This window comes from Podarcis tiliguerta (assembly GCF_965153285.1).
Source record: "Podarcis tiliguerta genome assembly, chromosome: W".
Classification (NCBI taxonomy): Eukaryota; Metazoa; Chordata; class Lepidosauria; order Squamata; family Lacertidae; genus Podarcis; species Podarcis tiliguerta.
Genome location: NC_139552.1, coordinates 20,589,077 through 20,660,958, shown reverse-complemented (window position 1 = coordinate 20,660,958; position 71,882 = coordinate 20,589,077). Strand labels below are relative to the sequence as shown.

The window sequence follows — 71,882 nt, the reverse complement described above, 5'->3', positions numbered from 1 at the left end:
CTTCTTCCTCGGATACCTCCTCTCCCTCCTCTTCGGAGGCAGGGAAACCGACAAAGTCCTCCTCGTCATCTGTAGTGCCAAACTCCTCCTCCCAGAATCTCACTGGTGGTTTGGGTTTCCTCGGGAACAGGTGGTGGAACTCTTCCACAAGGTACCCGTCCTCGACCGCCTCAGCCGGGACCCACGTGTTCTCTGACTCGGGTTCCCCTTCCTAGGCTACCAAGTACTCCACCTGGCGCCCTCGCCACCTTGAATCGAGTATTTCCGTGGCTCGCATTTGGTGTTCCCTCTCCTCCACCTGCGGGTGGGTGGTGCCTCTTCCCCCCTGCTCTGGAAACTCCCGCCCCTCCCTGTACGGTGAAAGTAGGGACCTATGGAACACCGGATGTATCTTCATGCTGTTGGGCAGTTTAAGCTTGAATGCCACCGGGTTCACCTGCTGTGTTACCTCAAAAGGTCCCAGTCTCCTCGGTTGCAATTTCTTGCACCCTCCCTTTAGGGGTAACCCTTGGGTTGACAACCACACCCGGTCTCCTACCCGTATGGCTTCTCCCTCCCTACAGTGCTTATCGGCCTGCCGCTTGTAGACTTCCTTCGCCCGCTCCAAATTCCACCTGAGTTGTTGGTGCAAGGCCTCCATTTCTTCCACAAACTGCTCTGCCGCTGGTACACTCCATCCTTCCTCCCCCCTCCCCAGGAAGGCCCTGGGGTGACACCCATAATTGGCCATGAACGGGCTCATACCCGTGGACACATGTTCGGCGTTGTTATACGCAAACTCAGCCAGCGCCAACTTCTCTACCCAATCGTTCTCCCTCTCTCCTACGTAGCATCGTAGGTATTGTTGGAGTATCCCGTTTGTTCTTTCTGCTTGCCCGTTGGTTTTTGGGTGCCGCGCCGTTGAGAACCCCACCTCGACCTGCAACAAGCTCATGAGCTTCCTCCAGAACCTGGAAGTAAATTGTTTCCCGCGATCTGAGATGACCCTCGCGGGGATCCCATGCAGTCTGAAGATGTGCTCCACAAACAACCTGGCTGTTTCCTCTGCCGTTACTGCATGGGAGCAGGCGATGAAAGGGCACATCTTGGTCAGTAGTTCGACTACCACCATGACTGCTGTTTTCCCCCTAGACCTGGGCAAATCAGTCATAAAATCAATGGACACCACCTCCCAGGGTCTTCCCGGCGTGGGTAAGGGTTCCAGTAACCCCGCCGGAGCCGCCCTCTCCCCCTTGGCCCTTTGGCAGCGGTCGCACCCCCGTACATATTCTCGTACGTCTTCCCTTACCTTTGGCCACCAGAATTGCCGGGCGACCAGTAGCATGGTCTTGTGTTGTCCAAAGTGACCCGCTGTGGGGTTGTCGTGGAGTTGCCTGAGCACCCTTCCCCTTAGGGTTTCCCCTGGTACATACAGTGCCCCCTTGTAGTACAACAACCCTCCCCTTTTTTCAAACCCTCCGTGGTTCTCCCTTCCTTCTCGGAGTTCTCTGATTTTTGTTTGAGCGAACTCGTCATTTCGAGTAAGTTCCCCCAGCTCCCGTTTACCAACCAACGCTCCCCCGCACACCCATCGGTCCTCGGGGATCACATGTCGTATCTCAGGTGGTCCCTCTCCTTCCATGTACTCCGGCTTACGGGAGAGCGCATCGGCTCTTACGTTTTCTTTTCCCGGTACGTACCGGATCTCGAAGGAAAACTTGGAGAATTCCTGCGCCCATCAAATCTGCCTCTGGTTGAGTACTCGCGTGGTTCTCCAGTATTCTAGGTTCTTGTGGTCAGTGCAGACCTGAATCTTGTGTTGCGCCCCTACCAACAGATGTCTCCACCGTCGAAACGCCGCATAGATCGCAAGCAGTTCGCGGTCGTACACGGTATAGTTCTGCTCAGATTTGCTCAGCTTCCACGAGAAAAAGGCACACGGTCTCCAGTCGCCTTCGCCCCCCCCCCTGCAAGAGAAGGACTTCCCCGATGGCTCGGTCAGACGCGTCGGTTTCCAACCTCATGGGCTTTGTCAGATCCACATGCAGGAGCTGCTCTTCCGAAGCGAACGCCTTCTTCAGCCTTTCAAAGGATTGCTGGGCACTTTCTGTCCAGGCGAACTTCTTCTTGCTGCTGAGACAATCGGTGATGTGCGCTGTCAAGTGTGCGAAGTTCTTGATGAACTTCCTGTAGAGGTTGCTGAACCCTAGGAACCTCTGCACATCCTTCCGGGTCTTGGGTGCCTTCCACTCCAGTACCGCCTGCACCTTGCTCGGGTCCATGGCTAGACCCTTGTCCGACAACCTGTACCCCAGAAATTCGACTTCTCGGGCGTGGAACTGCCATTTTCCCAGCTTGACCCACAACTGGTGCTTCTGCAGTCTTTTTAGCACTTCCCTGACGTCACTGACATGTTGCTCCTCATTGTCCGAATAGATTAAGACATCGTCCAAAAAGGCCACACAGTTCTTGTACAGCAGTGGCCCCAACACGTGGTGCATGAAAGCTTGAAAGCAGGCAGAGCCTGATTGTAATCCAAAGGGCATAACTAAGTACTCAAACGCCCCCAGGGGGGTGAACATGGTGGTTTTCCATTCGTCCCCCTCCCGTATTCTAATCACATTGTACGCCCCCCGGAGATCCAGTTTAGTAAAAAAAAATCCCCGCCTCACTTGTGTTAAAATGTCGTCAATCCTGGGCATAGGGAAGGTCACTGGTTCTGAAATCAAGTTCAACAACCTATAGTCTACGACCAATCTGGGCTGGTTTGTCTCTTTCTTGTCCACAAAGAACACTGGACTGCCCCCCACCGCCTTGGATTCCCTTATGAACCCTCTCTTAAGATTCTTGTCAATAAACTGCCTCAACTCCTGCATCTCCTTGTCAGACATGGCATACAACTTACCCATTGGTAATTGCGCCCCTGGGAGCAAGTTGATTTGGCAGTCAAAGGGACGGTGGGGGGGTAGTTTGTCTGCCTCTTTCTCGCTGAAAACTTCCCTTAGGTCCGCATACTGTGTTGGCACTTCTCCTTTCGTCCCCACTGCCAGCCCAGCCACCCTGGCCACTGTCATTCTGGGAGTTTCCCTCCCCCCCCCCAGACAGTGCTCCAAACAGTACGTTGACCCAAAGGTGACTGACTGCTGGTGCCAGGACACTACTGGGTCATGTAGAGCCAACCAGCTCATTCCCAGTATTATTGGAGGTCCAGCCACTGTGGCCACGTGAAAGGCGATGGTTTCAGTGTGCCTGGAAACCCTCATTCGCATGGGTGGGGTCTGGTGTGTCACTTCTCCTCTCAGCAGTTCCCTGCCATCTATGGTGTTCACTTGCAAGGGAAAATCCAAAGGTATTAAGTGGAGTTGATGCTCTAGGGCAAAGTCTCTGCTGAAGAAATTGCAGGAGCTGCCTGAATCCAGCAACCCCTCAACCTTGACTGGGTACCCGTTTGGGAGTTCTAGCACCACCTCTACAGCTATAGCTGCTCTGAGGCGCTCAGGCTGGGGAACATTTATTGGTTGTTTGCCTGGCTGCTGTCCCTTTTGATTGGCAGCCAGGCCCCGTCGTTTCCTTGCGTCTGTTCTTGCTCTTGCTTTTCCTCCCCACTGGCAGCAGTTCCCGCCATCCCTTGCCACGCCTTTCTCTGAGGGCAGACCCTGGCAAAGTGTCCTGGCCGTTGGCAGAGAAAGCATTTTTTAATTGTTTTCCAATCCTTTCCCTCCCTTTTGCGACCTTCACTGGATTTCAAAACGCTGCTGGCCCTGCCCCCGTCCACTTCCATCGGCTCCGCAGCCTGGGAAAGCTGCCCTGGTATTTCAGGAATGCGGTAGTCAAGGCAACGTTCCCCTCCCTTTCCCTCGCGCTTCTCCTGAGCGCGCGCTTCCTGACGTACTCCAATAGCAATCACAGCTTTGGTTAGCTGATCCATGTTCTGGGGACGGGGCGCCCTTGACAGTTCGTCTTTCACAGCAGGAGAAAGCCCTTCCTCGAATAGCATCTGCACTGGTCCCGAGTCCAGATTCCACCCAAGCCGGTGAATAAGCATGGCAAAACGTGACCAGTATTCTCGAACTGATTGGCTCCCCTGCTTGCATCCCATCAGCTCCCGCCTGGTCACACTCTGTGCCACTTCGCTTGAGTACATAGCGTCCATCGCTTGGAAGAATTTCTTAAGGTCCTTCAGGGCAGTATTCTGCGCGGCCATGAGGGGCCTAATCCAGTCCCCAGCCCCGCCCTGAAGGTGCCCCAACACGTAGGCTACTCTCTCTGAGTCGTCTACAAAGTCATTATGTTGCAGTTCTAAGGCATATTATATTTCCGTTCGGAACGCATTATAGTCCTGGGGGTCCCCCCCAAACTTCTGCACCAGCCCCGGTACCTTCCTGGCGATGGGGGTGGGTCTGACCTGTGCATCCAGAGCTCGCCTTTCCTCCAGCCTCGCCGATAGGAGAGCCACATGCTGTTCCAAGTCTCGGTTCCTCTCAACCAGACTCTCTGCTCCAGCTGCCTGCTCTTGACCTCCGGATCCCCTGGTGACGCTCATGCTGTCTTTCCTCCAACACTGCGCACAAGCAATGTAAGGGACTGACGGATTGCTGTAATGGTTCTAGGGATTGCTTGTGCGTAAGTAGCCTTTACTCCTGGCTAGGTTGCATGGTGGAACCCTTTCTGACTAGACAGCCCTCTATTCCGTGGCTGCCTCAGTCGCTGGCAGAATCCATCAGTGGGCGTTTCTTAAACCGCTTCCAACATAAAAGCTGCTTGAAGCCCAGTCTCCTCCCCCATTGCCTGCGCGAAAGCTTTCTGCGCAAGGTGGGTGTGGGCAAAGGAGCACTGGTCCCCACCCCGCTTGTCTCCTGCGAAGAGTCCTGGAGCCACCTCTCCGCTTCCTCTATCTCCTCCCCTTCTCCACTGGTGTTACGCTGATTTCCTTCCCCAGCGTATGGGCTATCCCTCCTCCTACTGGGACCCTCTCCACCATCGTCCGGGAGCCCTCTCACCTCCTCCTGCTCCAATGGCAGTTCTCTGACAGGGGACTTCAACATCCATGCTGATGCCACTCCCTCCTCACAGGCTCTGGACCTGGTGTCTTCCATGGCGACACTAGGGCTCTCCCAGTTTGTTTTGGGCCCCACACATCAAGCAGGCCACACACTGGATTTGATCTTTGGCGTCGTTATAGATGTGATCATGCTTCCTTCGATGAAGGTGCCATGGTCTGATCACTACGTTCTGTTTTTTATATATATATAATATTTTATTGGATTTTACAATAAGTAAACAAAAAATAGAACACATCACAACAAACCGAAAAAACAAGAAAGAAAATACAACAACATACAAACATCAAACAACAAAATATATAAAAGAGAAAAAATAAAGATATTAAAAACAATTATTGTCTCCTTATATTCTTTGCATTAACTTATTTCTGCGACTTCCCCAGACCTCCCTTCTCTGTATTCCAGATCATATATTCTGTCAGCAAATTCCTTCCCTCTGTCATATTTTGATTTTATCATAATCTTAATGTCTTAATATAATTACATTTCCTTATATCTTAAAATAATAGATCTTTTTCTTTACACTTTTTTTACTAGTAACCTTTTACATTCAATCTGATGTCATCAAGCATTCATTATCTTATAGTGTCTCTGTAAATAGTCTTTAAATTTCCTCCAATCTTCCTTCACCGTCTCTTCTCCCTGGTCTCTGATTCTGCCCGTCATTTCTGCCAATTCCATGTAGTCAATGACTTTCATCTGCCATTCTTCCAGCGTGGGTAGCTCCTGTGTCTTCCAATACTGTGCGATGAGTATTCTTGCTCCTGTTGTAGCGTACATAAAAAAAGTCCTGTCCTTCTTATGCACCTGTTGGCCGACCATGCCCAGGAGAAAGGCCTCTGGTTTCTTCGGGAAGGTGTATTTAAACACTTTTTTCAGTTCATTATAAATCATCTCCCAGAAGGTCTTAATCCTTGGGCACGTCCACCAAAGGTGAAAGAATGTACCATCAACCTGTTTACATTTCCAGCATTTATTATCAGGTAAATGATAGATCTTTGCCAGCTTGACTGGTGTCATGTACCATCTGTATATCATTTTCATAATATTTTCTTAGGGCATTACATGCCGTGAATTTCATACCAGTGGTCCATAACCGTTCCCAGTCAGCTAGCATTATATTATGACCAACATCTTGTGCCCACTTTATCATTGCAGATTTCACTTCCTCATCCTGTGTATTCCATTTCAACAGCAAGTTGTACATTCTTGACAAGATCTTAGTTTTGGGTTCTAACAGTTCTGTTTCTAATTTTGATTTTTCCACCTGGAAGCCAATTTTTCTATCTAATTTGTACGCCTCCATTATCTGATGGTAGTGACGCCAATTGCGGACTCTGCTTTTTAATTTATCAAAGCTCTGCAATTTCAATTTTTCTCCATCTTGTTCTAAAATCTCCCAATATTTTGGCCAATTGGCCTCCATATTGAGTTTTTTTTAGTGCTTTTGCTTCCATTGGAGACAGCCACCTTGGAGTCTTATTCTCAAGTAGATCTTTATATCTAGTCCATACATTAAACAATGCTTTCCTGACAATGTGAATTTTAAACATTCTATGCACTTTAACCTTGTCATACCATAGATATGCATGCCAACCAAACACATTGTTAAATCCTTCTAGATCCAGTATATCTGTATTTTCAAGAAGTAGCCATTCCTTCAGCCAGCAAAAAGCTGCTGCTTCATAATAAAGTTTCAAGTCTGGCAGGGCAAAGCCTCCTCTTTCCTTTGTATCCGTTAATATTTTAAATTTTATCCTTGGCTTTTTGCCCTGCCAGACGAATCTAGATATGTCTTTCTGCCACTTCTTGAAACAATCAGTTTTGTCAATGATCTGCAATGTCTGGAATAAAAACAACATTCTTGGCAATACATTCATCTTTATCACAGCAATACGACCCAATAGTGAGAGTTTCAAGTTAGACCATATTTCTAGATCTTTCTTTATCTCCGTCCAACATTTGTCATAGTTATCTTTATATAAATTCCCATTTTTAGCAGTCATAATAATTCCCAAATATTTTACTTTTTTCACCACTGTCAAACCTGTCTCGTTCTGAAACCTTTCTTTCTCAATTTCTGTTAAGTTCTTTACCAAAACCTTAGTTTTTGTTTTATTTAACTTAAAACCTGCCATTCGACCAAACTCCTGAATCAGTTCTAAAACTCTTTTCACACTAGATTCTGGCTCCTGTAGTGTCAAGACTAAATCATCTGCAAATGCTCTTAATTTATATTGTTTAGCTCCGACCTGTATCCGTCTGACCATTTGGTCCTTTCTAATCATGTTCAACAGCACCTCCAGGACTGATATAAAAAGCAGGGGGGAAATTGGGCAACCTTGTCGTGTTCCTTTTTCTATTCTGAACTCCTCAGTCACGACATTGTTAACAATTAATTTAGCTTTTTGTTCAGAATAGATTGCACCTATACCATTTTCAAATTCTTGACCTACCCCCATACCTTGGAGATTCTTCTTCATAAAGCTCCAAGAAATATTGTCAAAGGCTTTCTCTGCATCCACAAATATCAGAGCTGCTTTTGTATTTATCTTTTCCTGTAAAAGTTCCAAAATGTCTATTATATTCCTCACATTGTCTGATAGATGCCTTCCTGGGAGAAAGCCTGCTTGGTCCTTGTGAATCTCCTCTACTAGAACTTTCTTAAATCTTCTAGCCAAAATGTCTGCAAAAATTTTGTAATCCACATTAAGCAGTGATATAGGGCGATAGTTCTTAAGTTGGTGTTTTTCAGATTCTGTCTTTGGTATAAGTGTGACAAAGGCTTATGTCCACGTTTCTGGTGCTCTTTTCCCCTGAAGTATATCATTACAAACTTCCTTCAAAGGCTGATTTAACCAGTCTTTCAATGATTTATAGTATCTTGAGGTCAGCCCATCAGGTCCTGGGGACTTGCCCAATTGCATATTCTGAATGGCACTCTCAACCTCTTGTTCTGTTATCCTGTAACCCAGTTTTAATCTACTTTCTTGAGATATTTTCGGTAGCCCATTCACTTTCAAGAATTCCTCTATGTCTACTTCCTTTTGTGGTTGTTGAGAATAAAGCTGTTTAAAATATTTTTGAAAAGCACTCCTAATTTCAACTGGATTCTGTATAATTCTTCCCTCCACTTCCAAATTTGTTATTGTGTCTCTTCTTTATTTGCCATGCCAATAACTTTCCACATTTGTTTGCCGACTCAAAGGTTCTTTGTTTCATTTGCCTAATCTTCCATTCAATTTCTTGATTTATCATTTGCATATATTGAACTTGATATAACTTTATCTCTCTTAAAATTTCCTGTGATTTTGGTTTTGTTCTCAGTCTCTTTTCTCCTTCCTTGATCTTTTCCAGAATCTTTTCTCTTTTTTCCTGTTGTAGTCTCTTCTTGAGTGCATTCTGTTGTATCAGAAACCCTCTCATAACAGCTTTGCTTGCGTCCCATACAGTTCTTTTCTCCACCGTAGTATTCAAATTTATCTCAAAATAGTCTTTCAAGGTTTTCTGGGCCTTCTTGGTTATTTCTTCATCTCTGAAGAGAGAGTCATTCATCCTCCATCTAAAGGAACCAGTTGGTAGTAAGTTCATTACCATCTTTACTGCATTATGGTCGGAGCAAGTCTTTGGGCAGATTTCCACTTTTTTTGTCTTCGGTGCCAGTCCTCTAGTGATCAAGATTTGGTCGATTCGTGTCCAAGTCATTTTGGCTTCAGAAAAGAAGGTTCCCTCTCTTCCTAGAGGGTTTTTAGTTCTCCAAATATCAATCAAGTCCAAGTTATCAGTCAATTCAAAAAAGGTTTTCGGTAGTCTCCCATCTTTGGTGACTACCTGTCGTTGTGCCTTGTCCATGTTTGTTGAAACTGCTCCATTCATATCTCCCATCAAAATGACATTGTACTCCAAATAGTCCGTCAATGTCTCATGCAACTTCTTGAAAAAGTCAGATTTTCCTTCATTTGGTGCATATACACCCACTATCAAATATTTCTGTCCATGATATTGAATTTCAATTGCCAAATATCTTCCTTGCTCGTCCTTGGAGATCAATTTTGGTGACAGGCTCTCTTTAGCGTAAATTACTACTCCTCTTTTTTTAACTTTGTCAGATGAGATAAATTCTTGGCCCAGTCTTTTATTAATTAAAATTTTCCTGTGGAGCCTAGTCACATGTGTTTCCTGCAAGCAAATCAAGTCCAATTGTTCTTTTTTTTAAAATATGAAAGACCGATTTCCTTTTTCTGACCGGATTAAGACCGTTACAATTCCAGCTCAAAAGTTGCAGAGACATGATGTGTTTTTTTCTGTTATAATCCTCCAGACGCGCCCAAAGTCTTCTCCTCTTCCGATCCCTGTGGTGTCTTCTCCAAGTTTAGATTCAATATTGCGTCTGCAACGTTCTTCCTTCTTTCCTCTAATAGGTCCAAGGTTCCTTTCTGTAGATCCTCCCCGTAGACTTCCAAAAAGCTGTTTTTGTCTTCCACTGATCTTCTTTTTATCTTTCTTCCTTTGAAGCTGAAAGAAAGCCCTTCAGGAAATTCCCACCTGAAGATAATGTTGTTGTTTCTCAACTGAGTGACCAAATCCTTATATTTGGACCTAAGGTCCAGAAGGTGTTTCGGAATGTCCTTGAAAATTTCAGCTCTAGACTGGGAAATTTCCAATGTTTTTTAAAAATGCAGTCCCGAAATCTTGTCCCTTTCTTCTTTAGATCTAAACGTAACTGTCAGAGCTGGCTCCGGGTCCCAGCTCACCAAGGACCAACGCTAGCCGATAGTACAGTATCAAAGTCTTTATTGAAGAATAGTCTCCATTTACAAGTCTCAGCGTCCCAGCTCTACGTCTGGACTTTAGACCGGCGAAGCTCTGTCTGGGTCTCCGCCCCCTGTGCACCAGTTTAAGACTCTAATCTTACTCCACCTCTTCCTTCTCTCTCTCTTCCTCTGGGTCTTACTACCCCCCGGGGTCTCATTCCTCCTGGACTCTTCTGACGCAGAGCTTGACCCCTCTGACTCCTCCCCCTCTCTTTGGCGGGCTTTAGGACCTGGCTCCCTACCCGGGCTGCCCACCTTGCCGCCCTCCTGTACATTTGAACTTGGCGCGCGCGCGCGTTTAACTTTCCGGATGACCGTTTCCTCGCTCCCTGACGAGGGTGTGGTCACTCCTGCCTCACGTTCTCCCTCTGCCTGCGCGCTCCCTGATCCCGATGCCTTGGACTCCTCCCCCCTACTGCACTCTGGGGGGGACGCTGGTCCGGATTTCCAGCTGCTACTCTCTGAGTCCCCTCTGGCCCCTTCTTCCCGAGGTGTCCCCCTGGGCACTCCCCTTGCCCTGACCATGGGGGCCCCTTTCTGTGAATCCTCCGAGTCACTGGAGAGACTCAGAGACCTCGGACTACTGTCGTCGCTGACATTTCCTTCAGACTCCTCCCCCTCGCTCTCCGTTTCCTCCCTCTCCTGTGACTCTGCTCCTGAACCCCTGACATCCATCCCCCCCTCGAAGCCCCCCCTTCCCCCCTCCCCTTCCTCCGGCGGGGGTGCTGGGTGCTCCGTCGTTGTGGGGGTGAATGGTGGATACAGTTCGTCCCCCGTGGCGTGCATCCAGTTAGAGAAATCCGGCTCGTCCTCCGTGTCTTCGCCGACCTCGTTCTCCTCTGCTTCCATCTCCGTGCCGCCATGCTCGAACCCAACGTCCTCCCCCATCACGTCCATGTCCCTCTCACCCTCGTTCCCCTCTGGGTCCGTTGCCTGCCAAGGGCCCCTCAGCCACCTCTCCTCTCCTCGATTGTCCCACCAAAACGAGCGGTCTGAGGCAAACCCCGAGGGCGAGCCCTCCAGTGAACGTGTTTCTAATGCTGGTTCTTCGTCCGAGGTGAATCCCTGGAACGTGCTGGTAGAAAGCGTGGGTGTGAAAAGCCAGTCGTCGAAATACTCGGCTGGCATGGGCCTGTGTGGGAACAAGGCATGAAACTCCTCTTTGAGGAGAGGCTCGTCCAGGGCATAGTCCGGCACCCAACTGTTGGCGCTGGCCGGGGTACCTTCCCTTGCGAGAAAATATTCTACTCCCTCTTCCCCCCATCTCGAGTCCAAAATCTCTGTGACCTGGTTGATGGGTTCCCTTCTTGGCGACTCCCTCCTTGGGGGGATCTCCCTATACTGGTCTGGTGCCGTGCCCTGCGCCTGAAATCGGTGAGGTGCTTTGTAGGGCGTGAGCACCGACCTATGGAATACTGGGTGCATTCTGGATCCTTCCGGAAGTGTCAACCGGAAGGCCTCCGGATTGATCTGTGCCTCAACTAGGTAAGGTCCTAGCTGCTTATGTCCGAGTTTCTTCTTAGCTAAGGATCTGGTCGGCACTGCGTGGGCCGCTAACCACACCCAGTCTCCCACCTGTATGTCTTCACCAACCCTCCTGTGCTTGTCAGCCTGCAGTTTGTATGCGTGCTTTGCAAGCTCTAACTGCCTCCTAAGCTGCTCGTGGACTTCCTGCAATTCCGCCGCCAAGACTTCCGCTGCCTGTGGCTCCCCCTCCCCCAGTCTCTCTAATCCCGGGAAGGTTCTGGGATGCCTCCCGTTGTTGGCGAAGAACGGCGTCACCCCTGTGGACACGTGCTTCGTGTTGTTGTAAGCGAACTCAGCGAGCGGCAGGTAGTCCACCCATGTCGTCGGCTGTTGATTTGCATAGCATCTCAGGTACTGCTGCATGATGGCGTTGACGCGCTCCGCTTGTCCGTTGGTCTGCGGGTGTCTCGCCGACGCTAGGTTGATCTTGACGTTCAGAAAACCCATCAGCTTCTGCCAGAAGCTCGAAATGAACTGGCGCCCCCTGTCGGACAAGATAGACCGTGGCAGTCCGTGCACCCTGAAGACGTGGTCTATGAACAGTTTGGCGGTCTGTTCTGCCGTGGCCACCTTCGCGCACGGAATGAAGTGGGCCATTTTAGTGAACATGTCCACCACCACTAGCACTGCCGTTTTACCCCTTGAGCTGGGTAAATCCGTGACAAAGTCCAGGGCCACCCTCTCCCACGGTTCGCTCGGGGTCTGCAGCGGTTCGAGCAGTCCCGCCGGAGGTTTGTGCACTGACTTGGCCCTTTGGCAGGTGTCGCACCTCGAGACGTACTCCGCGACTTCCCCCCGCATCTTGGGCCACCAAAAATCTCTGGCAACTAGTTCTGCCGTCTTCTCCTTGCCAAAGTGCCCGGCGGTGGGTGCGTCGTGTAACTGCTGCAGTACTTTCGCCCGGAGGTCGTCTCCCGGTACATAGAGTGCTCCTCTGCGGATGAGCAATCCGTCCCGTACTTGGAACTCGTCGTCCTTCACCGTGCCCTTGTGCACCTCCTCCATCTTGGCTTGTGCGAAGGGGTCCTCCTGCAATGCTCGACGGACCGCCTCCAAGTCCACGGTTGCTGAAGCGCACGCCCACGCTTTCGGAGCGAAAATGTGCTTGGCCGCTGCTGGTGCCGCCTCTTCGAGGTATTGCGGCTTTCTGGACAGTGCATCCGCCATGATGTTGTTGTCGCCTGGGATGTATTCTATCCTGAAGTCGAAATCCGCAAAAAATTCCGCCCATCTGATGTGCCGCTGGTTCAGGAACCTTGCCGTGCGCCAGTACTCCAGGTTCTTATGATCCGTGCGAACCTGCACTGTGTGTTTGGCCCCGACGAGGAAGTGCCGCCACGCCTTGAATGCTGCATGAATGGCCAGCAACTCCCTGTCCCAGATGGTGTAGTTCTGCTCCGACTTGCTGAGCTTCCTAGAGTAGAAGGCACACGGTCTCCAGTCCCCATGCGGGTCCTCCTGCAACAGTACGGCGCCCACGGCTCTGTCTGAGGCGTCTGTTTCAACCCTCATCGGTTTGCTGGGATTCACATGCAGTAGCTGCCCTTCGGACGAGAAGAGACGCTTAAGGTTCTGAAAGGACTGCTCCGCTTGCTCCGTCCAGATGAACTTCTTCTTCTTAGAGCTGAGCGTGTCGGTAATGGCCGCCGTCTGCATCGCGAACCCCTTGATGAACTTGCGGTAAAAGTTGGCGAACCCCACAAACCGCTGGACCTCCTTCCGATTGCGCGGGCTCTTCCAGTCCAACACTGCGCGAACCTTGGCGCTGTCCATGGCAAGCCCCTTGTCCGACAGCTTGTAGCCCAGGAAATCCACCTCCTTCCTGTCGAATTGGCACTTCTCCAGCTTGGCATACAGCCGATGCTCCTGCAGTCTCTGCAGAACTTCCTTGACGTCACTTTCGTGGGTCTCCTCAGATTCTGAGAATATCAGGATGTCGTCCAAGAAGCAGACGCATGTCTTGTAGAGGAGACCCGCCAGGACGTGATGCATGAAGGCTTGAAAACAGTGGGCGCCATTTTGTAAACCGAAGGGCATAACTCTGTATTCATATGTGCCCAGGGGCGTGAACATGGCAGTCTTCCACTCGTCTCCTTCCCGTATGCGAATCAGGTTGTACGCCCCTCGCAGATCCAATTTTGTAAAAACGCGTCCTTTCCTCACCGTTGCCAGCAGGTCATCTATCTTGGGCATGGGAAAGGCCGTGGGCTTGGTCTTGGCATTTAAGAGCCTGAAATCAACTACAAGCCTCTTTTGGGGCGTGTCCCTTTTCTTCACAAAGAATACAGGACTGCCCCCCGCTGCCTTCGACTCCCGGATGAAACCGCGCTTCAAGTTGAGGTCTATGAACTCCTTGAGCTCCTGCAGCTCGTCCTCAGACATGGAATACAGTTTCCCGGCTGGCAGCGTCGCTCCTGGCAGGAGGTCAATCTTGCAGTCATAGGACCTGTGGGGAGGCAGCTTGTCCGCTTCCTTCTCGCAGAAAACCTCCAAAAACGCTGTGTACTTGCGCGGCACTGCTTGCAGCGTGCCTAATTGTAGCTGCGGGTCGTCCCCTCCTTCTTCCGGGCTAGGAAGGATGCAATGTTCCGCGCAATAGGAGGAGCCGAAGGTCAGTTGGCGCTGGTACCACGCCAATGCTGGGCTGTGCCTGTGCAGCCAACTCATGCCCAGGACTACAGGCGTGTCCGACAGGTGGGTGACATTAAAGCTGATGACTTCTCGGTGATTTCCAATCCGCATCACCATTGGTTGCGTTTGTTGCACCACCTGCCCCCCTAACAAGTCTCTGCCATCCACCGTGACAACGTTCAGGGGCAGTGTGGCTGGTAGCAGTGGTATATTGTGCTGCTGAATGAATTCCAGTCCTATAAAGTCAGCGTTACTGCCGGAGTCAATGGTGATCGGCACCTCCACAGTGCGTCCATTGGGCAGTTGGAGAGACGCTGTAAGCTGCACCACTGGTTTGGGTGGGAGGGGGTCTGTGGGTTGCAAAAGTGCTGGGGATTGTTTCATTGACTTGTCTGGCTGGACCCCAGTGCCTCTTCCTCCAGCCAGACTCCGTCGTTTAACTGTTGCTGCGTTTTCAATTGAGCTGCTTCTGCGACTGTTGCCGAGGCTGCAGTGTGCTTGTGGAGCCTCTGGGGACACTCTTTCGCCATGTGTTGAGCACTGTCGCAGATGTAGCACTTCCTGTTCCCTCTAGGAGGCTTCGTTTTGGCTGCTCCCGGTGTTAGGGCTCTGTTAGCTGACTGAGCCCTGGCACCTCCGATCTCCATCGGCTCTTCTCCCCCTCCCTGCGAGGGTGTGGAGTGCGCACGCGCTGCTTCTCTGGGAAAGAAGGGAGGTGCTCTGGCTGGTGCCCTTCCCCAACGCCCTTCTTCCCTGTTCCAAGGACGTTCTTCCAGATGCACCCCGATTTCCAGAGCCCTCTGGACTACTTGCTGGGTGCTCCTTGGTCTCTCCCCCCTTCCAATCTCCGCTTTTACATCTGCATTCAACCCCTCCCAAAAGAGGTCTCTGACTGGCGCAGAATCTTTTTCCCACCCCAGGGCATGAACCAATCCGAAAAAGCGTGTATGGTACTGCCTCACGCTGGCTTTGCCTTGTTTAAGTCCATGTATGTCCCTCCTGGCAATATCGACGTCTACCTTTGATAAAAAACATGAGTCCATTGCTTTAATAAAAGCCTTCGCATCTTGGAGCGCTGGATCATTGTCCCTCCATAGATTCCTCAGCCACGTTTTGGCTTCCCCATGCAAATGGGACAAGATAAACCCCACTTTCTCTCTCTCATCTCTAAAGTCTTTGTCAAGTAGATCCAGCGCAAACAGCAGGTCTGCTCTGAAGTTGGGGTACTGCTGCAAACTCCCGTCGAAATGCGATACAAGGCTGCCTCCCCTTCTCCCCAAGCCAATGCCTTCTGCCTTGGATCCCGTTTGCCCCTGTTTAGAAAGCACGTCCAACCTGACCTGGAGATCCCGGCAGGAGGTAACCATTTCCTCCTCTCTCTTCCTGGATGCAATTACCTCCGTGCTGAGTTGTGTCACCGCTTCTTGCAGGGCTTTTATCTGCTCTTCCGTCGTCATCTTGCCTGAGTTTTGTGAGCTCTGTAAGCACCCCTCCTCTGCCCTCGCTGCGTCGACTCACGTGGCGAGGTTCTTGGTGCCAAAACTTTAAAAAGGAGACAGAGCTTACTGTCAGAGCTGGCTCCGGGTCCCAGCTCACCAAGGACCAACGCTAGCCGATAGTACAGTATCAAAGTCTTTATTGAAGAATAGTCTCCATTTACAAGTCTCAGCGTCCCAGCTCTACGTCTGGACTTTAGACCGGCGAAGCTCTGTCTGGGTCTCCGCCCCCTGTGCACCAGTTTAAGACTCTAATCTTACTCCACCTCTTCCTTCTCTCTCTCTTCCTCTGGGTCTTACTACCCCCCGGGGTCTCATTCCTCCTGGACTCTTCTGACGCAGAGCTTGACCCCTCTGACTCCTCCCCCTCTCTTTGGCGGGCTTTAGGACCTGGCTCCCTACCCGGGCTGCCCACCTTGCCGCCCTCCTGTACATTTGAACTTGGCGCGCGCGCGCGTTTAACTTTCCGGATGACCGTTTCCTCGCTCCCTGACGAGGGTGTGGTCACTCCTGCCTCACGTTCTCCCTCTGCCTGCGCGCTCCCTGATCCCGATGCCTTGGACTCCTCCCCCCTACTGCACTCTGGGGGGGACGCTGGTCCGGATTTCCAGCTGCTACTCTCTGAGTCCCCTCTGGCCCCTTCTTCCCGAGGTGTCCCCCTGGGCACTCCCCTTGCCCTGACCATGGGGGCCCCTTTCTGTGAATCCTCCGAGTCACTGGAGAGACTCAGAGACCTCGGACTACTGTCGTCGCTGACATTTCCTTCAGACTCCTCCCCCTCGCTCTCCGTTTCCTCCCTCTCCTGTGACTCTGCTCCTGAACCCCTGACAGTAACCAAACAGTCTCTGATTTTAATTCTTTTAGTTGTTTTAGTCGAAAAGCACTTAATATTTTAAATTCCTCTTTTCCCGGGTCCAGGTCCCAAATTTTTTCAAATTCTTGTGTAAGAAGGTCCCGTAGACTCTCTTTCTCAATTTCTGGCACACCTCTGATTCTGAGATTAGTTTGTTTATCTTTTAGTTCAATCATAGAAAATCTTGCTCTATGGTCCTCAAGTTGTCTGTTCATCAGTGGTAGTTTCTCCTCAGTAGCAGCTACAGCCTCTCTTGCTTCTTCTGCAATCTTTCTTGTTTTAACAGACTCCTCCAGTAGTTGTTGAATTGAATCCGTATTTTGCTTAATACTTGCAGTATTCTGATCTATTTTGGAGGACGCCTCTGCTACCCCTTTGTTTGTTTCTGCCACTTGTTTTTTTGTTTCTGCCACCTCTTTTTTCGTTTCTGCAACTTCTTCCGTCAGTTTATCTATTGATCCTAGAAGTCTTGCAAATCCTGCATTTATCAACTCTTCTGTTGTTGGCATCCCTTTTTCTTTTGGTTGTGCAGATCCTGAGGATCTCAGGAAAAGATCCTCTTCTTCCTGGGAGAAAAGATTTGCCTGATCTGGTAGTTTTCTCTTGATATAATTCTGTTTTCCCTTTTCCGTCTGCCATAAGATATCCAGTTGTCTCAAGGTCAGACTGCAGCTGCAACTTGTTTTCAGCTTCAAAAGCCAAACAGTGGAAAGTTACTCAGAAACTTTGCTTACTTTATAACAATGTCTATGCCCACCAGGGGGACCCAACAGTCACAAAGTCCGAGGAAATAAAGTATCTTCCATCTTTTACTCCAACTTTACAGCAATATTGTATCAATGTTTCAAATACAAATTTAATCTGTAACAAATCTAGTCCTGTTGTAACAATATTTTTCCTTTTAAAGCTCTCCGCGATCCCTTTCCGAGGCTTACTTTCAGTTTTGACAGCTCAGGACCTAGGAGTCTGAGCGGTGATTTCTGATGCTTAAAGCTTCTTTCACACAGGCAATAAAAGTCTTTTAAAACTTCCCCCCTTGTTCCCTGCCTCCCGGAGGGGTGACTAATCTTTTCCAAGACTTCAGATTAACTATCTTTAGTCCCTTTTTCCAGGTATTAGCAAACACAGCCTTTGCTTTCTTCTATTTACAGGCGGAAGGCTGACTTCCTGTTTAAGCCTTTCCGCTTCAAGTCCGAATCTTTTAGAAGAAATTTAAAGTCCCAAATTGTTTCCGTAATTAAAAGTTTGATTTCTTTAAATTTTTATATCTCCCCTACTCACGGGTGCTTCTTTTTTGTAATCCAAATTGTCTCAGGAAGAAACTGAGCGCTTTCCGATCCCAGCGATGCGACGTTACGACGTCGCTCCGAGGAAGTAGTGATCGACACTCAGCACCGCGCTGACCCCCCGCCACCCTCCGGAGCCTTTATTAAGCTCCAGAGACGTTTTGGAGTCGCGTTGATGGTGCCCGCCGAGTCCCATGGTCGTAGGCTTCCTCCGCCTACGATTTCATGGGCTCACCGCGTCACCGTTGCAGTAAAACCCCGTCTTTCTCGGAGCTCTCCCTCCGCTGTTCAGAGAGAGGCAGCCATGATCGATGGCGCTCAGTCCAGAAGTCCTGATCACTACGCTCTGAAAGCCAGGATTGACGTTCCACCCCCCACCCTGCTTAGGTGGCGAGCCGATTTGGGCTCGCCCGCAGAGGCTGATGGACCCTGATAGATTCCGTCAAGCCTTGCGGGACCTTTCTCCCCCTGGCGACTCATTGACTGAGCTTGTTGAGGGCTGGAATACCTAGCTCCTGGCAGCCATCAATGAGATCGCACCTAAGCGCCCTCTGCGACCCCGCAGAAACCGGGCTCCCTGGTTTACCGAAGAACTCCGGAAAATGAAGTGGGACCTCAGACGGCTAGAGTATGGCGGGGTGCCCGTGACGGAGCTTCAAGAACATCTTATAGGGTTTTTATGAAAACCTACGAGATGGCAGTGAAGGCCGCTAAGAAGTCCTACTTCTCGGCCTCCATTGCATCCGCTAGCTCTCGCCCGGCACAATTATTTAGTATAATTCGGTCTTTAACGTCCCTCGAAGGACAGCCAAATTTAAATAACAATTTGACACACAGCTGTGAGGCATTTGCAAGCTTTTTGCGGAGAAGGTCCTGTTGCTCCGCCATGACCTCCCTGCCAATTTGGATACAATAAAGGAACTGGAGGCCCCTCGACTGTCCTCGGGTCCAGTATTGGACCACTTTGACCAGATATCCCCAGCCGATGTGGACAGACTCCTCTGAGCTGGAAAGCCCACCACTTGTCCTCTTGACCCATGCCCGTCCTGGCTGATTAGAGCGTGTCCAGATGAGGTGCTGGCCTCCCTGGGGGATAGCATCAATTTGTCCCTTGGCACCGGGACATTCCCAGGGGAACTGAAGGAGGCAGTAGTGCGCCTGCTTTTAAAGAAAACATCATTAGATCCCTTAGATCTATCCAATTACCGCCCGGTTTCGAATCTTCCATTCCTGGGTAAGTTGATTGAGAGAGCGGTTGCTGAACAGCTTGGTAGATTTCTGGATGAAACATCGGCTCTGGATCCATTCCAGTCCGGCTTCCGCGCTGGTCATGGGACCGAGACGGCTCTGGTCGCCCTAACAGATGATCTCCGCAGACAGCTGGATCGAGGCGGGTCGGGGCTGCTGATTCTTCTAGACCTGTCAGCAGCCTTCGACATGGTCGATCACGAACTCCTGGACCACCGCCTTGCCGACGTGGGGATCCAGGGCACAGTCCTTCAATGGCTGCGCTCGTTTCTCTCTGGTCGGGGACAGAGGGTGGCGCTTGGGGGGGAATTGTCATCCCACCACTCCTTGGTGTGTGGAGTGCCCCAGGGTGCGATACTCTCCCCGATGCTTTTTAACATCTTTATGCACCCCCTCGCCCAGCTTGTCCGGAGTTTTGGGCTGGGTTGCCATCAGTATGCCGATGACACCCAACTCTATCTGTTGATGGATGGCCATCCTGACTCGGCCCCAGACACACTGATCAGATGCTTGGAAGCTGTGGCTGGATGGTTACGTGGGAGCCGGTTGAAGTTAAATCCTTCGAAGACAGAGGTCCTCTGGCTGGGACGGGACGATATGGGATTGAGGGGGCAACTCCCATCTCTTGCGGGGGTGCAATTAGTGTCAGCATTGTCCGTTAAGAGTTTGGGTGTAATCTTCGATACCTCCCTCTCCATGGAGGCGCAGATTGCAGCTATAACAAAGGCGGCATTTTTTCATCTCCGCCAAGCTAAGCAGTTGTCTCCTTACCTCTCTCGCCCTGACCTAGCCACTGTGATCCACGCGACGGTCACCTCCAGACTGGATTATTGTAACTCGCTCTACGTGGTGCTGCCCTTGAGACTGACCCAGAAACTCCAGCGGGTGCAGAATGCTGCAGCGAGACTTCTTACGGGGTCTTCGCTGCGAGATCACATTCACCCGGTGCTATACCAGCTGCACTGGCTCCCGGTGGAGTACAGGATCAGGTTTAAGGTGCTGGTTTTAACCTTCAAAGCCCTATACGGCCTAGGACCCTCGTACCTACGGGACCGCCTCTCCTGGTATGCCCCACAGAGGAACTTACGGTCCTCAAATAAAAACATCTTGAAGGTCCCAGGCCACAGAGAGCTTAGGCTGGCTTCAACTAGAGCCAGGGCTTTTTCGGCTGCGGCTCCAACCTGGTGGAACGCTCTGTCACAAGAGACAGACAAGGGCCCTGCAGGACTTGACATCTTTCCGCAGGGCCTGCAAGACAGACCTGTTCCACCAGGCCTTTGGTCAGGGTGCAGCCTGACTCCCTCCTTTGGCAATCTTTACAAAACTTTAGTTTATGGTTGCCATCAATTTTGATTTTAATTAATTTTATAATGTTTTATAATGTTGCACTATTTTAGTGTTGTTAGCCGCCCTGAGCCCGGCTTTGGCTGGGGAGGGCGGGATATAAATAAAAATTTTTATTATTATTATTATTATTATTATTATTAGCAGCTTCAGATGCTACTGTTTTACAGAGGCTGTTTAACTTGCTCTTTTTACCCCTTTACTAGACAGGCTGTATTTCTGTGCTGTTTTCAGAGTGGGGAATGCCCATTCCTTCATGGCCAGCATGGAAACACAGAAGGCTAGCCATTTAGGAGGTTTGCAAAGAGGACAAGGGTGTTACGGGGTAATCTTCTATCAAACAAGCTTGGCACAGCAGATCTGAGAGGTGGTATTCTGCTCCCGGAAAGCCAGCCTGGAAACCAGGTTACCAGGTGAAGGAAGAAGGGAGAGATCAACCAACTCACTTGCCTTCAAAGAATTTCTGGTTGCCTGTGGCTACTGGGATAGTGCTTAGATATCAGGCTGGCTGACACATCTTAAAAAATACAAGGAAAAAGCTTTTTTTCTTTCATTCGCAAAGCTCCTTTGGGGCCCCGAATAGCTAAGCTGAGGAAGAAGTGGCTGGTATTACTTGTTTGTTCTTGGTCCTGATCTTGCCTGCCCTTGCACACTCCTGTTGTCTTTGCATATTTAACCAGCACGTCTGTTCCGATTGGAGTCCTATTCCTGCAGTTCCACATCCTTCTCTTTGGCACTTGGGCATTCGGTTCCAGGAGCTGGACCTGAGCACAGAGGCTTTCTTCTACTTGGACTCAACAAAGGAGCAAGAGTGGCTGGAACTTCCGGGTTTGAGCGCCATCGGTCATGGCTGCCTTCCTCTGACTCTCGGAGGAAGAGCTCTTAGAAGGACGGGGTTTTACCGCTACGGCGACGCGGAAACCCCCTGAAACCGTAGGCGGAGGAAGCCTACGGCCGTGGGACTCGGCGGGCACCAAGAGCGCGGCTCCAGAACGTCTCCGGGACGAGAAAACAGCCCCAGAGGTCGGAGGGGGGGCCAGCGCGGTGCTGCGAGGCTATCGCTACCTTCTTCGAGCGACGTCGCATTGCCGGGATCGGAGAGCGCTCAACCTCTTCTTGCTATAATTCGGATTACAAAACAGAACAATCGTGAGTAAATTAAAGTAAATTTAAAGGATCCAAATTTGCAGAATTGGAACTGGAAGAAAATCGGGACTTTAAATTTCATTCGGAAAGATTTGATTTGAAGCGGAAAGGCTCAAACAGGAAGTCAGCCTTCCGCTCTGTAAATAACAAAAAGTAAAAACTGTGTTACTAATATTTTAAAAGAAGAGATTGTAATAATCAACTTGAAGTCTTGGGAAGGATCAGACCCCCCCCCCCAGGACAAGGAGAAGGGGGGGGGGGGAATTGGAGAAAAAAGAACTTTAACTTTCGGACGGAAAGAGGCTGTTGCAGTAGAATCACCGCTCAGGCTCCCAGGTCCTGAGCTGTCAAAATTGAAAGCGCAAGCCTCAGAAAAGGGACTGCGGACGGCTTTTAAAAGGAGAAACATTTGTAACGGAGTTGAAATTGCTACAATAAGAATTTGAACTTTAAAATATTTATACAATATTGCCTTAAAAGGAAGTTAAAAGACATTTTATTTCTTCTGACTTTGGGACTCTCGGGTCCCCCTGGTGGGCATGGACATTGTTACAAAGTTTCCTGGTAACTTTCCACTGTAACTCTCTATTGTAACTCTATTGTAACTTCTCAACTGACTGATAACAAGTGCAGCTGCAGCCTGACCGTGGGAAAGTATATCTTATGGCAGAAAAAGAAGGAAAAGGAAAAGGCGAATTTTATCAGGAAAAAACTACAAGGTCAGGCAAATCTTATTTGCCAGGAAGAAGAGGATCTTTAGATCCTACAGGAGGTGCCACCTCACAACCGAAAGGGAAAGGAATGTCTACCACAGATGAACTGATTAGTGCAGGCTTTGCAAGACTGCAAGGAGCTATAGACAAACTTACAGAAGAGGTGGCAGAAACGAAAAAAGAGGTGGCAGAAACTAAAAAACAAGTGGCAGAAACGAACAAGGGGATTGCAGAAGCATCTTCTAAAATAGATCAAAATACTATTAGCATAAGACAGAATACAGACTCAATTAAAAAATTATTGGAGGATTCTGCAAAAGCAAGAAAGATTGCCGAGGATGCCAGAGAGGCGGTCGCTGCTACAGAGGAGAAATTACCACCCATGAACAGACAGCTTGAGGACTACAGAGCAAGGTTTTCTATGATTGAATTGAAGGACAAGCAGACAAACCTGAGGATCAGAGGCGTGCCAGAAATTGAGAAAGAGAGCCTATGGGACCTCCTGACACAAGAATTTGAGAAATCTTGGGGATTGGACTCGGAAAAAGAAGAATTCAAAATATTAAGTGCTTTTAGACTGGGAAAAACAAACAAAAGGATCAAAATTAGAGACTGTTTGATTACATTAAGATCCAAGGAAGAAAGGGATAAGATCCTGGGACTACACTTTCAAAAACCGTTGGAAATTTCCCAGTCTAGAGCTGAAATTTTTAAGGACATTCCCAAACACCTTCTTGATCTCAGAGCCAGATACAAAGATTTGGTTGTCCAGTTGAGGAGGAACAGCATCATCTTTAGGTGGGAGTTTCCAGAGGGACTTTCTTTCAACTTCAAAGGAAGGAAGATTAAAATAAAATCAGTGGAAGACAGAAATAGTTTCCCACTGAAACTATTTGCAACTTTTGAGCTGGAATTGCAATGGTTTGAACTCGGGTCAGAGGAGGAAATCTATTTTTCATATATTAAAAAGAGAGCAACTGGACCTGATTTGCTTGCAAGAAACACATGTGACTAGGCTTCACAGAAAAATTCTAATTAAGGAAAAGTTGGGTCAAGAATTTATCTCATCGGACAAAGTAAAAAAAAAGAGGAGTTGTAATTTATGCTAAAGAAGGCCTATCACCAAAATTTGTTTTTAAGGATGAGCAAGGAAGATATTTGGCCATTGAAATTCAATACCATGGGCAGAAATATTTGATAGTGGGCGTGTATGCGCCTAATGAAGGAAAATCAGAATTTTTCAAAAGGTTGCATGAGGCACTGTTGGACTATATGGAGTACAATGTGATTTTAATGGGAGATATGAATGGAGTAGTTTCAACAAATATGGACAAGGCACAAAGACAGGTAGTCACCAATGATGTGAGACTACCGAAAGCTTTTTTTGAACTGACTGACAACTTAGACTTGATTGACAACTGGAGAACGAAGCATCCCTTAGAAAGAGAGGGAACCTTCTTTTCTGAAGCCAAAAAGACTTGGACCAGAATTGACCAAATATGGACCACTAGAGAACTGGCACCAAAGATAAAAAAAGTGGAAATCTGCCCAAAGACCTGCTCCGGCCATAACGCCGTAAAGATGGTAATGAACCTACAACCCATTGGTTCCTTTAGATGGAGGATGAATGACTCTCTTTTCAGAGATGAGGAATTTGTCAAGAAAGCCCAGAAGACTCTGAAAGATTATTTTGAGATAAATTTGAACACCACGGTTGAGAAAAGAACTATTTGGGACGCAAGCAAAGCAGTTATGAGAGGATTTTTGATCCAACAGAATGCACTCAAGAAAAGATCACAACAGGAAAAAAGAGAAAAGGTTCTGGAAAAGATCAAGGAAGGCGAAAAGAGACTGAGATCAAAACCAAAGTCACAAGAAATATTAAGAGAGATAAAGTTGTACCAAGTACAGTACATGCAAATGATAAACCAAGAGATTGAATGGAAAATTAGACAAATGAGACAAAGAACATTTGAATCGGCAAACAAATGTGGAAAGTTATTGGCATGGCAAATAAAGAAGAGGCAAAAAATGAATACTATTACAAATTTGGAAGTGGAAGGAAAAACGTTACAGTATCCCACTGAGATCAGGAGTGCTTTTCAAAAATACTTTAAACAGCTTTATTCTCAACAACCACAGAAAGATACAGAGATAGAAGAATTTTTGAAAGTGAATGGGCTACCAAAAATATCTCAAGAAAATAAACTTAAACTGAATAGCAGGATAACAGAACAAGAGGTTGAGAGTGCCATTCAAAATATGCAACTAGGCAAATCTCCAGGACCTGATGGGCTGACTGCAAGATACTACAAATCACTGAAAGACTGGTTAATTCAACCCTTAAAGGAGATATGTAATTGTCAGGGAACTGCCATCGGAAGGACAGGAGGTGCAAAGGCTCTCTGAGGTAGAGAGAGACGTTACACCTGAAGAGGGAACCAGTAGGGGGCGAATAGGAACGTCAAGGGAAGGAGAGTCGGAGGAATGGCTCAGAGACGCTTCCAGCGAAAACAGTGGGGAGGTCTCAGGACCTCCTATAGGGACACCCGTTCCTCGCCGGAAACTGTCACGCAGAGAGTCCAGAAGACGTGTTTCCGTTAAGGAGCTTTTATGTTGGAAACGTTTCCGAAAGCAACCACTTTCGGATTCTGCTAGCGATTGACGCAGCCATGCTGGAGGGGCTCCGTCACAGGCAGAGGTTTGAGAACCTGTTCAAACTCTGAGGGACTTGCAGTTTACGCACAAGCAGCTCTTCATCCCATCACAGCAATCCGAAAGTCACCGAAAGCTAGCTTGTGCCAGGGAGAGGCATCATGAGCGAACCAGCCGGAACCGGAGGAGCAGGAGCAGCTGGAGGAGGTCCAAGCCTGGAGGAAAGGTACAGGACGTTGGAAATCCAGCTTGCCTTGCAGACGGCGAGGCTGGAGGAGAGGAGGGCTCAGGATGCAGAAAGGGGGAAGGAGAAAGCCACCCCGCTCCCCAGAAAGATGCCAGGATTGGTGCAGAAATTTGGGGGGGACCCCAGAAACTATCATGCCTTTAGGACAGAGATGCAATAAGCTCTCAATCTGCAATTTGATGACTTCCCTGATGAGGAATCACGAGTGGCTTTTGTAATTAGCCATCTCGAATCAGGGGCGAAGGACTGGGTTAGACCCTTGATGGCAGCCAATAATGAGATCCTAAAGGACACAAGGAAGTTTTTTCGTGCCATGGACCTGATGTTTTCCAGCGACATTGAGCAGGGGGTGGTGCGAAGGCAGTTAATGGCTTGCAAACAGGGGAACCGGACTGTCCGTGAGTACTGGACTGAGTTCACTATGTTGATTCATAGATTGGGGTGGGACTTGTCTGCGGAGCCCATTCAGATGCTTTTCGAAGAAGGGCTCTCTTCGTCCTTAAAAGATGAACTTTCCCGGACCCCCAGAGCGGAGTCTATGGACCAGCTGACTAAATCCGCGCTGGCCATAGGAGCGCGCCAAGAAGCGAGGGCTTTGGAGAAGCGGGAGGGGAAAGGAGAACGTTGGAGGGAGCTCCGCATTCCAGACATTCCAGAGCAGCCTTTCCCGCCGGCAGAGCCGATGGAAGTTGGAACAGCGCGGGCGCGCGCAGTTTCAAACCTCAGTGAAGGGCGGAAGAAGGAGGGAAAGAGCGCCAAGAAATGTTATCTCTGCCAACAGCCAGGACACTTTGCCAGAGTCTGTCCACGGAGAAAGGAATGGCAAGGCATGGCAGGAGCTGTTGGGGGAGAGGAGGAGGAAAGCAAGGAGCAAGTAAAAGCCAACGCCTGGCTGCCGTCGGGGCACAGCAGCCAGGCCCAAAAGCAGTGAAAGTGCCCTCACCAGAACCTCCCAGACCTGCTCTAGTGATAGAGGTGTTGCTAGAGCTGCCAAACGGACACCCCCTACAGGTCAAGGCCCTTCTGGATTCAGGCAGCTCCTGTAATTTCATGAGTAAGGAGTTCACAGCTGAGCACCAGATACAAACCCTCCCCTTAAGTAAACCCCTGCAGGTGACCACGATTGACGGCAGAGAGCTGTTGGGAGGAGAAGTGAACCAACAGATAGTCCCCATGATAATGAGGGTGGCAAGGCACACCGAGAGGATAGCGTTTAATGTGGCCACCTTGGGAGGAGCTCCCATCATTTTGGGGATGAGCTGGCTGGCACTACACGATCCTCTAGTGGGCTGACATCAGAGGGTGGTCTCCTTTGGGTCAGCGCATTGCCTAGAACACTGCAAGCAGGGGAAGGATCCAGGGGAAGCCAGGCTCACCCTAGCTGGGATGGAGGTAATGAACAAAGGGGAGGTGCCTCCGCAATATGCAGATCTGAGCAACGTATTTAGCGAAAGGGAAGCGGACAAACTGCCGCCGCATAGACCCTTTGACTGTCAAATCAACCTACTCCCTGGGGCTCAACTCCCAGTGGGCAAGCTGTACGCCATGTCAGACAGGGAGATGCAGGAGCTGAGGGAGTTCATTGACAAAAACCTGAAGCGAGGTTTCATCAGAGAGTCCCGAGTGGTGGGGGGCAGCCCAGTGTTTTTTGTGGACAAAAAAAACACAGATAAGCCGAGACTTGTAGTGGACTTCAGGGCGCTAAATGCCGTGTCGGAACCCCTGGCTTTTCCTATGCCCCGAATTGATGACATTCTGACCAGGGTGAGGAAGGGGAAGATTTTTACAAAACTGGACCTGCGGGGGGCGTACAATCTGATACGCATAAGGAAGGGGGATGAATGGAAGACCACCATGTTCACCCCTTTGGGAGCATTTGAATACCTCGTAATGCCCTTCGGTCTCCAAGCCGGCTCCGCATGTTTTCAAAGTTTTATCAACCACGTCTTGGGACCTTTGCTCTACAAGAATTGTGTGGCCTTTTTGGATGACGGGTTGGTGTATTCGGAAGATGAAGAGCAGCATGTGAGGGACGTGAGAGAAGTGTTGGGCCGGCTGCAAGCCAATCAGCTGTGGGTGAAACTGGAGAAGTGCCAGTTTCATACCAAGGAGGTGGAATTCCTGGGGTACCGCTTGTCAGACAAAGGATTGGCCATGGATCCAGGCAAGGTCCAGGCGGTGCTGGAATGGAAGACACCGAAGACCAAGAAGGATGTGCAAAGATTCCTGGGGTTTGGGAACTTTTATCGGAAGTTCATCAAGAACTTTGCACACTTGACGGCGCCCATCACCGACTGCCTCAGTAGCAAGAAGAAATTTGTTTGGACGGCGGAGGCGGAGCGAGCTTTTGAAGAACTGAAAAGGGCTTTCGCCTCGGAAGAACAACTTCTGCATGTGGACCTACAGAAGCCCATGAGAGTGGAAACAGACGCGTCAGACCGAGCGGTAGGGGCGGTACTTCTTCAGCCGGGAAGAAATACGTCGGAGTGGAGACCGTGTGCCTTCTTCTCGAGGAAGCTGAATAAGTCCGAGCGGAACTACACGGTGTATGACAGGGAACTACTCGCCATTCACGAAGCGTTCCGGAGGTGGAGACATTTATTGATTGGGGCACAACACAAGGTGCAAGTGTGCACCGACCACAAGAATTTGGAGTATTGGAGAACAGCTCGAGTACTCAACCAACGACAAGTGAGATGGGCACAGGAATTTTCCAAATTCCACTTCGAGATTTGTTATGTACCAGGCCCAGAGAACGTCAGGGCGGACGCTCTCTCACGCAAACCAGAGTATTTGGAGGGGGAGGGGGCAATCGAAGAAAGACATGTCATTCCTGAGGACCGCTGGGTGTGTGGGGCGGCGCTGGTGGGGAGACGAGAACTGGTAGAGGAAACGGAAAATGACGAATATGCCCAAAATAAGCTCAGAGGTCTCAGGGGAGAGGGTGAGAGCCCGGAGGGTTTTGAGGAAAGAAACGGGGCATTGTATTACAAAGGGGCACTGTATATACCAGAAGGTGAATTGAGAGGGAGGGTACTCAAGCAGTTGCATGATAGTCCCACGGCGGGACAGTTTGGACAACACAAGACCATGTGGATGGTCACCAGGGAATTTTGGTGGCCCAAGGTGAGGGAAGATGTAAAGGAGTATGTAAGAGGGTGTGACCAATGCCAGAGGGCCAAGGGGGAAAGAAGGGCGCCGGCACGGTTATTAGAACCATTACCCACGCCAGAACGGCCTTGGGAGGCGGTATCAATAGATTTTATGACGGATCTGCCCAAATCCAAGGGGAAAACGGCCATTATGGTAGTAGTGGACCTGTTAACTAAGATGTGCCACTTTGTAGCATGTTCACATGCAGTCACAGCGGAAGAAACAGCGAAGTTGTTTGTAGAACACATCTTCCGGCTGCACGGCGCCCCCTTGAGGGTGATCTCAGACCGCGGCAAACAATTTACTTCCAGGTTCTGGAGGAAGCTCATGAGCTTGCTGCACGTGGAAGTCAACTTTTCGACTGCCCGGCACCCTGAAACCAACGGGCAGGCGGAAAGAGCAAATGGCATCCTCCAACAATATCTGAGGTGTTATGTCAATGACAGAGAGAATGATTGGGTCAAAAAGCTGGCGCTGGCAGAATTTGCCTACAACAATGCGGAGCATGTGTCCACAGGGATGAGCCCCTTTTTGGCCAATTACGGGTGTCACCCCAGGGCATTCCCAGGGGAGGGAGGCGAGAGATGGAGCGTCCCAGCGGCCGAACATTTTGTAGAAGAGATGGAAGCGATCCATCGTCAGCTTCAGCTCAACTTAGAAAGGGCCAAGGCACAATATAAGAAGCAGGCAGACAAGAACAGAAGGGAAGGTGAAACAATAAGGGTGGGGGATCAGGTGTGGCTGTCCACCCAAGGGTTGCCGTTCAAAGGGGGTTGTAAAAAATTAAGACCCAAGAGATTGGGACCCTTTGAGGTCATTCAGCAGGTCAACCCAGTGGCTTTCAAACTCCGGTTACCCAGCCACATGAAATTGCACCCAGTGTTCCACAGGTCGTTACTGTCACCGTACAAGGGGGGAGGAGAAGGGGAGTACACCAGGGGACCAGTCTTGGAAGAGAGGGAAAGCAGTAACCATGTAGCGGAAATCCTCGATTCCAGGTGGAAGGGCAATCAGGTGGAGTATTTAGTGGGGTGGGAAGGGGAACCGGAGTCAGAAAACACCTGGGTGACGGCAGAGGAGGTCAATGACGAGGTTTTAACAGAAACGTTCCACCAAAGATTCCCGAGGAAACCACAGCCGGTAGCAAGGTTTAGGAGGGAGTATTTCGGCACCACAGACGAGGAAGAGGAACTGGAAGGATTCGCGGAGTCGGAGTTGTAAGAAGGAACGGACTCAGATGACGAGGAGTACCGAGAGACTAGGAACCACAACAAGTGGAGAAAGGTGTTCGAAACTTCAGACGATGAGGAAGGTTCTTTACGGGGTTTTACCTCCTCCCAACCCGTAGGGGAGGAGAAGGGAGGGGGTGAAGGGGGCCCTGGAGGGGAGGTGGATGGCAGGGAACTGCCATCGGCAGGACAGGAGGTGCAAAGGCTCTCTGAGGTAGAGAGAGACGTTACACCTGAAGAGGGAACCAGTAGGGGGCGAATAGGAACGTCAAGGGAAGGAGAGTCGGAGGAATGGCTCAGAGACGCTTCCAGCGAAAACAGTGGGGAGGTCTCAGGACCTCCTATAGGGACACCCGTTCCTCGCCGGAAATTGTCACGCAGAGAGTCCAGAAGACGTGTTTCCGTTAAGGAGCTTTTATGTTGGAAACGTTTCCGAAAGCAACCACTTTCGGATTCTGCTAGCGATTGACGCAGCCATGCTGGAGGGGCTCCGTCACAGGCAGAGGTTTGAGAACCTGTTCAAACTCTGAGGGACTTGCAGTTTACGCACAAGCAGCTCTTCATCCCATCACAGTAATGAAATACTTCAGGGGAAAAAGGCTCCAGAAACGTGGAAAGAAGCTTTTGTGACTCTTATACCAAAGACAGATTCTGAAAAACATCAACTCAGGAACTACCAGCCTATATCATTGCTTAATTTGGATTATAAAATATTTGCAGACATCTTGGCTAGAAGACTGAAGAAAGTTTTAATAGAGGAGATTCATAAAGACCAAGCAGGCTTTCTCCCAGGAAGGCACCTATCAGATAATGTAAGAAATATAATTGACATTTTGGAACTTTTACAGGAAAATATAAACACAAAAGCGGCTTTGATATTTGTGGACGCGGAGAAAGCCTTCGACAATATCTCTTGTAGCTTTATGAAGAAGAATCTCCATGGCATGGGGGTAGGCCAAGAGTTTGAAAATGGTATAGGAGCAATCTATTCTGAACAAAAAGCTAAATTAATTGTTAATAATGTTTTGACAGAGGAGTTCAGAATAGAAAAAGGAACAAGACAAGGTTGTCCTATTTCCCCTTTGTTATTTATATCAGTCCTGGAGGTGTTGCTGAATATGATTAGAAAGGACCAATTGGTCAAAGGGATACAGGTCGGAGCTAAACAGTATAAATTAAGAGCTTTTGCAGATGACCTGGTTTTGACGTTACAGGAACCAGAATCTAGTGGGAAAAAGGTTCTAGAACTGATTCAAGAATTTGGCCAATTGGCAGGTTTTAAATTAAATAAAACAAAAACCAAGGTTTTGACAAAAAAATCTAACAGAAATTGAAAATGAAAGGTTTCAGAAGGAAACAGGTTTGACAGTGGTGAAAAAAGTAAAATATTTGGGAATTACTATGACTGCTAAAAACGGGAACTTATTTAAAGACAACTATGAGAAATGCTGGACGGAGATAAAAACGGATCTAGATATATGGTCTAATCTGAAACTCTCACTTTTAGGACGTATTGCTGTGATTAAGATGAATGTATTGCCAAGAATGTTATTTTTATTCCAGACATTGCAGATTATAGACAAAACTGACTGTTTCAAGAAGTGGCAAAAAGACATATCTAGATTTGTCTGGCAGGGCAAAAAGCCAAGAATAAAATTTAAAATATTAACAGACGCAAAGGAAAGAGGGGGCTTTGCCCTGCTGGACTTAAAACTTTATTATGAAGCAGCAGCTTTCTGCTGGTTGAAAGAATGGCTACTTCTTGAAAATACAGACATACTGGATTTAGAAGGTTTTAATAATGCGTTTGGTTGGCATGCATATTTATGGTACGACAAGGTTAAAGTGCATAGAATGTTCAAAATTCACATTGTCAGAAAAGCATTGTTTAATGTGTGGATTAGATATAAATATCTTCTGGAAAACAAAACCCCAAGGTGGTTGTCCCCAATGGAAGCCAAAGCTTTAAAGAAACTCAATATGGAGGCCAACTGGCCAAAGTATTGGGAGATCTTAGAACAAGACGGAGATAAATTGAAACTACAGAGTTTTGACAAATTAAAAAGCAAAGTCCGAGATTGGCTTCATTATTATCAAATAATGGAGGCATTTAAAATGGATAGAAAAATTGGCTTCCAGGTGGAAAAATCAAAATTGGAAACAGAATTGTTAGAACCCAAAACAAAAATATTGTCTAGAATGTATAATTTGCTGCTGAAATGGAATACACAGGATGAGGAAGTGAAATCAGCAATGATAAAATGGGCACAGGATGTTGGTCATAACATAATGTTTGCTGACTGGGAAAGGTTATGGACCACTGGAATAAAGTTCACGGCATGCAATGCCTTAAGAGAGAATATAATGAAAATGATTTACAGATGGTACATGACACCAGTCAAGCTAGCAAAAATTTATCATATGCCCGATAATAAATGTTGGAAATGTAAAGAATCTGAAGGCACTTTTTTTCACCTTTGGTGGACGTGCCCAAGGATTAAGGCCTTCTGGGAGATGATTTATAATGAATTGAAAAAAGTGTTTAAATACACATTTCGAAAGAACCCAGAAGCCTTTCTCCTAGGTATGGTAAACCAACAGGTTCAGGTGAAGGACAGGACATTTTTTATGTACGCCGCAACAGCAGCAAGAATACTCATCGCACAGTATTGGAAGACGCAAGAATTACCCACACTGGAAGAATGGCAGATGAAGGTCATTGACTATATGGAATTAGCAGAAATGACTGGCAGAATCAGAGACCAGGGAGAAGAGACGGTGAAGGAAGACTGGAGGAAGTTTAAAGACTATTTACAGAAGCACTATAAGATAAAGAATGTTTGAGGACATCAGATTGAATTTAAAAGAATATTAGCATAAAAATTTAACGATTAAGAAAGACTAATGTTTTAAGACATATGGAAATGCAATTATGTTAAGATATTAAGATTAAGTTGAATCAAAGATATGTCAGAAGGAAAGAATTTACTGTCAGAATATAAGATCTAGAATACAGAGTGGGAAGGTCTGGGGAAGTCGCAGACCTAGGTTAATGTTAAAAAATACAAAGACACAATAATTGTTTTTAATTTTTTCTTTTATTTTTTCTTGTGTACTGTATTTTATATTGTTTGTATGTGTTGTTTTTATTTTTTGTTTTGTATTTGTTTGTTTGTATTGTCTGCCTATTGATTGTTAAAATAAAAAATATTATATATATATATAAAAAAAACAGAAATAGTTTTTGGGAGGCCTACGGGGAAAACCTACAGAAAGGTACGGTAGATCTGCTAGAGGAAAGAAGAAAAAAGCCAGCAGAGGCAATATTGAACTTGAACCTAGAGGAGAATACACCACCGGGATCGGAAGAGGAGAAACTATCGGAAGCAGCTGGAGGAACAGAATAGCAACAAATACAACATGTCTCTGCAACTTTTGAGCTGGAATTGCAATGGTTTGAACTCGGGTCAGAGGAGGAAATCTATTTTTCATATATTAAAAAAAGAGCAATTGGACCTGATTTGCTTGCAAGAAACACATGTGACCAGGTTACACAGTTAAAAAAAGAGGAGTTGTAATTTATGCTAAAGAAGACCTGTCACCAAAATTTGTCTTTAAGGATGAGCAAGGAAGATATTTGGCAATCGAAACTCAATACCACGGGCAGAAATATTTGATAGTGGGCGTATATGCGCCTAATGAAGGAAAATCAGAATTTTTTAAAAGGTTGCATGAGGCACTGTTGGACTATATGGAGTACAATGTGATTTTAATGGGAGATATGAATGGAGTAGTTTCAACAAATATGGACAAGGCACAAAGACAGGTAGTCACCAACGATGGAAGACTACCGAAAACTTTTTTTGAATTGACTGACAATTTAGACTTGATTGACATCTGGAGAACGAAGCATCCCTTAGAAAGAGAGGGAACCTTCTATTCTGAAGCCAAAAAGACTTGGACTAGAATTGACCAAATATGGATCACTAGAGAACTGGCACCAAAGATAAAAAAAGTGGAAATCTGCCCAAAGACCTGCTCCGGCCATAACGCCGTAAAGATGGTAATGAACCTACAACCCATTGGTTCCTTTAGATGGAGGATGAATGACTCTCTTTTCAGAGATGAGGAATTTGTTAAGAAAGCCCAGAAGACTTTGAAAGACTACTTTGAGATAAATTTGAACACCACAGTGGAGAAAAGAACCATTTGGGACGCAAGCAAAGCTGTCATGAGAGGATTCTTGATACAACAGAATGCACTCAAGAAAAGATTACAACAGGAAAAAAGAGAAAAGGTTTTGGAAAAGATCAAGGAAGGCGAAAAGAGATTGAGATCAAAACCAAAGTCACAAGAAATATTAAGAGAGATAAAGCTGTATCAAGTACAGTATATGCAAATGATAAACCAAGAGATTGAATGGAAAATCAGACAAATGAGACAAAGAACATTTGAATCGGCAAATAAATGTGGAAAGTTATTGGCATGGCAAATAAGGAAGAGGCAGAAAATGAACACTATTACAAATTTGGAAGTGGAAGGAAAAATCTTACAGTATCCTACTGAGATCAGGAGTGCTTTTCAAAAATATTTTAAACAGCTTTATTCTCAAGAACCACAGAAAGATACTGAGATAGAAGAATTTCTGAAAGTGAATGGACTACCAAAAATATCTCAAGAAAATAAACTCAAACTGAGTTGCAGGATAACAGAACAAGAAGTTGAGAGCGCCATCCAAAACATGCAACTAGGCAAATCTCCAGGACCTGATGGGTTGACCGCAAGATACTACAAATCATTGAAAGACTGGTTAATTCAACCCCTAAAGGAGATATGTAATGAAATACTTCAGGGGAAAAGGGCTCCAGAAACGTGGAAAGAAGCTTTTGTGACTCTTATACCAAAGACAGACTCTGAAAAACACCAACTTAAGAATTTGCTCAACTTATATCATTGCTCAATGTGGATTACAAAATATTTGCAGACATCTTGGCAAGAAGATTGAAGAAAGTTTTAATAGAGGAGATTCATAAGGACCAAGCAGGCTTTCTCCCAGGAAGGCACTTATCAGATAATGTAAGAAATATAATTGACATTTTGGAACTTTTACAGGAAAATATAAATACAAAAGCGGCTTTGATATTTGTGGACGCGGAGAAAGCCTTCGACAACATCTCTTGGAGCTTTATGAAGACGAATCTCCATGGCATGGGGGTAGGCCAAGAGTTTGAAAATGGTATAGGAGCAATCTATTCTGAACAAAAAGTTAAACTAATAGTTAATAATGTTTTGACAGAGGAGTTCAGAATAGAAAAAGGAACACGACAAGGTTGCCCTATTTCCCCTTTGTTATTCATATCAGTCCTGGAGGTGTTGCTGAATATAATTAGAAAGGACCAATTGGTCAAAGGGATACAGGTCGGAGCTAAACAGTACAAATTAAGAGCCTTTGCAGATGACCTGGTTTTGACGTTACAGGAGCCAGAATCTAGTGCAAAAAAGGTTTTGGAATTAATTCAAGAATTTGGCCAATTGGCAGGTTTTAAATTAAATAAAACAAAAACTAAGGTTTTGACAAAAAAATTAACAGAAATTGAAAATGAAAAGTTTCAGAATGAGACAGGCCTGACAGTGGTGAAAAAAGTAAAATATTTGGGAATTACTATGACTGCTAAAAACGGGAATTTATTTAAGGATAACTACGATAAATGCTGGACGGAGATAAAAAAGGATCTAGATATATGGTCTAATCTGAAACTCTCACTATTAGGACGTATTGCTGTGATAAAGATGAATGTATTGCCAAGAATGTTATTTTTATTCCAGACATTGCAGATCATTGATAAAACAGACTGTTTCAAGAAGTGGCAGAAAGACATATCTAGATTTGTCTGGCAGGGCAAAAAGCCAAGAATAAAATTTAAAATATTAACAGATGTAAAGGAAAGAGGGGGCTTTGCCCTGCTGGACTTAAAACTTTATTATGAAGCAGCAGCTTTTTGCTGGCTGAAAGAATGGCTACTTCTCGAAAATACAGACATACTGGACTTAGAAGGATTCAACAATGCGTTTGGTTGGCATGCATACTTATGGTATGACAAGGTTAAAGTGCATAGAATGTTCAAAATTCACATTGTCAGGAAAGCATTGTTTAATGTGTGGTGTAGATATAAGGATCTTTTGGAAAATAAAACTCCAAGGTGGTTGTCTCCAATGGAAGCAAAAGCTTTAAAGAAACTCAATATGGAGGCCAATTGGCCAAAGTATTGGGAGATTTTGGAACAAGATGGAGACAAATTGAAACTACAGAGTTTTGATAAATTAAAAAGCAAAGTCCGAGACTGGCTCCATTATTATCAAATAATGGAGGCGTTCAAAATGGATAGAAAAATTGGCTTCCAGGTGGAAAAATCAAAATTGGAAACAGAATTGTTAGAACCCAAAACAAAAACATTGTCAAGAATGTATAACTTGCTGCTGAAATGGAATACACAGGATGAGGAAGTGAAATCAGCAATGATTAAGTGGGCACAAGATGTTGGTCATAATATAATGTTTGCTGACTGGGAACGGTTATGGACCACTGGAACAAAATTTACGGCATGTAATGCCTTAAGAGAGAATATAATGAAAATGATTTACAGATGGTACATGACACCAGTCAAGCTAGCAAAAATTTATCACATGCCCGATAATAAATGTTGGAAATGTAAAGAATCTGAAGGCACCTTTTTTCACCTTTGGTGGACATGCCCAAGGATTAAGTCCTTCTGGGAGATGATTTATAATGAATTGAAAAAAGTGTTTAAATACACATTTCGGAAGAACCCAGAAGCCTTTCTCCTGGGTATGGTCAACCAACAGGTTCAGGTGAAGGACAGGACATTTTTTATGTATGCTACAACAGCAGCAAGAATACTCATCACACAGTATTGGAAGACACAAGAACTACCCACACTGGAAGAATGGCAGATGAAGGTTATTGACTATATGGAACTAGCAGAAATGACTGGCAGAATCAGAGACCAGGGAGAAGAGACGGTGAAGGAAGACTGGAGGAAGTTTAAAGACTATCTACAGAAACACTATAAGATAATGAATGTTGGATGACATCAGACTGAATTTAAAAGAATACTAGCATAAAAATTTAATGATTAAGAAAGACTAATGCTTTAAGACATATGAAAATGTAATTATGTTAAGATATTAGGACTAAATTGAATCAAACATATACCAGAGGGAAAGAATTTACTGTCAGAATATAAGATCTAGAATACAGAGTGGGAAGGTCTGGGGAAGTCGCAGACCCAGGTTAATGTTAAAAAATATAAAGACACAATAATTGTTTTTAATCTTTCTCTTTATTCTCTCTTTTTTTTTGTACACTGTATTTTATATTGTTTGTATGTGTTGTTTCTATTTTTTTGTTTTGTATTTGCTCGTTTGTTTGTTTAATGATTGTTAAAATAAAAAATATTATATATATAAAAAAAGAGTGGCTGACAGCTGTGGAAAAGGCTTTGCGTTCCAAATCCAAGTACAAGAAAGTAAGTCCAACCCCACCCATTTCTTCAGCAGCCAGACAGCTGTCAGGAGCTGGAGTGAGGAGGAGGAGGAGGAGGAGGAGGAGGAGGTCAGTAAGAAAAAACACCTGGTGTCAGTGGTGTTTTATTCAAAAGAAGCCAACATTCTTTATTCAAAGAAACCCAAACCGTGCAGGCCTCGTGATCACAGAAACCTTTCCCAACAGGTCTTGCCCCAGTGAGGTAGTTGTGAAGGATGAAGGTTGCTACCCTCCCACCACTCTCTGAAGTCTCCTCCTCCCCCTGGTCCTTCCCAAGGAACCTGAGACTCTGACACCTTGCCTGTCTTTGCTCCCTCCTCTTAATTTCTCTGTGTTCTGGGAGACCAGCAGGGAGGGGAGCTGATCGCAGCAGGATGGGGAGACCCCCTGGCTTCTTCAGCAGCCTGCCTGATCTCTGCCTCTTGACCCCCGCCTCCAGCCTCCACTTCTGCCTCGGATTCTAGGCTGCTGTTTGCCACAGAATCTTCCTGCCCTCCTGCCTCTTCAGTTTCCAACACCTCCTCTTGCTCACAGTCTGCTCCCTCTTCTCCCTCTGACGACTCAGCGTAGTCCCCCCCCCCCCACCAGTTCCCTGGCTCTGAGCCTTCTTCCCTTGGGGGATCCCCAGTTGGTGCCCCCTGCCACTCCTATCTGCATCCAGCCGGCCCAGGACAGCAAGCAATGAACAGAGCTGGTAGACACCCCAGTACCTTGCATCTTCTAGGTGCAGCTGGTGCGTCTAGTCGGAATGATGTTGCTCATCTTTGTCAGGAAGGACCAGCTCAGCCGCATCAAGGAAGTGATGAGGGAGACAGTGGGCACAGGCATCATGGGGAAGATGGGGAGTAGACCCTGACAGCGGAATTCCCTACGTCGATCTTTCTGTCTGTCTATCTGTTTTTCTAATCTCTGCCAACCAGTTTCCCCCTCTTTCCTGCTTGCTCACTAACAGCCATCTTTGCTCCGCCCCTGCAGGGTAACAAGGGTTGTGTGGACGCGAGGTTTGTCTGCAACAATACCAGCTTCTGCGTTGTCAATTCCCACCTTGCTGCCCACGTGGAAGACTTTGAGCGCCGAAACCAGGATTACAAGGATATCTGTGCCCAGATGAGCTTCCTGCCCCCTGGCCAGGGTCTGCCGCAGCTGACAATCATGAAAACGAGTGCGTTTCAAGGGCTTGGAGGGAGAGAGCCTTGGCTGATGTAACTTGTTGGTCTCTGCTATCTGGAGAAGCAAACTGAGTCATGTTTTTGTAACTTTCCTGCCTGTGTGTAGCTCCGGGTAGGCAGCATTTCTTGTTGTTTAGTCGTTTAGTCGTGTCCGCCTCTTCGTGACCCCATGGACCAGAGCACGCCAGGCCCTCCTGTCTTCCACTGCCTCCCGCAGTTTGCTCAAACTCATGCTGGTAGCTTCGAGAACACGGTCCAACCATCTCGTCCTCTGTCGTCCCCTTCTCCTTGTGCCCTCCATCTTTCCCAACACCAGGGTCTTTTCCAGGGAGTCTTCTCTTCTCCTGAGGTGGCCAAAGTCTTGGAGCCTCAGCTTCACGACCTGTGCTTCCAGGGAGCACTCAGGGCTGATTTCCTTCAGAATGGAGAGGTTTGATCTTCTTGCAGTCCTTGGGACTCTCAAGAGTCTCCTCCGGCACCAGAATTCAAAAGCATCAATTCTTCGGTGATCAGCCTTCTTTATGGCAGGCAGCATAGTGCTCTCCAAATGTTGATAGACCAAAATTCCCATAATTGCTAAGAATTGGCCTTGCTGACTGGGGCTCATGAGAGTTCCACTTCAGCAACACCAGGAGGGTGCAGTGTCGGCGATCCCTGCTGCTGCAGCTGCACCACTAAGGTTTCTACTAGAGCAGCCAGTAGAGAGCAACGTAAACCGAGTGGCAGAGATGTATTGGATTAGATTATAGCAAATGTGGGCAACTTCTCCAGTGATCGGGGTGGGAGTTGCAGTTTGTTAAGGGCAGTAACGCGAAAGCAGAGCGGCCATTTTGCATGGAGAAGGTTCCAGGCTCAGTCACCAGTGTGTGCAGATCGGGCTGGGCATGATCTCTGCCTGAAAGCTGCTGCCAGTCCATGTAGTCCGTCTTGAGCTTGATGGGTCAATGGTCTGCCTCAATATAAGGTAGCTTCCTATGTTCCTGTGTACTACAGCAGGGTTTGGAGGGCCACAAGCGCCCTGCCCATGAATTCAAGAACCAGGGGAAATTCTAAAAGTCTTTGCTGAAAGGACATCAAAGCAGGGGCCAGGTGAACCTCTTTGGGAGATTCTTCTGAAAGGTCGGGTGCCATGACTGAAAAGGCCCTGCCATGCTTGAAAGAGCAGGAGTTCCCTGGGAAGGGGATTCTAGTCAGTGGAGAGGCAGTGCAAACAGAAGTGGGCCTTCTTCTGGTACCCTTTTCCCAAACCTTGAAACACTTGAAAGGCCAAATGGGATGCTCTGAATTGGGCCTGGAAGCAGTTCAAGAGCCAGTCTAGTTCACAGAGTGAGGCATCTGATCAAGATCTATATTTTAAAATAAGCTTTAAAAATATATTTGCAAATCCTTGTTTCATGCCAGGCAGAAAAGCAGCTGGCTCAGTACTTTGGCAGTTGTTTATTCTCCTGAACAGGGCCCCTCATTGATTTATGTACCTCAAAGTTGCAAAAAGGAGCAAAAGCTGGGAGCAAAGGTCATACAAATTACAGAATACAATCAAGCTGCAAAAACACTAATTAAGAGTTGGTAAATAGTGCCTCCCATCAGACTCAGACACCTTTTCCCAAGGTTTAAGGTATCCTGAGAAGGTTAAAGTGCAAAGAGCTAATAGGAACAGCAGCTGGCTGGGAAAGGGGGGTGTAAATTGAAGAGGTTTCTCTTTACTGAAGTTTCTCAGGCAAAGGCCTTTCTTCTAAAAATCTATCTATGTTATGTATGAAATATATTGGCTTTAATGTAATTATGCAAAAGATCTAGAAAGTAAGAAATGTTAGATTCTTATGTTAGATTCTTATTTCATTGATGGTGTGTGAGAAAGTGAACCCAAGATTTCTGTTACCATGAGCCATCTGTTTTAGCCATCTGTTTTGGAGTGAAGGGGCAATAGAGCAAAAGGGCAAAAGGGCAGCAGGGGCAAAGGGTGATCTGGTAATTAAGGTGCCTTGTCGAGGCAAATGTAAGATATATGATTACTTGTCTGCCATTTATGGATAGAAGGAAATATAGCTCTTTGTCTCCCATAAAAGGTAATAGGAAATGGGTGTATCTTTTATGATTGGTTCTAGCAGACAGCCAATAGGAATTTCAACCAGGCTGATTGGACAGAGGCAGCCAAAGGAGGAGTAAGGAGGCTGGGCTGAGGAAATATAAGTGCTGGTCACCAGGGCTGGGGTGTGCAGAGCTTTTGGTAACCATATACCACTGTGCCTATCATTTATTTGTCTGACAAATAAATTATTATTTTAATTTCTCTATTGCTGCGTTGAATATTTCATTCCAGCTAAGCACTAACCACAAGCAGGGTGCTACAAGAGCACTAGCCTAATATGATCATACTGCCCAATCCTAGCTATCAGTCTTACTAGATATTGCAGGAAGTGGCAGCAGGCTGCCCCCCGACCCCCGACCCCGTGAGCTAGCCTGTAGCTGTGGTTGCTTTGCTTTTTTCCAGCATTGTCATCTGATCACTAAAAATGAGCTTCAGAGACTTCTGACCTACGGCCAGGTGAGAGACATCTTTGTGTTATATGTGGTGGTTTAGGATATTGCCCTGTTTATTTCCTTTGTCTGGGATACCCCAGCCTAGGCTAGAGAAACCACTTTCAGGCAGTTAGGAGCAAAGAACATAGGATGACTGTGACTTCTACAAATGCTTTTTAAGGTTGCAGGTTTGTGCAACCTGAATTAGAAGCAAGTCCCAATTAAGTTGGAGGGTTGCCTTGGAATAAGTAAGACTGCTCTGCAATTTCCCAGTTAGAGGGCTTTCCTAGCTCAGCACACGCTCCCGATGTTGTTGGACTCCCATCAGCCCCAGCATAGCTGCTGTCCAGCAATATCTAAAGGTCTAAGGTTTCCTGCTCTAGGTTTTGCATCGATCTGGAAAATCTGTGTTGCTCACATGTTCTTATCAGCAGATACTTCCATTAAAAAAGGTAAAGGTACCCCTGCCCGTACGGGCCAGTCTTGCCAGACTCTAGGGTTGTGCGCTCATCTCACTCTAGAGGCCGGGAGCCAGCGCTGTCCGCAGACACTTCCGGGTCACGTGGCCAGCGTGACAAGCTGCATCTGGTGAGCCAGTGCAGCACACGGACGCTGTTTACCTTCCCGCTGGTAAGCGGTCCCTATTTATCTACTTGCACCCGGAGGTGCTTTCGAACTGCTAGGTTGGCAGGTGATACCCATTAAGTCCAATTAAATTGCTGATGCGACTTCCAGGTCGGCGCCATCGGTAATGGCGGAATCCCTCTGATCTCCGGAGGGAAGAGCTCTGAAGAAATCGGGTCTGATCCGCTGCGGCGAAGCGGGGACCCCTTAAATCGCAGGCGGGTGAAGCCTGAGAACGTGGGACTCGGCAGGCACCTTTTGCGCCCCCCAACTCGACGAAGGAACCCAGTAACGGGCTCCGAAGCGAGGCGGGGTGTGTGGCGCAGTGCTGAGAGTCGACTGCTTCTTCTTCAGAGTGAAGCCGCACAGCTGTTACCGGAGAGCGCTGACTTCTTTCTGTGAAAATTTGGATTAAAGCAACTACCCGTGAGTAGGGGAAGATCGGAGATTGGAGATCAAAGCAAAAGGACTAATTGGGAACCGAAGCGGTAAGGTACAAAAAGGAAGTCCACCTTCCGCCATTGTATATAGATCTAAGCAAAGAGACTGAGAGCTAGAACTTTAAAAGTCGTTTTAAAAGGATTTTAAAAATCCAACGTCAAGCAAGAGACCCCCCCCCCCCCTGTTTGCAGGAGAGGAGGGGGGGGAAGTTGAACGTTTTATTTGCCTGCAGATAAAGAAGATAAAGCATAAGAACCACCACTCAAAAACCTGGGAACGGGCTGCCAAGGGAAATAGCATGCCGTACTGTGAAAAGCACTGAAGTATCTTTTTGACAGCTAGCTCCGCAAGAAGAGATACAGTGTTTTTGATTGGATACAAAAGAAACCGGGACTAAGGGAAAATTGATATAGTGTTTATTTTAGAAGAAAGGGGGACATAAGGGAAAGAAAAGGATACTTTAACCAAGGTAATAAATTGACTGATACTGTGTCCCCCTAGTGGAGGTTGGAAACTGTTAACATCAATAGAGCCAGAGGAAATTTCCACTGTTTAAACAACTTCAGCCGTGGGACTGACCTTGACTTTATCTAGTGTGTGTGTTATGGCAGATGGGAAAGACAAACTAGAATTGCTTCAGGAAAAAACAACGAGGTCCGGCAAATCTTTTCGCCCAGATATTGGCCAACAGAGAAGAGCCTCAGCATCTGGCCCATCAGGGGGTGCTCCACCACAAACTAAATCAAAAGGTATGTCAACTGAAGAAGTTTTAGCTGCGGGATTAGTTAGAATCCAAGAATCCCTGGACAATGTTCAGGAATCTTTGAAAAGTTTAACTCTAGAAGTAGCTGAAACAAATAAACAAGTGGTAGATGCATCAGGTAAATTTGACCAAAATACTACAAGCATTAATAATCTGGGTCAGAAGGTCACTACTAATACTGAGACTATACAGAAAGTATTACAGGAATCTGCCACGATTCGAAAGACGGCTGAGGAAGCCAAAGAGATAGCAGTGGCTACAAGAGAAGAAATACCACCGATACATAGACAATTGGTAGACCATAGGTTGATGTTGTCTATGATTGAACTGAAGGAGAAACAAACAAATCTGAGGATCAGGGCTGTACCTGCACTTGAGCAAGACAAACTAAGTGATTTTCTTATGAAGGAATTTGCAGACTTTTGGGATATAGATCTGGAGAAAGAAGAATTTAAGATTGTGAATGCATTTAGGCTTGGAAGAGGAGGGAAGAAGAACAAAGTGAGAGATTGTCTGATTACTCTCAGATCAAAAGAGGAGAGAGGTAGAATTTTGGGTCTGCATTTCCAGAAGGCCCTGAAAATACATCAGTCAAGAGTGGAGATATTTAAGGATATCCCAAAATATCTTTTGGAACTTAGAGCCAATTACGGAGATTTGGTTGCCCTGCTGAGAAGCAACAACATTATTTTTAGGTGGGAATTCCCTCAAGGCCTATCTTTCAACTTCAAGGGGAAAAAAGATAAAAATAAGATCAGTGGATGACAAAGACAGATTTTTAAAGAACTACGGTGAAGATCTACAGAAAGAGTCTGGAAAAGAGCAACGAGTCCCAGGAAGAGGAATAATAGACAAGGCAAGAATACTTCTTGGTTTAGACAACTTGGAGAAGGTGGCACCACCGACAGAGGAGGAAGAAGCATTAGGTGCAGTTGGAGGAGTAGCAAAGTAATTACAACATGTCTTTGCAACTATTAAGTTGGAATTGTAATGGTCTAAATTCTCCGCAGAAAAGGAAACAGTTTTTTCATTTGTTAAAAAAGGAACAATTGGACTTGATTTGTTTACAGGAAACCCATGTGATAAGACTACATAGAAAACTTTTGATTAATAAAAGATTGGGCCAGGAGTTTATTTCATCAGATAGAGTAAAAAAAAAGAGGAGTGGTGATTTATGCAAAGGAGAGCCTATCACCGAAATTTATCTTTAAAGATGATCAAGGAAGATTTGTGGCAGTTGAAATTCAAATTCATGGAGAGAAGTTTCTGATAGTAGGGGTGTATGCACCAAATGAGAGGAAATCTGAATTTTTTAAGAAGTTGCATGATATATTGACAGACTATTTGGACTACAATGTGATTTTCATGGGAGATATGAATGGAGTGGTCTCTACAAATATGGATAAGGCACAGAGACAGGTGGTCACTAAAGATGGTAGACTACCGAAAACTTTTTTTGAGTTGACAGACAATCTGGACTTAGTAGACATCTGGAGAACAAAGAACCCCTTGGGAAGAGAGGGAACCTTCTTCTCTGAAGCCAAAATGACATGGACAAGAATTGACCAAATATGGATTACTAGAGGTATGGCACCAAAGATTAAAAAAAAGTGGAAATCTGCCCCAAAACTTGCTCCGACCATAATGCCGTGAAAATGGAGATGAACTTAACACCAATTGGCTCCTTCAGATGGAGGATGAATGACAACCTATTTAGAGATGAAGAAGTAATGAAGAAGGCCCAAAAAACCTTGAGAGATTACTTTGAGATAAATATGAATACTTCAATTGAAAAAAGAGTAATCTGGGACGCAAGTAAAGCCGTCATGAGAGGATTTCTGATACAACAAAATGGATTGAAGAGGAGAACCCAAAATGAAAAGAAAGACAAAATTTTGGAGAAAATAAAGGAATGTGAGAAGAGACTGAGAGTAAAACCAAAGTCACAAGAATTTTTAAGAGAAATAAAATTATACCAAGTACAATACATGCAAATAATAAATCAAGAGATAGAATGGAAAATTAGACAAATGAGACAAAAGACATTTGAGTCGGCTAATAAATGTGGGAAATTGCTAGCTTGGCAAATGAGAAAAAGACAAAAATTAAATACCATCACCAATTTAGAAGTGGATGGAAAGATTATACAAAATCCAGCTGAGATCAGAAAATGTTTTCAGAGGTATTTTAAACAACTATATACACAACGGCCGCAGAAAGAGATGGACATAGATCATTTTTTGAAACTAAATGGACTACAAAGAATCTCTCAAGAAAACAAACTGAGGTTGAATTATAAAATAACAGAACAAGAGGTGGAAGGTGCCATTCAGAATATGCAATTAGGTAAATCTCCAGGGCCGGATGGATTGACCTCCAGATATTACAAATCTTTGAAAGAATGGTTGATACAACCTTTGAAGGAAGTCTGTAACGAAATATTGGAAGGGAAAAGGGCACCAGAGATGTGGAAAGAAGCGTATATAACACTTATACCGAAAACAGAGACTGAAAAGACACAGCTTAAGAACTACCGCCCCATATCGTTGCTAAATGTGGATTATAAAATTTTTGCAGATATTTTGGCTAAAAGACTAAAAACAGTTTTAGTAGAAGAGATTCATAAAGATCAAGCAGGCTTTCTCCCAGGTAGGCATTTATCTGACAATATGAGAAATATAATTAATATTTTGGAACTACTACAAGAGAACATCAATACTAAAGCAGTTTTAATTTTTGTGGATGCGGAGAAAGCCTTTGACAATATTTCTTGGAGTTTTATGAAGAAGAATCTCCAGGGGATGGGGGTAGGCCAAGAGTTTGAAAATGGTATAGGTGCAATTTATTCTGAACCAAAAGCTAAATTAATTGTCAATAATGTTGTGACGGAGGAATTCAGGATAGAAAAAGGAACACGACAAGGTTGCCCAATCTCTCCATTGCTTTTTAGATCGGTCCTGGAGGTCCTTTTGAATATGATTAGAAGGGACCAATTGGTTAAAGGGATACAGGTCGGAGCCAGACAATATAAACTAAGAGCATTTGCAGATGATTTAGTTTTGACATTGCAGGAGCCAGAATCTAGTACTAAAAGATTTTTAGAACTGATTGAAGAATTTGGTCAAGTGGCAGGATTTAAATTGAATAAGTTAAAAACAAAGGTATTGGAAAAGAATTTAACAGGAATAGAGAGAGAGAGGTTTCAGGATGAGACAGGTTTAACAGTGGTTAAGAAAGTGAAATATTTGGGGATTAATATGACAGCTAAAAATGGGAATTTATTGAAAGACAACTATGACAAATGTTGGATGGAGGTGAAAAAAGATTTGGAAATTTGGTCAAATTTGAAGTTTTCTCTGTTAGGCCGTATTGCAGCAATAAAAATGAATGTATTGCCGAGAATGTTATATTTGTTTCAAACATTGCAAGTCATTGACAAAATGGACTGTTTCAAGAGGTGGCAGAAAGATATTTCTAGATTTGTCTGGCAGGGCAAAAAACCAAGAATAAAATTTAAAATATTAACTGATGCGAAGGAAAGAGGTGGATTTGCCCTGCCAGACCTTAAACTTTACTATGAATCAGCAGCTTTTTGCTGGCTGAAAGAATGGCTGCTTCTTGAAAACACAGACATTTTGGATTTAGAAGGTTTTAATAATGCTTTTGGATGGCATGCATACTTATGGTATGAAAAGGTTAAAGTGCATAAAATGTTTAAAAATCACATTGTTAGGAAAGCATTGTTTAATTTTTGGATAAGGTATAAAGATCTACTTGAAAATAAAACCCCAAGGTGGTTGTCACCAATGGAAGCAAAGGCTGTGAAAAAGCTCAATATGGAGGCCAAATGGCCGAAATATTGGGAGATTTTGGAACAAGAGGGAGACAAATTGAAACTGCAGAGCTTTGAGAAGTTAAAAAATAAAGTGTGAGATTGGCTTCACTATTACCAGATAATGGAGGCATATAAACTGGATAAGAAAATTGGCTTCCAGGTGGAAAAATCAAAATTGGAAACAGAATTGTTAGAACCCAAAACTAAGATTTTGTCAAAAATGTATAATCTGCTGTTGAAATGGAACACTCAGGACGAAATGGTAAAATCTGCTATGATTAAATGGGCACAAGATGTTGGACATAATATTATGATGGCTGACTGGGAACAGTTATGGACCACAGGTATGAAGTTTACGGCATGTAATGCCTTAAGAGAGAATATTATGAAAATGATATACAGGTGGTACATGACACCAGTCAAGCTTGCAAAAATCTATCATTTGCCCGAAAATAAATGTTGGAAATGTAAAGAGACTGAAGGTACATTCTTTCACCTTTGGTGGACGTGCCCAAGGATTAAGGCTTTCTGGGAGATGATATATAATGAAATGAAAAAGGTATTTAAATATACCTTCCCGAAGAAACCAGAGGCCTTTCTCCTGGGCATGGTTGGCCAATTGGTGTTAAAGAAAGATAGAACTTTTTTTATGTATGCCACAACAGCAGCAAGAGTGCTCATCGCGAAGTATTGGAAGACACAAGAACTACCCACCCTGGAAGAATGGCAGATGAAGATGATGGACTATATGGAATTAGCAGAAATGACTGGCAGAATCCGAGACCAGGGAGAAGAGTTGGTGGAAGAAGATTGGAAGAAATTTAAAGATTACTTGTGGTTCGAGGGCCCGACCCCCATAATGTGGAAAGAACACACAAGGAGACGTGATATAGGTTTTTGGGCGAGAAAAGGCCACAACTTTATTGATTACAGCAGTGAGAAGGTATTGGCTTAGGCATTGGATGTTCAAACAGACGGGGGCTGATTCACCAGTAGGTGGAGCCTGTTGATGCTGATCCAACTAAAGACTCTCCCCTGATGCCACCGAGGGTCGTGCCATGGCCTCCCGCCAAGCAGGCATCGGACAGAATACACGACCGCCAGATTCCTTTAACGGAATACCCAAAATTGAAGGCATAGGCAATGGCCACACCTAGCACTTCGACACACCACAACACATTATTCCAATGCCTAACCTACCCACCAATACCACGAAAGTTGTGACGATTGCTACGAGGTAGGCGAAAAAACCAAAAAGCCTAGTGCCAAATGGAAAAATTCCTACCAGGCTCCCTAGACAACCAGGGCGACCAACCTAAGGTCCATAGCAAGGCCAAGTAAACCTAAACCCTGAACTAAAGGGAGTGGAGGGTGGGTGACTCGCGAAGGGTCAACGAAGAGTGAGGGCGAGAAGGGGGCTGGCGCTGCGATATATAGTCTGCTGGACCTGCCCCCCCGGCGGCACCTGGTTGGGTGGCCGCCGAGGGGAGTGAGCGCCAGCCAGGTGAGGAGTGAGGAAGGAGGCAGGGGGCTAACCCCCCCTCTGCTTGAAGCGGCGCTCGGGCTCCCGCCCACAACCACTCCCCTCCCTTCCAGGGAGGAGAGTCTTTACAGGAACACTGCAAAATTAATGAATGATAGAATGATGTTGGATTGAGGTTAAGGGGTTTTTAGCAATAATGTTTGAAAGAATATGTAAAAATGGAACGTTAACAGATGGAAAGGTAAAGTTAAAATTTATTAAGATCAAAATTAAGATAAAGGTAAAGAGGGAAAGGATTTGCTGAACAAACAATTGAATTGGAATACAAAGAGGGGAGGTGTGGGGAAGTCCGAGAAACAAGCAAATATAAGATATGTTCTGAAAGATGGAATTGTTTTTAATTGTCTCTATTTTTTGTATTTTTTCTTTTTCTTTTTTATTTGTTTTTTCTGTTATTTTGTGAGAATTTTAATAAAATATTATAAAAAAAACAATTAAATTGCTGTCAGAGCTGGCTCCGGGTCCCAGCTCACCAAGGACCAACGCTAGCCGGTAGTACAGTATCAAAGTCTTTATTGAAGAATAGTCTCCATTTCCAAGCCTCAGCGTCCCAGCTCTACGTCTGGACTCTAGACCGGCGAAGCTCTGTCTGAGTCTCCGCCCCCTGTGCACCAGTTTAAGACTCTAATCTTACTCCACCTCTTCCTTCTCTCTCTCTTCCTCTGGGTCTTACTACCCCCCGGGGTCTCTTCCCTCCTGGACTCTTCTGACGCAGACGTTGACCCCTCTGACTCCTCCCCCTCTCTTCGGCGGGCTTTAGGACCTGGCTCCCTACCCGGGCTGCCCACCTTGCCGCCCTCCTGTACATTTGAACTTGGCGCGCGCGCGCGTTTAACTTTCCTGATGACCGTTTCCTCGCTCCCTGACGAGGGTGTGGTCACTCCTGCCTCACGTTCTCCCTCTGCCCGCGCGCCCCCTGATCCCGATGCCTTGGACTCCTCCCCCCTACTGCTCTCTGGGGGGGACGCTGGTCCAGATTTCCAGCTGCTACTCTCTGAGTCCCCTCTGGCCCCTTCTTCCCGAGGTGTCCCCCTTGGCACTCCCCTTGCCCTGACTATGGGGGCCCCTTTCTGTGAATCCTCCGAGTCACTGGAGAGACTCAGAGACCTCGGACTGCTGTCATAGCTGACATTTCCTTCGGACTCCTCCCCCTCGCTCTCCGTTTCCTCCCTCTCCTGTGACTCTGCTCCTGAACCCCTGACAATTGCTGATGCTTTTTGTTTTACATTTTTCTCTCCAAGGTTTGTGTGTTCATCATGTTGACGACCTTTCTCCCACTTGGCATAAGGATCATTGGTATTTTGTGTTGAAACAGAGGCCTGATTGCTGCACCTTATGGTGGATTTAAACTCTGTGAGCGTAGTCATGCCTTAGCCCTTTGAGAAGGATGCTGCAAGGAAGGCAAGGGGGGGGGGCAGCCTCAGACTTCCAACATATGCAAAACCATGATAAAACATTAAAAACTTCCCTAAAGGCTGTATAGTTACTTATCTCCTTGACATCTGACGGGAGGGTGTCCCACAGGGCAGGTGCCACTACTCAGAAGGCCCTCTGCCTGGTTCCCTGTTACTTCGCTTCTCACAGTGAGGAAACCGCCAGAAGGCCCTCGGTGCTGGACCCTGATGCCTGGGCTGAACAATGGGGATGGAGACACTGAGGCCATTTAGGGCTTTAAAGGTTGGCACCAACACTCAGAATTGTGCTCAGAAACGTCCTGGGAGCCAATGTAGGATGCAAAAGGATGGTTTTGCAGTTGCTCATCGTGTCAGGGTGTATTCTGGTGGTTGTTAACAGTTTGTATGGATTATTGGTACATATAACATTGTCTATTGGAGGTATGGCTAACCTGTGGTCTGCCAGATGTTACTGAGCTGCAGTTCCTGTTGGCTCCAGCCATCATGGCCAGTAATCAGGGATGATGGGAATTGTAGTTCTGCAGCATTGTGAGGGCCACGTGTCTGCTGCTCCTGAGTTAGGGGATTTTCCTGTCGTGTGATGCAGCAAAGTAATTTAAGATGACATGGGGCAAAAATGCACAAGCATCCTGTACCTTTAATAAGTGTGTATAAGATAGGATTTCAGCAGGTATACCCCTTTTTTTGCACTTGGCTAACCTACTAGTAGGGACGCGGGTGGTGCTGTGGGTTAAACCACAGAGCCTAGGGCTTGATGATCAGAAGGTCGGCGGTTCGAATCCCCGCGTGAGCTTCCCGTGCTCGGTCCCTGCTCCTGCCAACCTAGCAGTTCGAAAGCACATCTAAGTGCAAGTAGATCAATAGGTACCGCTCCGGCGGGAAGGTAAACGGTGTTTCTGTGTGCTGCTCTGGTTCACCAGAAGCGGCTTAGTCATGCTGGCCACATGAGCCGGAAGCTGTACGCCAGCTCCCTCGGCCAATAACGCAAGATGAGCACCGCAACCCCAGAGTCGGTCACGACTGGACCTAATGGTCAGGGGTCCCTTTACCTTTACCTTTAACCTACTAGTACTTCACCTTGGTCTTCCAGCACAACAGTGGCTGTTAATAGACTCCATTGTCAGGCAACAGGGGGTCTTTTGCTTCTCTGCTGATTAGCGATTTCTTTTTGGCTTTAGCTAAACATTCAGCGTACTCAAAAGACAGCTTTTGCTGATTTCACAGAGGGAGAGATCAAGTTCATCCCGACGTACAAATTCGACTCAAAAAAAGATCCTGCTTGATAGCTGAGCCTTTGTAAGTAAGTCCTCTCAATCATTCTTCTGCAATGCTTGTTTGTTTTTCCTAGTCTGCTGAGATGCTAGTAGTGGCCTGCCTTTCCATCCTCCTGAGCAGGCTAGTCAAAAATATATTTTAGACATGGCTTTCTGCTAAGCCAGCTGTTGGAGGAGGGCTAGAGTTGAGGGCTGGACGGACTTCCTTTCCTCTGCAGCCAGAATGGACACCAAGCCACGGAGGAAGAGAGAGATCCAGCTCTCCTTCGCCTGCTCACTTTGCTTGCATGGAATTCCGGGTTGCCAAAGGCTGCTAGGCGAGTTGTGAAATGCAAGGCTGTGATATGTTGTCTTCCTCAAGCCATCCCTGCTCTGGAAATGTTTTGGCTCCTTTCCCCCACATTTGTCCTGATAACCAGCACCCTCTGTTTCGTGGTGTGTATAAGCGGTGTTGCAGTTCCTTGAAAGGTGCAGCAGGCTGAATGAGAATCCTCTTTGTGTCAAGGAAGTCTGGGAATGAGACTTGGTGCTCTCTCAAGATGAGTCTGCCAGGGCATAGGAGCATGAGAGCAGCCCTGCTGGATCAGGCCATTGGTCCATCTGGCCCAGCATCCTGTTCTCACATTGGCCAATGAGATGCCTCTCGGGGAGCCCACAAACAGGACCTGGGTGCAACAGCACGCTCCCCTCCTCCAAGCCATGCTGCTTCTCTTGGTGGAGTATGTTCTGTGGCCATTATGGCTAGTAGCCATTGAGCCTCACCATCCAGGATTTGGCATATGCTTGTGGTTCTTGACAACTGTCAGAAGCCACCGAGGCCTGCTAGTTTCATTGCTCTTGCTGTGGTAATGGGGAAATCAAAAGGACAGGCGGAACATGTAGTGACGAAGCCGGAAAACGGCAGGCTCCTTTGGGCAGCATTTCAGGTGCCAGAAAGGGTCTTTTGGATCACTGAAAAAATAGTGTCTGAACAAGAATAACGGGGCCCCTTGCTTTGGGGAAGGATCATCATTTGGTGGTGTGCCATATGCTTTGTATGCAGAGTCTCAAGTTGAAAGGCACCTCCACCTGACAAAGGATTGGGCCACAGAGAGCTGCTGCCAGCCAGAGTAGACTTAATTAATGAATTGTGGGGTTGGAAGGGATCACGAGGGTCATCTAGTCCAACCCCCTGCAATGTAGGAATCCAAACTGGGGGAGGTCAGAAATTCATTCTGCTTTTGATTTCCTAACAACTCTCTCCATGAGGCAAAATGCCTGCACACCTGCAAGGTCCGCCCCTTCAGAAGTTGGACTCCCAAGCCCCATCATCTCCAGCTCTTGACCGTGGTCAAGATCACAGGCCGTGTGTGGAGCCAAAGTTTGACTGTGTGAGCCTTGTGTGTTGCCTCAGCCAGTCCAACAGTGTCTCCTTGCAGTGGGAAGTGGCGTGTGCCAGCATGGTGTGAGCCAATCCTCTGGAGAGGAGGCAGCGTGAATCAGCTCAGCTACCGAAGCCACATGGAATTGAAAAGGAGCGACCACAAGCCCGTCAGCTCCCTCTTCCTCACAGGGGTAACACCTGCCCTGGCCAGGGCTATCGTCTAGTCAGGGTTTTTAGTTGCCTGCTATGTGGCACCTCCTCGAATCTGGGCAGGCCCTGACCAACAACCAGGCCCCTTTCCACACAGCTCCTCCTTGGCCAATGACTTCCGGTGCAAGGAGTGGGCAGCTTTTGGCTCTGTTGAATCCCTAGGCTTCCATTCTCCACTGTTCTGAGTACACGCTGCTCCTGCAGGCAGGGCAGACCACATGGGCTGAACTGTATACCTTAACCGTTGGCTCCATTCATGCAGTGGAGCTTGTGTGGTACTTGGCTTGGAGCATTTGGCTTCAGCCCATTGGCTCTGGAAGTCACAGCCGCTGCCATCCTGGGGAAGCTCTCAGAGTTACAGTACTTGCCTCTTTCAGGGCTGGGAACAGGGGGGTGCATCAGGCCTTTCTGCTCTTAACTCATACCCCCCCCCCTTTCAGTCCATAGCCCCAACAAATGTGCTCTGCCCCCCCCCCCATAGGTGAAGGTTGTGGCTGACCGACGGTACCGGAAAGTGTTTGAGGATATTGTTCAGTTGATGGACAGGATGGAGAACGAATTCCTTCCCTCCCTGGAGGGAGGTAAAGACGAATAGGATCCTCTCCAACCCCTTAAAGAGGGTTTGCTGCAAAAAGACCAGGGGGGAAAGAAGCCCTTGGCCCATCTAGCTCAGTCTTGAGCGGTTCCCCAGGATTTCCGGGGGATCTCTCCCAGCCCTACCTGGAGATGCTGGGGATAGAACCTGGGACCTTTGCATGCAAGGCAGATGCCCTTCCACTGAGCGGCAGCCTCTTCCTCGCAGGCAAAGACTCCAGGGGTAGCCAGTGTGGTGCCCTCCAGATGCTGGACTACAACTCCCATCATCCCCAGCCAACATGGCCAGTGGCAAGTGCAGCAATATCTGGAGAGCCCCACGTGGACCTGTTGCATGTGCAGTCCCCTAAATGAGAGCCCGGGGCCAAGGACAAACTTCCCCCTGGAGCACGTTTCCTTGCCTCTGCTGAAGGCAAGCACTCTCTTTCCTCACCCCCCCCCCCCCGCCTTTTGCTCTGCAGTTTCCGTTTGAGAATGTGAAGTTCCGGCAGCTGCAGAAGGAGAAGTTCCAGATCACAAACAACGGGCAGGTCACCCTCCATTTCTCCTTCATCCCCAAGTTCAGTGACAGCCAGTATTGGAAGCCATGGCTTTGCGCTGAGCCCTGCGAGGGATACTTGGAGCCCAGTGCGTCTCTCTCTGGAATCAGAGAACTGTAGAGTTGGAAAGGGACCCCAAGGGTCATCTAGGGAAGGCCTTCCTTTTCTCCTCCTCTTCCCAACCCTCCTCCCTCCAACCTTGGGAGTTTGGTAGAGCAGGGGAGGCTTAACATTTGTGGGCTGCATTGCCCCATGCTCAAGCCTCCAAGGGCCACACGTCAAAGCAGCTGAGCCCAAAGTGTAAAAGTGTGTGTGACCAGCTTTAAACACACACACACACACACACACACACACACACACACACACACACAAATGCATTGAAGCCAAACAATGCTGGAGGGTCCCAAAACACCTTTTGGCATGGCAGGGAACCAGTGAGAGCAGTCCGCCCAAAAATTACTTTTTTAAAACAATGCGTATTTTTATGTTGTGGAGGCACAACAATATCTTGGGGATCATATAGAACTAGCCAAACTTTTAAAAACTCAATGAAATGTAAACTAAAAAAGAAAGTTACATTGGGGGCGCAAAAATCCTTTCCCTTTTTATATTCTTTTGTTAGGATCACTTTCTCTCACCCCCCAGTATCCTGTCACCATCTTCTGTGCAGCTGCTGCTTTGGAGGACTAGAGAGGAAAGTGGGGTGGGGGTGGGAACTGAGTCGCTTCTTTTCCTAATTCTTGAAGTTAAGGTTTCCCCCATACACCTGTGAGAACAGGAGGCTGTACGAGATGGGCCATTGGCCTGATCCAGCAGGCTCGCATTGTGTCCTTCTGTTCAATTCTTCACTGTCTTCACTTTTAATTTACAGACAAGCCAACTTGGCTGTGCCAAAGAGTGTATCTGCCTGACCTCCTCCCGTTTTAGGTGAGACGGGGGACATTTCCCTGGATGTGTACGTCAGCAAGGAAGAGAAGATTGAGGCTATCTTTGTCCTTCACCTTGACCCTGGCAAGGATTATTTCCTCACCATCAGTGGGAGCTACCTACCAAGCTGCTTCGGGACCTCCTTGGAAGCCTTGTGCTGGATGTCTACCCTTCCCACTCTGCTTGCCTGCTTGAAAAACAGCTGCTCTTCCACTCAGAAATGTGGGGGCTGTCAGTGTTTGTAAAAAAGCAAAAAAAAGAAGAAGGAAAGGGTTCTGACCTCCCTTTTCTCTTCAGTCTCCTTGTCGGCACAAAAGGAGTCCACGAGAATATCCTTGCAGAGTTTTATTCTTAAAAGTCCTTGTGCAAAACACGACTGAATAACTATACACACCAGCACCAACCAACCAACCCAACCTCCAGACACCAGCCACAGCACAAACTAACATTTCTCACTTTATATATACAACCTGCTGCAGGCTGCTGAGTCATGCTGACCCAGCTTTATTCGCATTAAAGAAACAGCGGCCATTTTAGCCGTGACACCCCTTCTGTTTCTTAAATGCGAAAAACCCCAACAGAAACAATACATACATACATTATATACATAAACCCAGTTTTGTCATCAATTCATTATGGCATGTTGCTGGCAAAGGCTTGGTAAACAAATCAGCAATATTATCTTGTGACTGACAATACTCCAGTTTGATTACCCCATTCTGTACACAATCTCTAACATTCGCATGACGGATAGCAATATGTTTTGATGCGGATTTCATTATTTCCGAGCCCGCTAATGCAATGCAAGATTGACTATCTTCATACACTTGGATAGGCAAATCTACTTTACAATCTAGATCTTTTAGTATCTGTATAAACCACATGATTTCATTGCATGCTAGCGATAGGCTCCCATATTCTGCCTCACAGGATGAGGTCGCAACAAATCCTTGTTTCTTTGACCTCCATCCAATTATGGAATTGGCAAACATCATAACCATTCCACTTGTAGATTTTCTAGTAGCTACACAGCTTCCCCAGTCCGCATCAACAAATACTTCTAGTTTTTCATCTTGTGTACTAGATATCTTTAAACATACTGTCAGGGAACTGCCATCGGCAGCACCAGAGGTGCAAAGGCTCTCTGAGGTAGAGGGAGACGTAACACCTGAAGAGGGAACCAGTAGGGGGCGAACAGGAATGTCAAGGGAAGGAGAGTCGGAGGAATGGCTCAGAGATGTTTCCAGTGAAAACAGTGGGGATGTCTCAGAGCCTCCTATAGGGACACCCGTTCCTCGCCGGAAACTGTCACGCAGAGAGTCCAGAAGACGTGTTTCCGTTAAGGAGCTTTTATGTTGGAAACGTTTCCGAAAGCAACCACTTTCGGATTCTGCTAGCGACTGACGCAGCCATGCTGGAGGGGCTCCGTCACAGGCAGAGGTTTGAGAAACTGTTCAAACTCTGAGGGATTGCAATTTACACACAAGCAGCTCTTCATCCCATCACACATACATTTAATGTCCCCTTTAGATATCTGATAAGCCTTTTCAAAGCACACCAATCAACAGTACTGGGTTTAGATACACGTTGGCTCAGAACATTTGTAGCACATGCAATGTCTGGCCTTGACCACTGGCTTAAATACAACAGTGATCCTATTTTTGAGTGATACAACTCAGGCTGATCAAACTCATCATCACACAGTGTCTTTGGGAAATCTGGTGTCATGGGAGTCTGAACTGGCTTACAGTTTTCCATGCCAAACTGCTCTATCAAATGAAGAATTTTCTCTTTCTGGCTCAAGAGGAAGCTTCCATCTGCTTCCTGCCTTACTTCTACTCCCAAGTAATTGCTTACAGGCCCTAAGGCTTTAAGCTTAAACCTCTTTTCCAGTTGGCTTGTGAGCTTCTGGATCTCATCTGTGGAACTCCCTGCCACAAGCAAATCATCAACAAAGACTAAGAGCATTAGATATTTGTTGTCTGTCCCCTTGGTGTAGAGGCATGGATCAGCCACACTCCTTTTAAAACCAAGTTTTACAAGAGCTTCATTTAAACACTGGTTCCAACACCTTCCACTTTGTTTGAGACCGTAAACAGCTTTTTTCAAACGCCAGACTGCACCATTCTCCTCTTCAAACCCAGGGGGTTGTCTCATTAACACTTCATGGTCTAAATTTGCATGCAGATATGCAGCATCAACATCAAAATGGTGCACTACTAGTTGTCTTACAGCAGCAATGGAAAGCATTAAACGAAAAGTTTCACTCTTTACAGTGGGAGAAAACACTTCATCATAACTCTCCCCTTTAATCTGAGTGAACCCTCTGGCTACTAATCTGGCTCGAAAACGTGGTTCCCCAGATGCAAGGGTTTTCCTTTTGTAAACCCACTTGCATGACACCAATCTGCCACTAGGTGACGGTATTATGACCTCAAACACTTTGTTACGTTTAAAAGAGTCCATTTCTTCTTTCATGGCTTGTTCCCACAAAGCACGTTCCCCAGGGGGTAAGTCTAAGACTTCATTATAACTTTGTGGTTCCACACAACTCACATTGCATACTCTCACTCCTCCTAGGGTCAAACGTTGAGGAGGTACACCCTTGTTTGAACGCTGGGAGCGTCTAGGCACAACTACTTCTTCTTCCCCCCTTATCTCTGGCTCTTCTTCCTCTTCCTTTAGAGAAGAAGTATTATCTATTGCCACATCTTTTGGGGAAATCTGTGCCTCCTCCTCATCCTGCTCCTGTGTTGCCAATGGCTGAGAAGAAGCCTCTTCTCTTACTTGCAGGGGCAGTAGGCAATCTGGGTTGGCATGGATCGCAGTCCATCTGTCCTGGTCAGCAAAGTCTGCACTTCGTGACAGAATCACGCGTCCTGGGCGTAAATTGAAACGCCACCCTTTGCCATAGGACTGATATCCCACAAACCGCAGTTTCTGCGCTCTAGCACCCCCTTTCTGGAGCTGAGCTTTGGGGATATTTACATGTGCCCAAGCACCCCAGTTATGGAGCATTGTCCACTCTGGTTCTTTCCCAAACAACACACAATAGGGAATATCTTTTATAGAGCTAGACCAGGTTCTATTAATCAAAAAGTTCGCTGTCAGAAAAGCCTCGCCCCACAGCCTATGGTTGTGACCCAATCCTGCATCCACTAGCAGGCAGTCCTTTACTGACTGTATTACAGCCCCACGTCTTTCACACAGACCATTTTCAGCAGGGCTATAAGGGTTAGTCAAACGGTGAGTGATCCCCTTACGTCGCAACCATGCCCCAAATTGTTTGTTCAGAAATTCTCCGCCCCTATCTGTTTGCAACTGCACAACAGGGCGAGCGAAGAGCTTTTCAGCTTGGGCAACCCATTCTCTGAATGTGGGGAAACACTCAGATTTCTGCTTTAACAAAAACAGCCAACTAAAACGTGATTTATCATCAGTTACCAGAAAAGCATATCTGGCGCCCGCTTCAGTCTTCTGTGGGAAAGGGCCTATCACGTCACAATGGACAAGTTCTAAAACCTCTTTAGATACTCTGTCACTTTTAGAAGCCACAGGCTTCCTCTTAGATTTGGCCATTTTACATACATTGCAATCTAGGAAACAGTTACAGCTATTTACTTTTAGGTTCTTGCACACCTTTTGCATTTCTGAAAGCACACGGAAATTGGCGTGACCCAGTTTTCTGTGCAGTTCATGTACACACCCCTTATGAACTGGCAAATTATCCTGAACCACCTGGGCTGCTTTAACAGGCTTGTCCTGCATTACATATAACCCATTTTCCAACTTTGCATGGCCACATACCTGAGTTCCATTCTTTATCAGACAGCCATCCTGCGTGAACTTAACACTATACCCTGCTTTAATCAAACAGCTTACAGACAGCAAACAATAGTCCAAATTGCTGACAAACAGAGTCTCTGGTAGAGTGGTGTTCAAGCACTGCAGGAAACATGTTCCCTGGCCATCAATCTTGCTTCTACGACCATCAGCAAGATAGATTGAGTCTTTTCCATCGGCTGGCTTCTCCAGGGTCTTAAAGTCCTCCCGACTGTTGCAGATAATCCTACTGCTGCCAGAGTCCAGCAACCATGTTCCTTGAGGTATCTTTCTCTCCTCTCGAGAAAATGCAGACACAAACTGAGCAGAACGCGTGTTCTTCTTCCCTGAAGAGAACCCCTTCTGCTTACATTTCTGGGTCGATTGCTGTCTCTGCTCCACGTCGTCTCCTGGAAGTCTTGCCCTGCATTGACGTTGGAGATGCCCGGGTTGGTTGCATCTATAGCACCTCCTCACCGCCATGGCCAAGTCCAAACCTTGGCGTTGCTCTATTGGCAGATTTTGCTGCTGGCCCCCTTTGCTGTAACTCCTCCGCTCTTGGAGTTCAGCCTGTCTATCTGACCTTCTTTGTGCTTCTTCGGTCAATCTGCCCACCACATACTCAAGGGTCAGATCTCGGGGACGCATACTCTCCATGCTGTTAATCACAGGCAACCAGCTTTCAGGCAAACTTGAAAGGATAATGTATGTTTGGTCAGTCTCATCATAACGCTTACCTCTCTGCTGTAGTTGAAGAAACAGAGATTTCAGCATTTGAAGATGAGTTGCCAAACTCTCACCTTCTTTCATAACAGTCCTGAACAGCCTTCTGGTCAGAGAAATTATAGTTCCAGCAGTTTCTCTGACATGCATTGCCCTTAATAAATTCCAGCACTCAAACGCTGTGCTGGCATTTGCTACATGCAATAACTGAGAGTTGCTGAAACACAGCATAATTTGGGCACGAGCCCTTTCATCTAGCCGTTTTTTCTCAGCAGAGTCCCGTCTCAAAACCTCAGTTTCAACACAGTCCCATAGTCCATCTCTCCTTAACAACTGCTGCATTTTAATTGACCAACTCAGCCAGTTGCTTTCTGAGAGAAGTTCAAAAGGGATGCCTCCCCCAATATTTACAACTTGGGGAGACTGGAAATCTGCCATCTCTGCTGGTGCTTGCTGAGCCCCTTCTGTGGGGCCTCCAGCAATCTCTCCTGACTCTCTCTTTAGAGTCCAACTGGATGGTCCTGGCTGGAACTCACCGGCTTCTAGCTGCTGCCTCTGTTGACCCTCCGGTCCCGCCTGGCTCTGCAACTGGTGTAGCCGCTCTGTGAGTTGCCTACTGTGGTCCTCTAGCAGTTCAAACTGTTCCAGTAGCCGACGCTGAGTGCTTTCCTGATCCTCAGATCCTAGCCGCTCCAGCGTCACTGCAGACAGTTACAGCTTGCCACCAACTGCTCTAACACACAGCCACTGGCTCCAGGCACCACCAGGACTCACCAGCTCCCTGCTGAGATGCTGTCAGTCGTTTTGCACTCTGCACATGCTCAGAAACACTGGGCCCATAACCTGTCAGTGTTTGTAAAAAAGCAAAAAAAAAAGAAGAAGGAAAGGGTTCTGACCTCCCTTTTCTCTTCAGTCTCCTTGTCGGCACAAAAGGAGTCCACGAGAATATCCTTGCAGAGTTTTATTCTTAAAAGTCCTTGTGCAAAACACGACTGAATAACTATACACACCAACACCAACACCAGCACCAACCAACCAACCAACCAACCCAACCTCCAGACACCAGCCACAGCACAAACTAACATTTCTCACTTTATATATACAACCTGCTGCAGGCTGCTGAGTCATGCTGACCCAGCTTTATTCGCATTAAAGAAACAGCGGCCATTTTAGCCGTGACAGGGGCTGGGGGTCCTCCGCTGCATTCAGCTTCTGTAGCTGTGCATCCGCTTCCTGTGTGCTGTTCATGCCCTTTGCTTGCCTTGACTGAGTCATCCCAGGTTCTGGCCCTCCCACCTGCCCTTTCGCAGGGCCACTGAACCGTGTGCATTTCCCTGCCATCTGCCCAGATACTGCTCAGCCAACGGGCTGTTTCTTTCTCTTCTCAGGGCCTGTGCCATTAACACCCTTGGTTGTCTTTTGCTCTTGCCTTCCTCCTCTGATCTCAGGGAGAAGACAGCTTCCTAGAAAAGGTAACAGTTGGTTTGCTATCCTCTAGATGTTCTTGTAATGGGCTCAAATCAGGTACAGGCAACGCCCCGTTTACACGGGGGTTGCGTTCCGAGGTACCGTGCGTTTAAATGAAATTGCGTATATTGGGGACAGCATTGGAAAAGCCTGCAAACACCCTCTAAACTTCCGGAAGCCCTTTTGAAAGGCCTTTGGAAAACCAGCAGCCTCCCTGCAAAACTCCTTGCTCCAACTCTCCACAGGCCTGAAAGGTCGGTGCCAAAGCTCCTGGGAGGGAGTTGAGATGCTGTTTCCATGCCACTTTGCCGCTTTTGTGCTCTTGGGGGGGGGGACATTTTTGCCCCTTCAAGTGCCCCTTCCGGCTTTGCGGCAGTGTGCATGTGCCTCGAAGGCACGTAAATGGAGTTGCCCTTGTCAACGCTCAGCAGCTGCTCCATGCAGTGGCAGCTGGTCCCTTAGGGCAAACCAGGCACTACCCCACCAACCTGACTTTCCTCTCAGGCAACCCGCACCTGCCTGCCTTCTGACTCAAATCCAGTCCAGGTGGTGGCTCTAGCTCTCTGCGCTTTTCTCTTCCCTAGTCTCAACGTGGCCCTTGTAGAACTCGGCAGAGGAGAACGGAGACGAAGCCAGAATTTGCCATCACTGCTTGTCACTGATTTTGCGCTGCTTGACTCTGGGTCCGCTTGCGATTGGCAGCACGGGAGGCAGAAAGCCCAGTCTCATGATGCAGGCGCCAGCCCCCTCTGGCCCCAAGAGCCAGTTTTCTACTTGTCTCTGTGCTCAGCAACTGCTGCACAGGCTATGCCACTCTGTCTTACTCTTACCACCTGAGCACTGGCATTTGGGAAGCGGTAGTGGCTGCTTTGGGGTGGCTCAGGGAAATGTCACTCCTCTCGAAATCAGATCGACTTCGGTGTATTATCCTAGCCACAAGGAGATAGTGGTGACTGCCAATTTGGACAGCTGTAGACATTTAGAATCATGGAGGATATGTTTATCAGTGGCTACCGGTCAGGGCTATTTCTTGCCACTATTATCACAAACCACATGCTTTTGATTACCAGTTTCTGGGGAACATGATGGACAGAGTGCTCTTGTCCCTGTGTCCCTATGGACTCCCAAGGGCATGTGGTTGGCCATTGTGGGAACAAAATGCTGATCTAACCCAGCAAGGCTCCTGTGTTCTTTAGCATGCACCAGCTACTCTTGCACTAAGACTCTTATACAGTATGTGTCATTCCCTACGCCAATACTCTCTCTCTCTCTCTCTCCCCCCAGAGGCGGGGAGTATTGGCGGGGGGGGGGAGGAGGGGGGATGAACTGGGTCCTAATCAACAGCTGCCCTGGGGATGAGGGGATCAAATTCTCTCTCTCTCTCTCTCTCTCTCTCTCTCTCTCCCCAGAGGCGGGGAGTATTGGCGGCGGGGGGGGGGGGGGGAGGCGGGGTGAACTGGGTCCTAATCAACAGCTGCCCTGGGGATGAGGGGATCAAATTCTCTCTCTCTCTCTCTCTCTCTCTCTCTCTCTCTCTCTCTCCAGAGGCGGGGAGTATTGGCGGCGGCGGGGGGGGGGGGGGGGGGGATGAACTGGGTCCTAATCAACAGCTGCCCTGGGGATGAGGGGATCAAATTCTCCATCCTTTCCAACTCCTTTTAGTGATGGGCTGCTTGCCACTGCTGTGCTCCTAAAGCTCTCTTGCTCCCCCCTCCTCTCTTTCTCTTTCCCTTGAATGTGGGAGCTGGAGATAGAACTAACCACCCTGAACATTTCTGGAGAGGAAGATGGGAAGGAGGCCGGAGGCATGGTTCACCAGCTGCTGTGTGCTGCATTGGCCAGACAAAGTCGTGGGCTGGGGCTCCAGCTGTTGCTCAGTTTCTACCACTGCCTCTGCAACGTGCTCTAGACAAGGGGTGGTGAACATGTGACCCCATCATCTCATCATGCTGGCTGGGGCTGCAGCCCATCAACCTATGAAGGCCCATCCATGTTCTGTTGCTGTTTTTCTTACTTATTTCCTGCCCTTCACCCTAAGGTCCCAGGGCAGGTTCCAGCAATTTAAATAAAATGTTAGCCAAACCTCATGTCCACAGCTGCATATTCAGTAAGCTTTGGGGTGAACTGCACATCCGGAGTGGGAGGATTACGAGCTGCATATTAATAGGGGGAGGGGGAGCTTGGATTTGGGGTGCGAGCAATTTGTTTTTTGTTTTCCCCCTTGAGATGCTTGCTGTGGCTAGGGCCGGGCGATACGTCAATATAGATATATTTTCAAATCAGCTGGAAGTCTAGATAGTGAGGTTGGTTTCATAATTTCTGACCTGGCAATGTATTGCGAATCATGATGTGTGTGTGTACTATGCAAAAAACACCATGGGGGGGGGGGGGGACTCTGAAGCCAGACAATGCTGCTTTAGATTCCTGCAGCCCCTGTGGACTCTGCCGGTTCAGCTTTCCCCTGCCCTCCTGCAGGGGGCAGCAGAAATCACAATGTGGGGGGAACCGTGAAGCCAGCCAATGCCTCTACATAGCTCCATCTTATTTCAGACATCGTGATATATTGGTGTATTGCAATGTTTAGCTAGTGATATATCACCGTGTTGAAAGCCAGCTATCGCCCAGCCCTAGTTGTGGCCTCAGAGGGCAAGACTTGTCCACCCAGCTGGAGCAAGGAAAGAATGCATACAGGCACACATTCTACCAGGCTCTCATGCCAGTCCCGCTTGTCATTGGACCTCCAGGAGAAGCAGTTTCTGGATATCGTACCCCAGGATGGTGATGACTCCACTGAGCGGCCAAGGAGATCTGGCTTTTGGTGGACCACCTCTTCAAGAATGCCTGCCACCAGGTGAGCTGAGGGGGACGGTACCATTGAAGGGATGGGTGTGGGCTGGAATCCAGTACCAGTTTTGGGGTGTGCAGGTTCCAAACGTCCCAATTGATTCATATCTTAGCTACCGACTCGCTCTTACAAACTCCTGCTGTGCGTATAGTGGCACCTTGGTGGAGCGGCAGCGGGTGGGACATCCAGCATACGGTCTTCCTTAGAGCGGCTCAGAAGAACCCAAGTGTTCCCAACCATTGTCTGTCTCTCCCTAGCAAAGCGGCTCTCTGAGACTGGCCACTAGAAGAAGCAGGGAATGATTTCACTCTCCCATTGCCCCAAATCAGGAGAAGGGTGGTAGGAATGCTACTGTGGAAAGCAGGTTGGATACAATTCTCAGCCCCTGTGCCAGCTCTCTTGGTGAGGGGCTTCTCTCCATTGTGGCATTCCTCGACCTCACATTATGCACCCCAGGGCTGGATTGTTCTTCATGCTATCCAGGATGTACCTCATCCCTTCCGAACGCATGGGTGATACTCTGCTTCAGGAGGACCTCTTCCAGACCCCGGGGACGCAGGACGAGCCGCAGGAGAGAACTGAGTGCCTGGACACCAGCATTCCCGAGAATGGTTTTCCTTCGCTCTTGGCTGGAGTGGACCTCACTTTTATATACCTGGTGGCTTAGGTTCCTAGGCCACCCCATCCTTAAGGCTCTGGGACACAGCACAATGAAATGCCCACAGTCAAGTCCAGTCATGCATCCAAACAGCTTCACAGCTTTAACCCCCATTTGAAAACATCAGCCTGGCTAGATAGAGCAGAGGTGGGGAATCTTGACAGGCCCGCAGGCCCCACATCTAGCATCATACGTGGTGTCAAGGTAAAGACATGGCTGCAAAGGAGCTTCAAGTGTGCGTTCAATTGTTGTTTGGCAAGCAGGGTTTCTTGACCGCACTTTTGGAGTTGGCCACTAGTATTTGCTGTTTGGATTGAAACCATGCCTGCAGAAGGACATTTCCTCGGCAGATCAGCTTTGCAGGCAGCTTCGTCAAGAGGGGAGGTGTGGGATAATTACAGTGGGGTGGCTCAGTTGGTAGAGCCTGACACTCTTAATCTCAGGGCTGCGGGTTCAAAATGTGGGGTAATAAGCAAAGGATTTTAGGTATACTAAAAACAACAAGACCGCCCATAAAATGTATGCTATTGCCATGCCAAAATGAGAGAAAATTAGTTGGAGGGAGGCAAGGGATGGGGCCACGGACCCCTGATTGGGAATAACGGAACTAGATGGTCCTCGGTGTCCCTTCCAACTCCACAATTCTATGATCCTGTGTCTTAAACACAAATCTTGAGGAATAGTGTGTGTGTGTTTCTGTTTGAACTATCCCAGCCTTTGCTTTATTCTGATTTGCGCTTGCGTCCCTACTCCCCACGTGTAGAATTGCTATACCTTTGGATTTTCCTGGACATTCAAGCGTTTCCCGCATGGACACTTGTTTCCAACGGCCAAATCCCGGCGGATGGCAACCCTACCCACTTGTGCCAGATTGCCTGGCATACATTACAAGCATCTAGTCACATCCCGGGGCTAGCCGACCTGACGGGAAGAGTCCGCGACCAGAAGGAGGAGGAGTACCAGGAAGAATGGACAAAATTCAAAGATTATTTAGCTAAATATGTCAAGATAACCTAATTGGAAAAGCTTGCAAATATGAGATAGGCTTAGGATTTAAATATGTAAGGATAGGAATTAAGATGTTTCAAGCTAGATTAGAAAGAATGAAAGATGTGAAGTGATCAAGTTTTTGTTTGTTTGTTTGTTTGTTTTTGAGAAGATTGATTTTGGAAAACTGTTAAAATGAAATACAATGAAATTCAACCAGGGGGATTTGAGGAAGTCACTTAACAATGTTATCAAGATTGGTTTAATTGCAATTAGGATGTATGTATGTTTGTTTGTTTGTTTGTTTGTTTGTCTCAAAAAAAAATTGGAAAATTAATTTAAAAAACTGAAAAGAAAAACACCATAGATTATCCAGAATCCCAAGCAGCGACACTGTGAAACTTTCATAGGAATAAAAGGTAGGGGGAAAGGAGGCACAATGTCAAGCAGGCAGCAGAATAAACCCGAGCACTGTGGGTCTAAAACCGGCCCCTGAATCTCTTGCTCCCCACTCTGCCCTTCTAACAAGAACATTTTTTTGCTTGCTGGATGGCTGTGTGCAATGAGAGCTCAGTCACTGAGGAAGGGTGCTGGCCCAGTGGGAGAAGCATGTGCTTGGCATGCAGGCGATCCAAAAATCCATTCAAGAGCAAAATTCCAGTTCTCATGTTTTCTGTCGAAAATGGCTAATTTAAAGGGGAATAGCATGGTGCCTTCCACAGAGTCAGACCATTGAGCCGCCTAACTCCTTAAGGGAGGACCAGAGCTCGCTGGTGATGCAGGTCCCAGAACAGTCTCCAGCATCTCCAGGTGAAACTGAAAACATCACCTGCCTGGAACCTTGTAGAGCCACTGCCAATCAGTACAGACAGTGCTGAGTTAGGTAGCTATGACCCATCCACCATCACCCTTGGCCCGAAGCAAAGGCACATCGCTGGTCCAAATCTTTGAAAGACTTTCCCTGCTCACCAAGCCACCTGCCCTCCTTTATGCCTTGCCGATGGCTTATCAAAGGGATCCTCACTGCAAGTCTCATCAAGGCAGACAGCTTGATGAAATCTTGGTGCCCTTTCTTACAAAATGCTCACAGGGACAATGGCACCAGTTGCCCTCTGGACTCACAGGGTGCAGCTGATTTGGGAGCCATCAATTGGACACATTTGGAATGGCCCTTGAGAAAGGATGGTCTGCCTATTGTCAGCAGCTTACCACCTTGTTGTTTGCTAAAAACTTGAATAAAAAGCATGCTTAAAATAAAACAGGAAAAATGAAATTTTGCTGGCTTCTTGAGAAAAGAATAATGCCTCATTCTTTGTATCTGCTTTTAAATGTTGTTTCTCTTCTCTTTGTAATGAGTTTTACTGGGTCTGTGGTCATTTTAAGTTGCTTACCTTCACTAAAATATATAAATCTACTCGACTGGAAACTTTTATTATCCAAATTCAAACCCACTTTGGATAGCCAAATTCCTGGAGTGGGGAGGAGGGTTCAATGTTCTAATAGAGTAGATATGGACAGTCCTTCAGTACAGCAAAACTTGACACTTTGAAACCTTTGAGTCCTTTCCAAAAGGACTTCACCCACTATTTAGGGGGGAAGTATGTCAGAACTGACCTTCTGCAGTACTGATTCCACATTCTTGGACTCCTAATCTTACACGGAAATTAGAGCTGGAACCATCTCAGGCCCTCTGGCTCTTGAAATGACCATGACCTATTGAGCAAAACCACAGAATCCACCTCTCTGGTGACTAAACCCCACTTGCTTTTACAAAATAAATTAACAACAGAGGAAAATCATGGAAGAAATAAAATAAGAGAGTCTGTGTACTGGTCCAGTAAGCGCTTCCGCTGCGCCACCAGCAACAGCTTTCTTTCCAGAGCATTAATTAAGTCCAGTGCAGAGATTCTTGTTGCAGTACAAGCTTCAAAGTCTCAGCAGCAAAAAAAAACCGACACAGGGAAGCCTGTCTTTCCAAAGACAGGTTTATTGCAGAAAGGTAACAGAAACACCTCCGGAGCTTTCAGACATTTTTGCTTCACGCCCTCTCCCCCAACAGGTAGAGAAAAACAAACACTCTTTATATACTGAGCAACTTAACAACTTAACGAGCTTGACTACTTAAAGTCACATGACATTGCTAATTTGCCAGCGTCTTAGGTTTCACACCCTAACACCCCCTCTCGCTGGCAATACAAAAACAAAAAATTACTTCAGACCCATTTCTTCACAAAAGTTTTCATGCCGCTGAAACCCAAGCGGTTTTGTAAAACCATCAGCTTGATTTTCATGACTGGGACAGTAATTTAATTTAACAATTCCTGCTTTTACCGTTTGACAAACATTTTGAAAGCGGATATCCAAATGTTTTGTACGACCTTTAAACTGCCCATTTTGTGCTAACTTAAGACACGGTTGATTATCACCCCATACAGTGATGGGAGTGATGGCCTTTTCATACATCTCTTGTGCCAAGCATTTGTAAAATTCTAGATCTCTACATAACTCAGATAAGGCACAGAACTCAGCTTCTGTTGACGACAAAGCAATCAGGTTCTGTTTCTTGGATCTCCACCCAATCAGAGAGTTACCAAATTTTATTACACAGCCAGACACTGATTTTCTATCCTTTAAATTTGCCCAATCACTATCTGCCCAACAAGTAATCTGTGCTTGTCCTTCCGAAGATAATTCAAGGCAAAAGTCTTTGGTGTATTGTAAATATCTTAACACTCTTTGAATTCCTTTCCATGCATTTACACTAGGTTTTGGAGCTTCTCTGCTGAGTAAGTTAACAGCGTAAGCAATATCTGGTCTACTCCATTGTGAAAGATGAAGTAAGCTTCCCAGTGCTGACTGAAAGATTTCAGCACGCTTGAATTCAGCACTATCCTTGAACTCATTGTCTTTTACAAAACCCATTTCCATTGGTGTTCTAACACCTGCACACTCCGTCATGCCAAACTTTTTCAACATTTGCAATATCTTGCCTTTTTGATTCAGTAGAAAACTGCCATTTTTGGTCCTATCTATCTGAACACCAAGATAGACCTTCACATCACCAAGATTCTTAACTTTGAAGTGTTTATTTAACTCTTTGGCTAGTTTTTTTACTTGTTCTTGTGTCTTTGAAGTATAAATCAGGTCATCTACATAAACAAGCAAAGATTCTTGAGCATCTCCTGAACCTCTGAAATATAAGCAATTGTCAGCCTTGCTCCTGCTAAAACCAATGCCTACCAAAACGTCATTCAAACACTCATTCCAATTATGAGCAGATTGCTTGAGTCCATAAATAGATTTATGTAGTTTCCATACCTGATTTGATTTACCAACTTTCAATCCTGGGGGTAGCTCCATATAGAGCTCTTCAGCCAAGTCTGAATGAAGATAAGCTGTAGAGACATCAAATTGATTCACTTTAAACCCTTTCTGAGCAGCAACTGCTAATAGTGCCCGTAGGGTTTCACTCCTTGAAGTGGGTGCATAGACTTCGGAATAATGTAACCCCTTTCTTTGCGTAAAACCTCGAGCTACAAGCCTTGCTTTGTACTCTGGTTTCCCCATCGCTGTTGTCTTTATCCTGTACACCCACCTACAACTTACTGCCTTGGTACCTTCTGGCAGTTTGGTGATGGAAAACACACCCAGTTCTTTCATAGAATTCAACTCCTTTTGCATGGCCTCACACCACCTACTGGCCTCCTCCTGGGGTAATTGCTCAACCTCCTCAAAACTTTCAGGTTCGCAATTTGCCAAACCAGCCCAAACACTAATAGCTTGGTACCTTTCAGGAGGTTTACCTTTGTTGGTACGCTTGGAACGCCTTAACAGTTCCTGCGATGTTCCTTCAGTTTCCCCCTCTGACTCAGAATCACTAGTCGTCACCTGTTTGTCACTAGTAGTCACCTGTTTGTCACTAGTAGTTGAAGAACTTTCTGATTCTGACTTTACACGTCTCTCTTGCTGTACAGGTGAACTTTTAGAGCTAGAAGATTCTGACTTTACAGACATGGGTGAACTAGACGATTTCTCACCCTCGTCCTCGGACTCAAATTCCTCAGCCTGTTCTGGAACTAATACCTGCCCTGGGGCCTGAGTTTCATTGTTACTGTTCACCACATCAAATAGTATGTCAGGATTTCCATGAATTTTATTCCAACCATCCTGTTCACAAAATTCCGCACTTCTGCTGATTGTGATTTTCGTTTGATTGCCTTCTACATTCACAAATCTCCAACCTTTTGTGTTTGCTTGATAACCACAGAAAAACATATCTTTAGACCTAGGACTGCCTTTCCTACGTTGTGCCCTAGGCACCAGCACATAAGCACGACATCCAAAAACTCTTAGATGATCAATTTTTGGTTTTTTTCCAAATAGCATGAAGTAAGGAGTGTTGCCTACTGTGCTATTGTACACTCTGTTAAAAGTATAATTCGCATACAGTGCAGCCTCAGCCCAAAAACGCTGTGGAAGTCCAGAATCAAACAGGAAAGCAGCAATGGCTTCCTGTAATGTTCGAAATTTTCTTTCGGCAACTGCATTCTCCTGTGGTGAATAGGGATTGGTAAGTCTATGAACTATACCTTTCCTTTTTAACCACGTCTCCAGCGTGTGGTTCACATATTCCCCACCACGATCTGATTGTATTTTACGTACCCTGGTGTCAAATTTACATTCGACTTCTTCAATCCAATCCATCAGGATGGAAGCTGCTTGTGATTTTTCTTTCAGAAAGAAAACCCAACTAGCTCTTGAAAAATCATCCACCAAAATTTGCATAAATCTCGCACCTCCAAGCGATTTGACTGGCATAGGGCCACACACGTCTGTGTGCACAAGTTCAAAGGGTTTCTTGCTTACTCTATCAGATCTAGGATAGTTACATGTCTTAACCTTAGCATGTTTACAAGCACAACAATCCAGAAAATTTGGACAGGGTTTAATGTTACACTCCTCAGCTAAATCTGGCATCTTGCTTACATACTTAAAGCATATATGAGCTAACCTTCTGTGTAGTAGATGTACACAACCTGTATGAGGAGCCTTATTTACACACTTAGCTTGCGCTTCACCTGTTGAACATCTACCTGCTGCTAACTGCTCTTCATCCAAAACAAAAAGCCCATCCTCACAGGGAATTTTAACTAGCTCCTTCCCCTGTTTCGAAATGGTGCACACATCATTTTCAAACTCAACTTTAAAACCACTTTTTACCAGGCATGACACACTCAAAAGTCCATTCTTCATTCCTGGAAGAACAAAAACAGGAAGGTTAGTTTGCAAACAGTTAACATAAATTGTGCCTTTAAGGTTCATTTCTCGTTTACTATTGTCTGCTATAGTCACGGTTTTTGCAACTGGCAATGTCTTGCAGTTCCTCAAGCTGCCACTAGATGTGGCTGGAACTAAACTGTGACTTGCTCCACTGTCAATTATCCACTTCAAGGTTTGTTGGCTCCTTTTAGAACTCTGTTGTGCTGCCATTGCAGATAGTCCCTTATCAGCACCTGCTCCCCCTCTGGATCGTTGATTCTTGTAGTTCTCACGTCGTCTTCCCCTGTAGCTCCGGAAACTGGCCTTGGACTGTTGAAATTCCTGTTGCTTTTCTGGACACTTTGCTATCAAATGAAACCTGCTGCCACATCGAAAACATGACTTGCTGGCCATAGCAGACACTTGTGAGGCTTCCTTACAGCTCTGCCTGCTAGTTCCCTCACGCTGGGAATTATCTGAACATCCAACCCTTGGGGTATTTGAATTATCAATACGTTTTCGATGATGTTGATATTCTTGCTCACACAATCTACCAGTCGCATAATTCATATTCAGCTGGTCCTCTGGCAAAACTTGTAAAGTTAGTACTAAGTTTTCAAACCCTGCATGCAGGCTGCTAAGCAGAGTATAAACTTTAATATTTTCAGGAAAATTCACACCTAGAGATGACAGTCGGTTGAAATACTCAGTCATCTGTGACGTGTGTTCAACCACACTATCCCCTGGCTTCAGTTTCAACTCATACAAAGCACGTATAATGTTCACCTTCTCTCCGGGCGTGGCTCTATGGTGAATTCGCCTAAAAGCTTCCCAAATTTCAAATGCAGACCTTAAATTTTCCACATGAGGTAATTGGGAATCGTCTATCGATACCATCAACATGCATCTAGCTTTAGTGTCCATTTTATCATGTTCCCTGTTCTGAGCATGTACAGCAGCCTGTTGCTCTGCTGTGGCATCTGCTGCAACAGCCACAAATGGCTTTCGCCTCTGGACATAGTCAGCCCACACTTCTTTGGCTTCCAACCAGACTTGAGCCCTCTTAGACCACTGCACGTAATTAGCAGAGTTCAGCTTTGTAAAGGGAACCTGGAAATTTTCCACTGCCATTCTTGGGGTCTGCTGCTACTCCCTCTGTGTGCCCTCGCTTCTCTTTCCCCTTGGGATTTGTTTTACTCACTTTTCAGACGCCTCCAGCCTCATCTGAAGCCTTTTAAACTTTTTCCTTCTGTCTCTTCACTAGCAACCTACCACCGTCCTCTGTTTTTATTAACAAAACAAAAACACAACGGGAGGTCAAGCTAGCCTTTTGCCACTAATGAAGCTGTAAATCTTCACTTACGCAGCTCTCTCAACTTTCTGCAGCCTCTCAGTTCCTTTAAGAGCTGGATTTACGACCAAGCTGGTCTTCTCTCATCCGAAAGCTGCTTTCACTTTCTCTGCACACAATACAGCTGTAGAAACATAGAAGGATCCATAACCTAAGAGAGTCTGTTTACTGGTCCAGTAAGCGCTTCCGCTGCGCCACCAGCAACAGCTTTCTTTGCAGAGCATTAATTAAGTCCAGTGCAGAGATTCTTGTTGCAGTACAAGCTTCAAAGTCTCAGCAGCAAAAAAAAAAACGACACAGGGAAGCCTGTCTTTCCAAAGACAGGTTTATTGCAGAAAGATAACAGAAACACCTCCGGAGCTTTCAGACATTTTCTGCTTCATGCCCAGCACTCCCCCAACAGGCAGAGAAAAACAAACACTCGTTATATACTGAGCAACTTAACAACTTAACGAGCTTGACTACTTAAAGTCACATGACATTGCTAATTTGCCAGCGTCTTAGGTTTCACACCCTAACATAAAATGGCTTTTGAAATTAACAAAGGCGATTCCTTTTATCCACATGTATTACGGGACGTGTTCAAAGCGCCCCTCAGGAGAAAT

General features: G+C 46.6%; 1 protein-coding gene across 1 annotated transcript; it reads left to right on the top strand.

The window, feature by feature from the left end:
- Nucleotides 1-36,838: 36,838 nt before the first annotated feature.
- Nucleotides 36,839-54,410, top strand: LOC310668800 (inositol polyphosphate 5-phosphatase OCRL-like; the record flags this gene model as incomplete). The annotated part of the gene is made up of 10 exons (XM_083422128.1): nucleotides 36,839-36,931; nucleotides 37,673-37,793; nucleotides 37,901-38,110; nucleotides 40,036-40,085; nucleotides 40,609-40,662; nucleotides 50,437-50,533; nucleotides 51,938-52,086; nucleotides 52,587-52,697; nucleotides 53,161-53,326; nucleotides 54,166-54,410. 10 exons carry the CDS (start codon nucleotides 36,839-36,841, stop codon nucleotides 54,408-54,410), a joined length of 1,296 nt encoding a protein of 431 aa, XP_083278254.1.
- Between the last annotated feature and the right edge of the window lie 17,472 nt (nucleotides 54,411-71,882).